Source organism: Vitis vinifera, chromosome 9, assembly GCF_030704535.1.
Source record: "Vitis vinifera cultivar Pinot Noir 40024 chromosome 9, ASM3070453v1".
NCBI lineage: Eukaryota > Viridiplantae > Streptophyta > Magnoliopsida > Vitales > Vitaceae > Vitis > Vitis vinifera.
Genome location: NC_081813.1, coordinates 18,464,380 through 18,536,468, shown reverse-complemented (window position 1 = coordinate 18,536,468; position 72,089 = coordinate 18,464,380). Strand labels below are relative to the sequence as shown.

General features: G+C 30.5%; 6 protein-coding genes across 17 annotated transcripts in view; 3 read left to right on the top strand and 3 right to left on the bottom strand.

The window, feature by feature from the left end:
• LOC100852567 (receptor-like protein EIX1) overlaps positions 1-1,948 on the top strand; it is a 5,513-nt gene extending 3,565 nt beyond the window's left edge. Inside the window, exon 2 of the mRNA XM_019222221.2 lies at positions 1-1,948. This exon is cut by the window's left edge and continues 211 nt beyond it. Coding sequence (XP_019077766.1) covers positions 1-1,948 — 1,948 coding nt within the window.
• Positions 1,949-3,237: 1,289 nt separating this feature from the next.
• Positions 3,238-9,842, bottom strand: LOC100852534 (protein ABA AND ROS SENSITIVE 1). The gene is made up of 5 exons (XM_059739719.1): positions 9,724-9,842; positions 4,995-5,298; positions 4,117-4,192; positions 3,955-4,001; positions 3,238-3,873 (listed from the first exon to the last, which is right to left on the bottom strand). The coding sequence occupies exons 2-5, from the start codon at positions 5,219-5,221 to the stop codon at positions 3,690-3,692; spliced, it is 534 nt and encodes a 177-aa protein (XP_059595702.1). The 5' UTR covers positions 5,222-5,298; positions 9,724-9,842; the 3' UTR covers positions 3,238-3,689.
• A 7,677-nt stretch (positions 9,843-17,519) lies between these two features.
• On the top strand, positions 17,520-68,700 carry LOC104880373 (probable LRR receptor-like serine/threonine-protein kinase At1g53430). 10 transcript variants are annotated; one of them, XM_059739724.1, is made up of 4 exons: positions 17,524-17,737; positions 18,932-19,131; positions 20,327-20,480; positions 68,397-68,700. In XM_059739724.1, exons 2-4 carry the CDS (start codon positions 19,019-19,021, stop codon positions 68,598-68,600), a joined length of 471 nt encoding a protein of 156 aa, XP_059595707.1. In that variant the 5' UTR covers positions 17,524-17,737; positions 18,932-19,018; the 3' UTR covers positions 68,601-68,700. The 10 variants fall into 10 exon arrangements, 4 of the variants coding, with proteins under 4 accessions (XP_059595708.1, XP_059595707.1, XP_059595709.1 ...); XM_059739726.1 differs by having other exon boundaries at positions 17,532-18,185; positions 20,384-20,480; positions 68,397-68,693; XR_002030861.2 differs by lacking the exon at positions 68,397-68,700 and adding an exon at positions 17,835-18,185 and having other exon boundaries at positions 17,540-17,737; positions 20,384-20,802.
• Positions 34,049-42,626, top strand: LOC100852491 (receptor-like protein EIX2). Its single transcript, XM_019222219.2, is given in 5 exon segments — positions 34,049-34,163; positions 34,411-35,456; positions 37,500-37,742; positions 38,924-39,115; positions 40,411-42,626. Coding segments are annotated over 4 exon segments (3,534 nt in total). The 5' UTR covers positions 34,049-34,163; positions 34,411-34,432; the 3' UTR covers positions 42,486-42,626.
• Positions 49,396-55,901, bottom strand: LOC132254325 (protein ABA AND ROS SENSITIVE 1-like). The gene is made up of 6 exons (XM_059739718.1): positions 55,854-55,901; positions 52,061-52,259; positions 50,771-51,074; positions 49,909-49,984; positions 49,747-49,793; positions 49,396-49,665 (listed from the first exon to the last, which is right to left on the bottom strand). Exons 2-6 carry the CDS (start codon positions 52,140-52,142, stop codon positions 49,482-49,484), a joined length of 693 nt encoding a protein of 230 aa, XP_059595701.1. The 5' UTR covers positions 52,143-52,259; positions 55,854-55,901; the 3' UTR covers positions 49,396-49,481.
• Positions 57,298-63,769, bottom strand: LOC132254324 (uncharacterized). 3 transcript variants are annotated; one of them, XR_009466603.1, is made up of 3 exons: positions 62,592-63,769; positions 58,922-58,980; positions 57,579-58,153 (listed from the first exon to the last, which is right to left on the bottom strand). XR_009466603.1 is itself a non-coding variant. In XM_059739716.1 (2 exons), the coding sequence occupies exon 1, from the start codon at positions 63,661-63,663 to the stop codon at positions 63,142-63,144; it is 522 nt and encodes a 173-aa protein (XP_059595699.1). In that variant the 5' UTR covers positions 63,664-63,769; the 3' UTR covers positions 57,298-57,405; positions 62,592-63,141. The 3 variants fall into 3 exon arrangements, 2 of the variants coding, with proteins under 2 accessions (XP_059595699.1, XP_059595700.1); XM_059739716.1 differs by lacking the exons at positions 57,579-58,153; positions 58,922-58,980 and adding an exon at positions 57,298-57,405; XM_059739717.1 differs by lacking the exon at positions 57,579-58,153 and having other exon boundaries at positions 58,770-58,980.
• Positions 68,701-72,089: the final 3,389 nt, after the last annotated feature.

Sequence of the window (72,089 nt, the reverse complement as noted above, 5' to 3'; positions counted from 1 at the left end):
GGCACTTGTTTTAAACAGTAACAGATTTGAAGGTCTCATTCCTGTTTCTTTATGGACATTGCAACACCTGGAGTTCTTGACTCTTGGATTGAATAAGCTGAATGGAAGTCTCCCAGATAGTATTGGACAACTTTCAGAATTGCAAATCTTGCAAGTTAGTTCCAATCAAATGAGTGGAAGTCTCTCTGAACAACATTTTTGGAAGCTAAGTAAGTTGGAGCAGCTATACATGGACTCCAATTCTTTCCATTTGAATGTTAGTCCCAATTGGGTTCCCCCTTTCCAGGTGAAATATCTTGATATGGGTTCATGCCACTTGGGTCCTTCATTTCCGGTTTGGCTTCAATCTCAGAAGAACCTCCAATATCTTAATTTCTCAAATGCTAGCATTTCAAGTCATATTCCAAATTGGTTTTGGAATATTTCTTTCAATCTGCAGGACTTAAGTCTTTCTCACAATCAGTTACAAGGTCAGTTACCAAATTCATTGAATTTTTCTTCTCCTTTTCTCACACAGATCGATTTCAGTTCCAACCTCTTTGAAGGACCTATTCCTTTTTCAATCAAAGGGGTGAGATTTCTAGATCTCTCCCATAATAAATTTTCTGGCCCTATCCCACTTAGTAAAGGTGAATCCCTGTCAGACTTGAGATACCTTCTTCTTTCTCATAATCAAATAACAGGGCCCATCCCATCAAACATAGGTGAATTCCTACCAAGCTTGTATTTCCTTTCTCTTTCGAGTAATCGAATAACAGGAACCATCCCAGATTCCATAGGACACATCACCTCTCTTGAAGTCATTGATTTTTCAAGGAATAATTTGACCGGAAGCATTCCTTCTACCATAAATAATTACTCTCGCCTAATTGTTTTGGACCTTGGAAATAACAATTTGTCCGGGATGATACCAAAGTCATTAGGTCGGTTACAATTGCTCCAATCACTACACCTGAACGACAACAAGCTTTCAGGAGAGCTTCCCTCATCTTTCCAAAATTTATCAAGTTTGGAACTCCTTGATCTCAGTTATAACGAATTATCGAGTAAGGTTCCATCATGGATTGGAACTGCTTTCATAAATCTTGTAATACTCAACTTGAGGTCGAATGCATTTTTTGGAAGACTTCCCGACCGACTTTCAAATTTAAGCTCCCTACATGTCTTAGACCTTGCACAAAACAATTTGACTGGTAAAATTCCAGTCACTTTGGTGGAGCTTAAAGCCATGGCTCAGGAGCGTAACATGGATATGTATTCTTTGTATCACAGTGGGAATGGCTCTCGATATGATGAAAGGTTGATTGTGATTACAAAAGGCCAAAGTCTTGAATACACGAGGACTCTTTCTCTTGTTGTTAGCATCGATCTATCCGACAATAATTTAAGTGGAGAGTTTCCTGAGGGAATAACAAAATTGTCTGGTTTGGTGTTTCTAAACTTGTCCATGAATCACATCATTGGCCAAATTCCTGGAAGCATTTCAATGTTGTGTCAGTTGTCCTCTCTTGATCTATCAAGCAACAAGCTTTCTGGCACCATTCCTTCAAGCATGTCCTCGTTAACATTCTTGGGTTATTTGAATCTATCAAATAATAATTTCTCTGGTAAGATCCCCTTTGTAGGGCAAATGACAACTTTCACAGAGTTGGCCTTTACTGGAAACCCGAATCTTTGTGGAACTCCACTAGTCACAAAATGTCAGGATGAAGACCTAGATAAAAGGCAAAGTGTTCTTGAGGACAAAATTGATGGTGGCTATATTGATCAGTGGTTTTACTTAAGCATTGGCTTGGGATTTGCGCTGGGCATTTTAGTTCCTTATTTTGTCTTGGCAATAAGAAGATCTTGGTGTGATGCCTATTTTGATTTTGTGGACAAAATTGTCAAGTGGCTACTGTTCAAAAGAAGAGTGACTTATGCCAAAAATCATGCTCGAAGGCAATAAATTTTGTTTGTAGATCTTCATATGCTTTATGATTTACTATAAGCTTTGGAAGTGAATTCCATCACTATTGTAATAGAAGAAATGGCTTTTCTTTTAATTTATTCAATGATAATTACTTTATGTTATTATATCTTCATATTAGTTTCAGGTATGCTACTAATTTATACTCTAATTTTTAATTTTATTCTATTGATTTATTGTTAAGATAAATTGTGATTTTCAAATGTTATAACCTTTTTAACTGCTACTGAAAAAGAAAAACAACAAATATCTTTTCCCATTGTAAGTAAAATTAATAATAGCCCCCTAAAAACTTTTGATTAAAAAGTATTAGAAGAAAATTCTAATTTTAAATTTTCAGATTACCAAATGACAATCAAACAAGAGAGAGAAAGAGAGGGATCGTGGCTCCTAGGCTTCCACCTAGAGATTGTGGCATGGATTTGCTTATGTAAACTAGGTTTGGCAAAATTACAATTTTTTCACTAATGAATGAGTCATAGCCTAACTCCATATCGTGCACCATTATATGTCCACATGCACAAGTACGGATATTAAATTCAAACTTGGTGGAAATACCACAATCATTGTATCTATTATTAAAGATATGTATTACTACCTATTAAATTATTGATTGTTTAAAGTTAAAAATTATGCTATCACTGTAAGATGTTGCTCATACATACACTCAAAGAAATTAATAATTTAATCATTAATGCAAGAAATAAGGATTCTATGTGAAAGAGAAACAATAAAGTTATTCTAAACCAATTTTTATCCATAAGTTTTTTGTATTAATTGATTTACTATTTGAGTTTTAAATTATTTTAAAAAATTACTAAGCTCTTAGTGAATCTAATGCATTAAATCTTGCTTAATTTAAAACTTATTTACCTAATAATAAAATTTTTAAAAATGATATATATATAGAAACTAACCTAAATAATTAAAATAAATTTTGATCTTTGACTAACTAATGTTATTAAGTTTCATAACTTTTAATATTAATTAAATCAGTTTTTGAGTTAAAAAATAATTTTAAAAATAATTTTTACTTTATAAAAATTTAAAAATATATATATTTTTAAATCACGCAGCCAAACAGGCTCTTACTCTTTATTTCACTTTATTTTTAAAAATTAGAAACAAATAATTTTTATTTTTGAAAAAGAAAAACTACTTTTTAAACCCACGACGAAACTGACTGTAACTTGCCCACTATTACCACCAAATGGCCACCCCCTAATAATAATAATAATAATATTAATTAATTATGATTCTGAAATCACGAGATAATCCCACCAGAAAATTTTGCATTTCAGTTGTGCGATTACACCATATAATTGAAGGTAGTGAAAAGATAAGTGTTAAGTAGCGCAGGTGTTTCAGATAATAACCAGCAACACCGGGAAAGAACTCAAAATTTCCAAATAAACAATAAGAGCATAAAACTGATTCCTTTCCTAACCCATTTGTCTTCATTAAACCCTAAATCTTAGTATCGGAATTCGGGATACACCATTCAAGTTTCAACCAAAACCCAGATCTTGGACCAGGGCTTACTCTCACCTCGCCTCACTCCCCATCCCTTTCAATCAGCAGCCAGTTGAACCAAAATCTGGAGAATGGCTCAGAATGAAAGAAGCAGCAAGCACCAAACTCCAGCAAACGTAATCAGGTGTTTGCATGCCAACATAGACATGTCTGCACAGGCGACATAGAAAATTTCAAACAGAAGTATTCACAGGTGTTGTGCTCTCCAATCAACCATGAATTTCCCATCACTATCATCATCACTGGATGAATCCTCTTTAGAGCTATGCCCCTTGCCTCTGACCTCAGGCTGTTTACTCTGTCTGCCGGATCTAGCCGCCTTCAGCTCCAATTTCTTCTTCTTCAGCATTTCCACTTTCTCCCAATACACCCTAAACAAAAGGCCAACTCAAAAACATTGGAAATATAGGAGAACCCAAGTGATACACTACTCGTGACCACACTTGACTTACTTTTGCTCCACAGACTCGGCCTCTTCAATCATCTCAGCTGCATCAAACTACATCATAAAATTGCAAAACCAAGTTAATGATATAACTCCAATCTTTAGTAAACATCACCAGAGACTACATTATTGGGTTCTAGGAATGGTGCAAGGAATAAATGATCCTGACCTCTTCTTCTTCCAAACGGTTGTCCACCTCCTTCAAATCCTCCTGTATCAACTTTTCAAATTCTTTGTACTCGTCCCTGACCAGGATTTAACATTTCTTAACAAGGTTAATTCAGTGTTCCAAGTAATGCAATCATACATGGTAATTTCTGATCATCTCAAGTACCCAATGAAACACATGCCATTATGCTGTAGGGTTAAAAGGTCCCTACGCTATCAAAAATAAACTTCCCCACGAATCAGAGAAACCTCCACTGAGGCTCACTAAGGTTTTTAACACAGCCAGTCCTCTCTAACACCCTCCCCTGCTAAATTATACCAAGATTTATTTCACTACACTACAGTTGTGATGTACAGGATTCACATACACCTGTGAGTACTAGGCAGAGTCCTATTTTTTTTCCCAATGATATTTTTATCAAAGAGAAGGTTAAAGATTTCCCACTCAAACCCTACCACAAGCATCCAAAAAGGACTCATGAAATTTATCCACCAATTAAAATTGCCCAAAATAAAGCTTCTAAGCACAACCTAGGACCTGTGTATTTGCTTTGTTTTTAGGTTAAAAATTAGAAGATGATAATCACGATGATGATAACAACGATGATGAAAAGATGACAAAGCTTCAAAAATGACAATGATGGACCAGTGAGTGCTGAAAAATAATTCTTCAAACAAGATATAATCTCAAATTTTCTTTACACACTTTTGAGACCCTCTCAGACCTTGTTTCTCTAATTTGATAGAAAAGAAACAGTACTAGAGGACATAAAAGAATCAAAGAAAGGGAATACTATTCCAGAGAATCTATTACACTCCCTGTCAGATGATAGTGACATTTTAAAGAAATAAATTTATATAACAGAAGCAAGAACTTACTTGACATCCGGCTTAACAGGCACAATACCACGTGCACGAAGGTCAGCATCCTTGTTGTCAAAGAAGCCTTCAGGAAGAGCACCCTTTACTTCCTTGGTTTCTGAACCAACAATCTTTCCTGATGTCTGGGTAAGGTCCCTGGCATGATGAATTCCACTTTTTCCCATCTTTTCAGAGTGAGAACTGGACAATCTGTCTAAATTGTTTTTCGACTCAAGAGGCTCCATTGACTGAGTTTGAGCAGAAGCAGAACCCCCAGTCTTGTTGTATGAATCTGGATCTAGGAACTTGACCGCATCATTTCCTAGAGATACATTATGAAATATAAATTATTCCTCTAAAACCACAGGTTACCAGGATCAAGTCAAATCCCAAAAATGGGCAATTGAATTTCAACTAGGGAATATAGAACAAATTGCCAGACTAATAACAACTTGCGATTACAGTCATGACTGCAGGAATTTATCAACAGTCAAAGACAGTGTTGAAGAAGCAAATGAAAAATCCTAGAAAGTTCTATTACTTGGTTTTTCTAGAAAACTTGTCAGCTTAACAGACCAAACACCTTTTGCTTTCTTAACCACCTGAAAGGGTGTTTCAAAGGGCTTCAGGGCCCAACTTGAGTCATTTTGGCTGAAATCTAGCAAGTCCTTGTTTTTGTAAGGAGAAGATATTGAATCTGTATTGGCCCCTAGGAATGTCAAGCTTGTCAAGCACAGTGAGGATTGTCTCTCCCACATAAGGTTCAAGTGTAAGGTGTACTTTAAGCAGGACGTACAAACCTGCTAAATTGAATCCGGAGGATCACCAGGATTGAGGCTTAACAGGAGTTGTAAGGGTGCTCATTGACTGTCAAAATATTTGAATGAAGATCATCAGTCAGAACGCAGAGGATTGGTGTCTAGAAACAAAAGAAGAGTAATCAAGGAATTTCTCTGCAATGAATCTCCAGACATAGAGATGCCCCAAGAAACTAAGAAAGAAGAATATGATAGGGGATTTGCATGAAGTATGTGGACAGCTAGAAACAAGGACTTAGCAACTCTTCCGGCTTATTGGGCATCAGGTAGGTGGGACTCTAGAATATATGCTCAGAATCGGTAATAGGTTGCATTCATATCATACATTCAAAATTACTGCAGTATTTTTTTTTCCCTTTTTGAACAGATTATACTATTCCATGTACAAAAATCTTTATTTTCTTGAATACACTCAAATTTGCATCAATCTACTCAGCATTCCATAAGTCACAAGAAAGTTGAAAGCGTTACTAGTTTACACCTAGGAACCATAAAATAGCAGCTGTGTATTGGAAATTTCACCTGGCCAATAGTAACTGAAATGAGAACTATCCTATGAGATATATCAAATATAAACCTTAGAGCCCAACATTAAATGACTCAAGAGCTTTCACTTAAGCTTCCAGTGCAGTATATTAACAAAAGCCTGACACATAAAACACCTTGGCCTCTATACGGATACAGCTTCAAAATTTAATATTGTGAGAGAAGTATTCAAGTAGGCATTTTACTTGAAGAGTTTGTAAAGGTCTATTGGAACCTTGGAATCTAAGTGTAACCTTCACCCTATTAGCAGCTTGAGGAGAATGAATATAGGCAGCTTCCCAAACCATTATAAAAGAGTTTGCAATATTATTCCCTTAATTTCTTAATATTACTCTCTATTCATTCTTATCCTTTACATAACTTGCTTAAGTTGATTATTTTTTAAAATAGTTTCAATACCTAATTCGCCTCACTCTTGAATGATTATCTAAATCAAAATAGCTTTTTTTCACAATTGGTATCAAAGCTAGACCTTTTGTTTTTTTACTTAATTGTCTAAGAGAAAATACCTAATTCTTCCAACTCATCTTATATGGAAGGGTTTTCGATTAATATATATTTGTTCTTTTTGGGAATCAATTACTTCTATTGGGAAACTAGGACGACATTATTTTTAAATCCATTGATTATGATCTTTTTCATCCAAAATGGTCCCCATATTCTAAACCAAATTGAGAATGAAGTTGTTATACCTAAACCTAGCTAAAAGTGGGATGAGTTTAACAAAAGAAAAGCTCATTTAAATGCTAAAGATATCTATTAATGTTTACATTGTACAATTGATAGGAAATAAATATAACTAGGTTTGCCAATGTGAATCCACTTATGATATTTGGAGATTTTAAGAAATAACTTATGAAGAGACAAATCAAGTTAAAGACTCTAAAATCAATATTCTTGTGCTTAATTATGAGTTATTTCTACGAAAGATAATAAACTATTGTTGAGATGTTTGCTGACATCATTAATGGATTCCAAGCTTTGGGAAAGGTTTACAAGGAATTAGAGGAGGTCATGAAGATTCTAAGATTTCTTTGTAAGAAATGAGAAGCCAAAGTTATGACTATCCAATAAGCTAAGGACCTTACAAAACTTCCTTTGGAGGAATTGATTGGATCCTTGATGACTCATGAAGAGTCATCAAGAAGTGAAAGATTAGAAGAAGAAAAATATTGCTCTTAAAGCCTCCACCATTGATGATGAAGAAGAAAAAGCTAGTGAAGAAGATGAGGACCTTGTACCCATCACAAGAAAGTTTTAAGAAGTTAATCAAGTTTGAGAAAAACAAAGGGAAAAAACTCTATCCAAGGAAGGATTCCTAAAAGAAAGAATTTTGAAATGTAGATAAAGAAAGAATGACTCAATTGTTAGGATAAAGCCCTTAAAAGCATGACATGGTGTAATAAACATGTGGATTTTTATTATTTATTTAATAAAGTTTCAGTTCACTTTTATTTATCCTATTTTCATGCATTATACCTTGTAAGCACTCTAGACTGCATTTTTTTACATTGTACGTGACTTAGGTGCATTAGGAGTTGCACAAAAGATGCAAGTCACGAGTTCTTTGCAAATAGGTGACTTGTTTACAACCTTTTTGGGGCTGGTTTTGCTGTTTTTTCTTTTCTCTAGGCATGGGTTCTTTACACTTTGCGAGACATCAGATCAAAAAGATGCAGATCATTTTCCATTTTCTCTTTCCTTATTTTTTTTTTTTTTTATAAAGGGTTTGATGAAGAATCTGAATGTGCAATCTTGCCAGCATTGCTGTGGGGCTCAAAAGAAGGGGCAGGTTTCAAAAGAAAAAGGGTTGAAGAAGCTTGACAAAGATAAAAGAAAATTCCTATGGGTTGAAGAAGCTCCATAATTGTGGCATTCAGTTTTTTTCTAAGAAAAAACATCAAATTGCTAACTATAAGCCCACAACTTATACACTGCAAGGCATAGGGTATGGCACAGGCTCTTTTTACACTGCCCTAGGACTTTGGGGCTATGGAACAAGCTTTTAAGACTTAATAGGATTCCTCCTAGGAGCATAGGTGACATGATGACGATATCCTTTAGAGGTTTGAGGAGCACTTTATTCTAGAGGCAAAAAATTTTGGCAAATTGGAAGACAAGAAATGTAAAGATTTTTTAGGATAAGTGGAGAACTACAAAATCTATATGGAACCTAATTTATCTCTATTCCTCTTTTTGAGGCCCAACAACTACAGCTTTCAAGGGGACTCTAGCTCAATTAGAATTTGGTGTGTGAATCATAAAAGTCAAAATAGTTAAGCTTAGAGCAAAGCTTCAGCCCATAGAGATAGTCTTTCCTTTCTATGGTTTCTTTTGGCAATATATTGAGGTCTCGTTTTGCATTTTGGGAAATCATCCATTTGTTTATGTTTAATCAAAATTTTTATTTTCAGGAAGGAATTCTCATCCTTCAAATGTACTTTCAAATCCTTATCAACGAATTATTGTTTATGATAAAAAAAAAAAACTGAAAAAAAAAAAAAAAAACCTTATACCCTGATAGGGCTCATTCACCCTGTTTCATCCAACGACAGATTAAAAATATTTTCTTCTTTTTGTGTTTTTTTTAAATTGTTCCTTTTAAGTACAAAATAATCTTTAGGTGCATAGAGCCAGATTGGAGCTGTCAACTGGGCAGCTGCTGAGTAGGGTTGCAGACCCTATTTTGTTTGTTTTGTTTAAAAACAAAATTATAATTATACACTATGCGATAATCTATGCATGACAGCTGTTTATTTTTTACACAAGTATAGAAGGATTTCAATGATATTTCCACTTAGGATACAATATGAAACACAGGAAAATAATGATCGATGATATCATCATGAATTGTTAATTATGTATAGATAATAAACATAAAAGTAATATATAAGAGGAAACGTGCATTAAATTTCAAAAAAAAAAAAAAAAACAAAGCATATTAAAAGTATAGCTTCAGTAGCAAAGATAAGACCCTAGCACATACATCTTTTGAATCCATATAGAATCTTTTAAAATCAAACAACCTGATTTTGACATGCAAATAATCAATAGCATGTATAAATAGATACACAAATACATGTGTTCATTGTATTTTTTTTTTTTTTTTTTGATAGACAATATTCATTGCATTTTGATGTACATGTTAATCTGTAAATACAAAGACAAATGTTTTTCTTCTACTGTATCGACTCTTGAGTGTGACAATCTGTAGATATCTTCATACATGATTTCACTGCATTCTTATTTTAGAATTTATCTATCATAAAGGAATGAAATTACAATAATCTTTTGTGTCGTGTGTGATTGTACATGCTATAGAACCTCTGAATGCAATTTGTCAATAGCTTTATTCATAACATAACTAGGACAGTAAGCATCACCTCATGATGTTTACGAGAAGCTTGGTGTGCATCCCATAGGGATTCAGATTTCAAAATGACATCACAGACCCTACAGACAGGTTGATCAAATTCATTGTACCTACATGCATAAATGGAAAAGACAGGATGAGGCAATCAGAAACTTCATGAACAATTTAGTTTTAGATGTAGGAACCAACTTAAAAGGGTTCAATATTTGATTGACCAACCAATAAGCCAAAAATAATCACACAAACATTTAACCAAGTGAAAGAAAAACCATTATGTAATAGATGAAGCAGTAGGCCATTGTGAAAACTCACAACTCCATCATACATCCAAGAATTTATTGATGCTAATGTGTTGTTGTCTCAAACTTCAGATACATAATCATTTCACTAGTGAGGATTGATTCATCACAAAGAATTAGGAATAACAGTTAAGCATACTTGAAATTGACCAGTATCAATTATTGACTAACTAAAGGGATCCATCTTTGAAAGGCATATGAAAATATGACAAGTTTCAGCATCAACTTATTTTCAGATACTCTGTAGAAGATCATTATAACATTATGGAAATTACAACTTTATAGCTGATTATCCAACTTATTGATGTACATTACCATACTGCATAATCTGAGTGGTTCTTCCTAAATAATTTTCTACCTACTTCCATCGGTTTTATTTTGTGTACTGGTGGGCAATATGCCATTCTCATAGGAGGAGGGCAATTATGAATTCAAGATTATTCTTAAAAATTTAAAAATTCATTAAAGAACTTAAATTATTAATTTGTCTTACTCAAATTATAATTTATTTACCTAAATTCAAAAAATATATTTGTATATATAGAAGAAACAGTAAAGTTATGATTCATAATATATTAGTTTTAATCTATTGTTTTTTTTTTATGATTGTACTTATTTTTTTAGTTCCAAATTATTTTTGAAAATTGTTTAACATATTAATAAATTTAATACAAAGTGTCAATTTGAAGTTCATTTTTATAGTGAGAAATTTTATTAAAATATAATTATGTGTAGAAAAAAATAATAGTCATTATGAAAAAAAATTTATCCATAAATTTCTAGTATTAATGAGTTTATTATTTGAGTTTCAAATTATTTTCAAAAATTAATAAACTTGTTAATGAATCTAACACATTAAGCCTCATTTAATTTGAAACTTATTTGCTAGGTTAAAAAAATAGAAAATAATAATTCTACATAAAATAGAAATAATAGAGTTATTTTAAAATTAATAATAGCTCCAAAAAAAATATTTAAAATAATTAGCAAAAATTTTCAATTTCAAATATTAAAAGCGCTTTATAGAATCACTACCAAATGGACTCTAAATATATCATAGCCTTAAAGGATGAAAATAAAAAAGAAAATGTATATATTCTTAAACAACATACCCACAATTTGCATCACTTTTGAGCTAATACTTATTTATTGGTATAACCTAAGGGTCTCCAAAAGGCCCGCGGCCCACGGCCCTCTTTAGGCCCGGCCCGGCCCGACAGACTAAAGCCCGGCCCAAGCCCGCCGGGCCCAAGCTCGGCCCGAGCCCGTTTATGGGCGGGCCGGGCCGCAGGCCTAAATTTAGGCCCGGCGGGCCGACCCGCCCCTTTAAAAAAAAAACTACAAAAATAAAAAGTATTAAAAAAAATATTCATTTCAAAATTTTATTCATTGAATGTATAATTACATTTAAAAATGTGGGAAAAGTTTACATCACTACAAAATAAATACATCCCAACTAGGTTGGCACCTATTTATTTGTCAATCATCTGTATTTTTCAACCACAAAAAATAAAAATAAAAATATAATATACATTTAGTCATTATTTTCTGGCGATGATGGCGAACTATCATGCATCCATGAAGATCTTGATAATTTTAAAGATTCCATATCGGCAAGCATCTCTGTTTCTCGAATTGAATCATACATCTTTTTATCTGCTATTTTCCAATATTTCACACATATCCCTGCTTCAATAACATCTGGCGCTAAGTTGCATCGTTTTTTACTAACTACTCTTCCACCTGCACTAAAAGCAGCTTCTGATGCAACTGTACTCACAGGAACTGTTAGTACATCACGAGCAATTATAGAAAGCACAGGATATTTGTGTTGATGTGATTTCCACCATATTAAAATATCAAAATCTTCTTGATCTTCAAATGAAATTATATCAGTATTAAGATATTTATCTAAATCAAATGTATTATTTGGAGAACTATTTGTTGTCTTTTTTTGACTTTTCAACATTTCTAGAGCTCCTTTATAAAAAGATGAGGAGTTTGTAGATGTATGTGGTAATTTAATAGTATTAGTATCATTACCATATTTTTCTTTATAATAGTTATATAAATTATATAATAATGAATTTATTTCATTTTTAATTTCTTCAATTTTTATTTGGTCATTAAAATAAATAATTGTTAACCATTCATCCAAAGCTTCAAATTTCAATCTAGGGTCCACAATTAAAGCAATATAAAAAATTAAAGGTATTTCTCCCCAATATTTTCTAAATTTTTCTATCATTGCAAATATTGTATCATTAAACATTTCAAAACTTAAATATTTTTGAAGTACAATAAAAATATTAGTTATTTGCATAATAACTCGATTTGAAGTTGGATAATATACACCACAAAAAATGTTTGTTGAAGTATCAAAAATTTCAAAAAGATCTCTTAAAAGATCCGCAATATGCCAATCATAATCATTTAATGCATAAATATCTGCTTCACAATCATTGTTAATTAATTGTATTTCATATAATTCGACTACTTTTTTATATTTTGTAATATTTTGTAAAAGTTTATATGTGGAATTCCATCTAATGGCCATATCCAAATTTATATTTTTTCTTTTCATATTTAACATTTTGCAACAATCAAAAAATAATTCATGTTTTGCTTGAGAACTATTAATACTATATGCAATGCCTCTAAATTTTTCCAATGTACTATCAACATTTTTTAATTCATCCTTCACAATTAAATTTAAAATATGTGCACAACAACGCACATGAAATATTTTAGCATGATCTTCTTTTACTTGCCAATATCATTTTAGTCTATGTATTGCTGCATCATTATTAGCAGCATTATCTAATGTTATTGTCAATATTTTATCACAAATGCCTAAATCTATAATTTATTATTTATTAAAGATGCTATATTTTTACCACTATGTATAGCATTTATTAATTTAAATGAAATTATTCTTTTATTTAATTTCCATTCATTATCAATGTAGTGAGCAGTTATACATAAAAAACCAGTGTGAGTTAAAGATGTCCAAATATCAGATGTTAAACAAATATTTCCTTCAAAATTTGCAAAAAAAAATTTTAAAATTTCTTTTTGTGTATAAAATTTTTTCATAATATCTCTTTTAACTGTATTTCCAGACCAACCTTTAAATTGAGGATTAATACCTCGTTGAATTGTTCCTGCAAAATCATGAGTTTCTATCATGTTGAAAGGTTGTTCTGCTCTTATTATATAATCAACCATTTCTTCACGACAGTTAGATTCATCATAAGAAAATGTTTTTAAATTTCCACTTTCATTTTTACCTAATTGCATATAATTTCTAATATCTACATTATTTTTAGTTTTACAATTTTCATGATGTCTTTTTAAATGACTTGTGCCTGCATTTGAGCCACCAGTAAGAAATTTATTACAAATTTTACATTTTGCTTTTATTTTTTTTTTATTATTTTCTAAAATTATTTCTATTCTATCAAAAAAATTCCATATATTTGAAGTAAATTTTTTGTTTGATGATATTTCATCACATGGACTAGATGAAGAAGCACTTGTCATATTATAATTATTGATAAAATATTATGCCAAAAATAATAAAGTAATAAATATAAAAAAAATGTAACAAAAAAATAAAGTAGTAGGGGTGAAGTATGTTACTCAATTAGAGAACCGATGCAGAAATTCCTAGCAAATTTGAACTCTTGGAGCCACCAATGCTTGTTTTGCACCTCCAACAATATTGTATAATTTGAGGGAAAAATAAAAGAATTTGAAATATTGTAGAATGTGAGAGAAATGGAGAGAATTTGATGAAAAAATGAAAAGGAAGAAAATGTATTTATAGGAAGGCTTTTTTAAAAAAAAAAAAAAAATTGCCCATGTGACCGTTGGAGGCTTAGCTCCAACGGTCACATGACCCACATGGGTTGGAGCCTTTAATTTTTTTTAAAAAAATAATATACTTTATTTATATATATATATATATATATAACTAACTCAATTAATAAGCATAAAAGGAATGTAGCTTAGTTGGTTAGAGCCTTGAAATTTAAGCATGAGGGGAGGGGTTCAAATCCCCCCCTCTCCCTTCCCTTCCATTTTGGCTTATTTAAAAAGGCCCGCGGCCCAGCCCGCGGGCTCATAGGCCGGGCCGCAGGCCTAGAATTTTAGCATGGCTCGGCCCGGCCCATTGACCAGTCAATGGGCCCATAGGCCCGGCCCGAGCTGGGCCGCGGGCCTCCTATTTACGGCCCGCCCCACCCCGCCCGTTGGAGACCCTTGGTATAACCCATGTACCCTTAATACAACAAAACCTTTATTAAATTGAGAAGTCCTAAAATCGCGGCTTTGGGACTGATGCGACGGATTCATCCTAAGCACTCGGAGATGGCTCTCTCCGCACTGCTTGGCCTCTTGCCGCACTGATACGCCATCAAAAATAAACTTCCCCACGAATCAGAGAAACCTCCACTGAGGCTCACTAAGGTTTTTAACACAGCCAGTCCTCTCTAACACCCTCCCCTGCTAAATTATACCAAGATTTATTTCACTACACTACAGTTGTGATGTACAGGATTCACATACACCTGTGAGTACTAGGCAGAGTCCTATTTTTTTTCCCAATGATATTTTTATCAAAGAGAAGGTTAAAGATTTCCCACTCAAACCCTACCACAAGCATCCAAAAAGGACTCATGAAATTTATCCACCAATTAAAATTGCCCAAAATAAAGCTTCTAAGCACAACCTAGGACCTGTGTATTTGCTTTGTTTTTAGGTTAAAAATTAGAAGATGATAATCACGATGATGATAACAACGATGATGAAAAGATGACAAAGCTTCAAAAATGACAATGATGGACCAGTGAGTGCTGAAAAATAATTCTTCAAACAAGATATAATCTCAAATTTTCTTTACACACTTTTGAGACCCTCTCAGACCTTGTTTCTCTAATTTGATAGAAAAGAAACAGTACTAGAGGACATAAAAGAATCAAAGAAAGGGAATACTATTCCAGAGAATCTATTACACTCCCTGTCAGATGATAGTGACATTTTAAAGAAATAAATTTATATAACAGAAGCAAGAACTTACTTGACATCCGGCTTAACAGGCACAATACCACGTGCACGAAGGTCAGCATCCTTGTTGTCAAAGAAGCCTTCAGGAAGAGCACCCTTTACTTCCTTGGTTTCTGAACCAACAATCTTTCCTGATGTCTGGGTAAGGTCCCTGGCATGATGAATTCCACTTTTTCCCATCTTTTCAGAGTGAGAACTGGACAATCTGTCTAAATTGTTTTTCGACTCAAGAGGCTCCATTGACTGAGTTTGAGCAGAAGCAGAACCCCCAGTCTTGTTGTATGAATCTGGATCTAGGAACTTGACCGCATCATTTCCTAGAGATACATTATGAAATATAAATTATTCCTCTAAAACCACAGGTTACCAGGATCAAGTCAAATCCCAAAAATGGGCAATTGAATTTCAACTAGGGAATATAGAACAAATTGCCAGACTAATAACAACTTGCGATTACAGTCATGACTGCAGGAATTTATCAACAGTCAAAGACAGTGTTGAAGAAGCAAATGAAAAATCCTAGAAAGTTCTATTACTTGGTTTTTCTAGAAAACTTGTCAGCTTAACAGACCAAACACCTTTTGCTTTCTTAACCACCTGAAAGGGTGTTTCAAAGGGCTTCAGGGCCCAACTTGAGTCATTTTGGCTGAAATCTAGCAAGTCCTTGTTTTTGTAAGGAGAAGATATTGAATCTGTATTGGCCCCTAGGAATGTCAAGCTTGTCAAGCACAGTGAGGATTGTCTCTCCCACATAAGGTTCAAGTGTAAGGTGTACTTTAAGCAGGACGTACAAACCTGCTAAATTGAATCCGGAGGATCACCAGGATTGAGGCTTAACAGGAGTTGTAAGGGTGCTCATTGACTGTCAAAATATTTGAATGAAGATCATCAGTCAGAACGCAGAGGATTGGTGTCTAGAAACAAAAGAAGAGTAATCAAGGAATTTCTCTAAAACCACAGGTTACCAGGATCAAGTCAAATCCCAAAAATGGGCACCTAAGTATAAAAACAAACGACCTAACTTCTGAAAATAAGTTGCTTTCAGCAAAAAGCCAAAAAAACAAACACTACTTAAGTGTAACCAGCTTGAGGAGAGTGGATATAGGCAGCTTCTCAAACCATTATAAAACAATTTGCAATATTATTCCCTTAATTTCTTAATATTACTCTCTATTCATTCTTATCCTTTACATAACTTGCTTAAGTTGATTATTTTTTAAAATAGTTTCAATACCTAATTCACCCCACTCTTGAATGATTATCTAAATCAAAATAGCTTTTTTTCATAATTGGTATCAAAGCTAGACCTTTTGTTTTTTACTTAATTGTCTAAGAGAAAATAGCTAATTATTTTTTAAAAATAATTTTTCTTTCACTAATTGTTTTATTTCAGATAAACATTTGAACAATTTTAGAAATGAATATTAATATTTCAAAAAATTTAACTACGAACTATAATATTTTAAAAATTCACAAAAAAAAAAAATCATCTACTTGAAAACAAATATTAACTTATAAGAAATAAATGAATAGTAATTGTTTTAATAAATAATTTCATATATATTATTAAATTTTTCTTTTTGTAAAATTTATAAAATTTAGATATTAATATTGAAATTTGGTAATATAAATTATAAATGTTGTAAATTCTCATCAACTAGTTCTTTTAATATAAATTCATTTTGCCAATAATAATATTAGATAAAAGATAAAAACAATGATACAAAACAAATGAACTGCAAAAACTTAAATTATTTGACAATGTCATGCTATTGAAAAATCATTTAAATATTTTTATCTATTTTTTATATTTTACTAAAATTTTGTGAAATTGTTAATTTTTAGACAAACATTTGAACTATAATTTTTAATTAAAAATGAATATTAATATTTGAAAATTTTTAACTATGAATTATAATGTTTTAAAAAATCACAAATTTTTTTATCTACTTTAAAATAAATATTAAATTATAACAAATAAATACAAAATAAATTAATTAATAATATTTGTTTATGATAAATTTAGTGGGATTTCAATTAATCTTTTACAAAAGGTATTTTAATTCTCTATATTTAAAAAAAAATCAAAAATAAAAAACTTGTTGAAATAAGTTGTTTTGTCAAATATTTTTTTTTTTAATTCAATTATATAATACAAACTAATTTTAATTAAAGTCTTATTACAAATAAAAATAATTTTATAATTATAAATAAATTAAAAAAATAAAATAATTTTAATAAAATATGAATAATAATATTATAGTAAAATCATAAATTCTATTTATATAAATATTATAAAAATACAGATATTAGTGTATATCCTTATAAAAGTATAGTTGATTTATTTTATTATAAATTAATAACCGTTAATACTATTCTATTTTAAATAAACAAGTTAGTTTTTTCACTGCATGCAAACATTTAGTACTCAATCATAGAGTCATCATCTTCGAAAATTTAATTATAGTCTGCATCTGAGTACCGAGGCGACGGTGGTGTAGTGATGGTGGTGGTGGTGGTGGGGGTTCCAGAGCTTAACCGAATCCATTTTTTGAATAAAATGGGGGCGGCTTTTCGGAGATGGCTCTCTCCGCACTGCTTGGCCTCTTGCCTCACCTCTCCTCTGATCACCTCTCTCAAGTCAATCAACCTATCTAGGTCTCTAACTCTCTCTTCAATTCTCTGTTTTTTCTCTTTGGATATTTAGAGTTTTCATTGTCGATTGTCTCATATTCTTGATGTTTGGAGTTTTTAGGGTGTGGTGTGGAGACGTTTAGCCCCAACTCGCGTTTGGTTGCCGTGAAGGTTTAGGAAAATGAAAGAAAATTCAATTTGAATTTTGAATTTTTGTAGAGTGATATTGAAGCCGCCTAGTCCTAGCACTTGTATTTGTATAAAAATTCAATTTTGTCACCACTGTTGCTGTTGATTTGCTTGGAAGTTTCTAGCAGTGTCGATGGATTTAAAAATTTTACAATTTCTACTTTCTCTCTCTATCAGCATCTAAGCGTCTAATATTATCTGTATATTTGACTGAAATTTATTGAAATGGACGGTGTTGATGATTAGAAGAAGAATCTGGAAGAGGAAAAGCTTCGATTTGAAGGTTCCCTCTCTATACTCGCATAAGCAATTCCTTTTGTTTTATTGCATGGAATCGTCAACACTTCTATCTTGATTTTTTTTTATTAGTTTTTTCAAAAACCCTTACCCTTCGTTTGGTTGCAGAGAAAACCGAGAGGAAATTGATAGGGGGAGGGGGAGAAATTTTCATGATTGTGTGTCGTATTTTCTTCTGGTTTTTTGAAAATGAAAATTCGCTCTCAACTAATGTCAAGTGCTTATAATAGGTTTAATTCCGTGGGAGAAATTAATGATGAACGATTTGGCATTCAGGATTTGGATTACTATTATTATTATTACCATTATCATTATTATTATTTTTTATTTTTCTTATATTTTCTTGGTATCCAAACAGGGTACTATGGTTTCAGAATTTCATTTCATTTCACATAAATTGGCTGATGATTGTTTCTGAATGACCATCTACGAATTAGTTGTTATGCTATTGTGTTGCAACTTATATGGTTTTAATCTGGATATATATGCAGCCCATGTAAAAGTAAAAAATTCAATGGCCTAGATTTTAATGTTATTCTAGTTGAGTTGTGCAGAATCATATTAGAATTTCTGGAAAGAAAGGTAGAAAATTTGATGTCTTAGCAGGTTCACAGTCAATAGTTCAAGTAGTGCACCTATCTTATATTTTTCAGCAACTAATGTTTAGTTAGTCTTATTTTTACTTTGCATGATTAATAGAATTTAATATTCTTTCAATGAAATTTTATTCAGGAAATGTAATTTTTGTCGAAACTAGCACTATGGTTAGTGAGAGTGTGGTATCTGAAATAGCACAAAGTGGGCAAGAGGAGCAGAACAATGAAACCTAGAAGGAGAGTGGGGCTTCAAAGCCCTAGCCGGAGGAGGATTCAAAGTCTAGACATAATGACTTCATGCTCAAGTCTATTGATCCAAACAACCAGGAATTTAAGGTCAGCCCTGTTTTAGGGTTTCAAGTAAAATCTGATTCTATTTCTACTGATTCTGTGTCAATTAATGAAAATAATGAACTAGAGGATAACATGCTACCATTAGAGAGTATGCAAATTGATTTGAAGTATATTTTGTGATGAATCTCTCAGTGATGAATCTCTCATGGCATTTCATACTTCATACTTCTTATGATTCTGGGAATTACCATGAAAAATTTGTTTCACTCAATCTCTTTCATGTTATGCTGCAATATCTTGCATTAACGGGCTAGATATTGTTCAGCATGGTCCTCCTCTTTTTTGGACCAAGGATCTGTTTTCAGGCCCTCTTTTTGTGATGTGTGTTCTGATTATCTTAGATTTCATGCATATAAGAGAATGGAAAGTTAAAAAGTAGAAATGTGTAGGTTTTACTTATGTTTTCCTTTTCAACAAATGAGCAGCAAGGCAACCAAGGGTGGGCAGAGAGTCATTGCTCGCAGAATAGTAAAGGGTCATTCAAGAATAACCATTAGCATCTTTGCCTCCATCCAAGTTCTCTGATGCATTCAAAATCTAAAACCTTGCCATCATCGTCAACCTAAGAAAATATGATCTTTTAAGTGGTGGCTCAGTCAACACAAACAAGGAACTCTTTTAGGTCCCTTGATTTGTGCTCCCATCACAGATTGTGCCCCTTTCATGTGTAAAACAACTTGTTATTCATAAGGATGCACAAGGGTTAATTTTGAATTAAATATCATTTTTTTTTATAATTAGTTTGAGCTAATCTGTTTTGAGAGCAATGAGAGTAGAATGTAGTTCTAGATTTGATGGTCCTAATCTGCTTAGTACTTATGAAAATAAGAAAGTATTGGAATGACTAATGCTTGAACATGGCATTTATGCCTTTAATTTTCCAAATGGTTTCAGGCAGGAATTCTCCTTGTGATTCCTGGACTTGATAAATTGGGTTAGGTTAATGTCGATTGGGACTAAACCAACCTATACCCAACCAAAGCCCCCCAAAATTTTAGCCTTGCACTCAGTGGAATAAAAACTAGGAATTTCCTACAGTAGGCACTTGAGCTCCCTAAACTTTTGTGAAAAATACCATCAAGGCATTCAACTTGTTTTTCTTCTAGTCTATGATTGCCCATTCAACTGATGTCACTTTGGAAACCACATCCTAGAAGTTTTTTCTTTTGATCTCCAGTGTTTATCCTTCATTTCAAATGGAAAATTTGTGTAAAATCAAACTCGCATTTTGCAGTGGAAGAAGCAGATGTTTACAGTTTTGGAATTGTTGCCTTGGAAGAAGCAACACTACTTATAGGCCGAAAGAGGAATGCATCTATCGTCTTGATTGGGTAATTTCGACAACATTCTTTATTGTATTTGTCATTTCTGAATTTTCTCATTCTTATCCATCTAGGCTGATTGCATAATTTTAACAGCATGATTAGTTATTTGTGTCGGGAAGCATCTTCAAGGATGAATGGCTGTCTAAACCACAAGTGGTAAAACCTGTTGGGAACCTAGAGTATACATCTAGAGTATAAATTTCCCAGCTTGACCAAAGTGGATTGGATCCAAATCATGACCGAAGTGAAGTGAATTTGTTTTGTGGAAAAAAGTGATGTGTTGGTACAAGTTTTATTTTGTGGTGAAAAATAACATGTTATGGCAAAATTTAACCTCTTTTGGCTATAAAATTCATTTGTTATGGTAAAAAATGATTATAGCAACAACCCAGAAATGCTCTTTTTTAAGTACAAATTAGTACATAGAAAAAGCCCACATTTGTTGTAGCGTAATGAGAAGGAAAAATGACTCAAATTATTTTAATGAGAAAAGAAGACTCCTTTTATTTTGCAAGAAAATTAATAAGTTAATATATAAGCAAAAAATTTATTCCAAACCTTACAAAGAACAACCCTTGGAGCTAAAAGAGTATTTAGAAGGCCTTTTAACTTTGAAGCACTTTAATTATAACTATATATATTATATAAAACTCTTTTAACCAAAGAAAAGTATACTTATAACCCATGATTACGCTATTATCAGTTTTTAAAATTTATAAAATGGTATTTATTTGTTAAGTTTTAAAATTTATAGATTTATTAAAATATATTTACCATTATCATGTTTGAAATGTTGAATTCATTCATTATAATGTTTGCAATGAGAATGAAATAAAAAATGATTCCAGCAAATAAATAAATTTCCACTTATAAGTGGGATTCAATTCATCATTGAAGGGTATTTTGATTCCCTTTGTGTAAACTGTTTTTAAATACACTCTTCAAATAATAAAAAACAAAAAACTGATTTTATATAAGTTGTTTTTAAAAATAATTTTTTATTTTGATTTTGTAAATTGAATTTATATAATATAAATTTAATTTAATTCAATTCATATTACAAATAAAAAAAAACTTCATTATTATAACTAAATTAAAAATAAATAGTTTTTAATAAATTAATAATAATAATTTTATTATTACAAATAATTTAAAAAATAATTAAACTCTTTCCCTGGGCTGGGCCAGTTTGGCCCTTTTTATTTATTTTTTTATTTTTGTATTCCCCACCAGCTAGCATTTTGGGCTCTCTTAAGGGTCCCATCTCTGGGCCTCCCTTGTTTAAAATTTATTTTTGTATTTTTGGAGCTGCCACATGGCACCGTGTCATAAGGCAACACTCCCCTCTTCCTCCCCTCACCCACACCCAAGCGAAGCCCACCACCACCATACCCACCCCAATAAAAATGGGCTGGGCCTAATTTTGGCCCATTTTCATGGGTTGGGCCAGTTTGCCCTTTTTTGTCCCCTCCTAGCCAGCCTTTTTGGCTCTCTTATGGGTCCCATCCCTGGGCCCAATTTCTGGGCCAATTTTGGGCCTCCCTATAATTTTTATGAAGCCTTTTTTTCTCTTAAAGGGACAGTTTTCTGGCCCCTATTTCGGCCCATTTTCTAGGCAACTTTTGGGCCATTTGAAATTTTATTTTATTTAATTTTCTTTTTTCTCTTTGCAAGGGCCTAATTTCTGGGCCACTATATGGGCCTTTTTTCTTGGTTTTTCCATCTCCATTTTAACTTCCAACCTTCAAAACCCATAATTTTGAATGAGTCAAGGTCTTTTGATTTTTAATTTTTTTAATTTTAAAGGATGTTTTACTTGACCACGATTTATCTTTTTGACTTGATAACATGATCAATATTACATAGAGAATAAAGTTTCATTATTATCAATCATAATCAAACAACGTAGTCTACACAGCATACAAAATTGATGGGTCATAAAAAAAATACAAACTATTCTAATATGATTTTAAAATGATTATTTATTATTGATATGACTATTTGACTTGACAAACTTTATAATGTGGTCTACACTTCATTCAAAAAAACAAAATATTCTTTATAGTGGATTATGATCAAGAAAAAAATGGATTATTATGATTTGATTTTAAATGGTTAATCATTATCCATGATTAAATCTCGGCAAATAAAGTTATTAGATATTTGTATAATAAAAATTTTAAAAAAAAATTGGAAGAAACTAATCTATCATAATAAGATTATTGCATGTGTATGTTTCTCATTAGTTAGAACTTAAAGGAATTAAGTTTATGGGTTGAATCATATTATTTTCTAATATCATTTTTCTTTGAAGTCAAAGTGATTACTTAAAAAAATAATAGAGACCTTATTTCTATCTAGAAAATTAATTTCAAAAAATAAAATATGATTAAACCTTAACATTTTGGTTATTTAAAAAAATGTAGACTTTTGGATAATTTTTCAAAAATAATTTTGAAAAAACAAATCACTAGTGTTTAAAATAGGGAGAATTATGTTTTGGGGGTAGATGAGCCCCCAAATTAACAAAAGGTTCATATAACTCTTCAAATTGAGCCCAAAACCCAATAAAAGTATGGAAATTGAGTTGAAGATATCATCCTTCAGTATTTCCAAAAATGCCCTTTATTGATTTTGAGAAAAAAAATTAATATTTTTGAAAAAATACTTTTATTTAATTTAATATTTTTAAAAAATACTTTTGTGTAATTTAATATTTTTAAAATACTTTTATTTAATTTAATATTTTTAAAAAATAAATTTATTTAATTTAATATTTAAAAAAATATTTAATTTAATAATTTTTTTAAATACTTTAATTTAATTTAATTTAATATTTTTGAAAAAAAAAATTAATTTAATATTTTTGAAAAAAAATTATTTAATTTAATATTTTTGAAAACTACTTTTATTTAATTTAGTATTTTTGAAAAAAAAATTAATTTAACATTTTTGAAAAAAAAATTATTTAATTTAATATTTTTGAAAACTATTTTTATTTAACTTAGTATTTTTGAAAAAAAAAATTATTGAAAAAAAATTATTTAACTTAATTTAATAAAATATTTTATATGTGTTCTTAAAGGGTATATTTGTCCGTTACTATTTCATATCCTTCAACTCAATTTGAAGAGTTATATGGACCTTTTGTTAATTTGGGAGCTCATCTACCTCCAAAAGATAATTCTCCCTTTAAAATATCCTAGTGGTTTTATTAATTTATGTTATATGGTAAATTGATTTGTTGTTATCTTATAAACTAATATTTTTTTAATATAAATTCATTTTGTTAAGGATAATATCAGATAATAGATAAAACCATGAAAGAAAACAAATCCTATGGACTTGTTTTTTTAATCTTTTATTAAAAGATTGTGAAGTTGTTAATTTTTAAATACACATTTGAACTATATTTTTTCATTAAAAATGAATATTAATATTTGAAAAAAATTATCAATAAATTATAATATTTTAAAAATTCACACCAATTTTATTTCACTTCAAAAAAAAACTAAATTATAAGAAATAAATACAAAATAAAGGATGATAATTGTTTCAATAAATAATGTAATGATAAATTTCATATATAATAAAAATACAAATTATGTTTTTTTGTTAAAAGATGACAATGTTTTAGTGAACATTTTATATATATATATATAATAAATCTATAAAATTGTATTTATTTGTTAAGTTTTTATGGGTTATAGAATTAAAAATTAAAAAGACCCTAATTTTGCAATGAGAAAGTATTATAGAATTAAAAATTTAACAAAAGGTTCCCAAGTGGAAGTAAGAATCTTTTGTGAAGACTTTGGAAGAAGTGGAGAGGAGCTAGTTGCGTGGTCCGAAGAAATGGACTATTATGATTTGATTTTAAATGGTTATTCATTGTCCATGGTTAAATCTAGATAAATTATGTAATTAGATATTTGTATACTAAAAAATAATTGGAATGAAATAATTTATAATTCTAGATAATAAGGATTTATTATCATAAGATTATATCATGTGTATATTTCTCATTAGTTAGGACATAAGGAATTAAGTTATGGTTTGGATCTTATTATTTTCTATTATGTATGTATAGGAAAATAAATTAGATGCAATTATAATAATGGTGCTACTTAATTGGCATATTTGGATTCAAAATAACTTTAACTAATTTATAATTCTAGATAATTAATTTTTAAGTTTATAATATTATTGGCCAAGCTAGACTTGCTTGATTTATAATAATTTGAGAATATTAAACTTATCCATTACCATTTTATGTGAACAATATTTTTCATAGACTTGAATGTTGAAAAGTCTAAAATATTTCAATGTGCGTGGACTTGAATGTTTCAAAAACTATCACCCTCCAATATGGTTGTAAGGTTTTTATTATCAATATGAAGTGGTTCATTGTTTTTAAGTCTCAAACAAGATAGTTTTGATGCAATAAAATATTTTGTTAAGGGACAAAAAGTAATTGGCATTGTTTTTTCATAATCCTCCTTATTTATTTTTTGTAGGATAAAATTAATAGCCTAATCATTAAATTTTTAATTACTTTAAAACAAATACTTCATTATAAGAAAAAAAAATACAAAATAAATAGATAATAATTGCTTCTATAAATAATGTAATGATAACTTTTCATATATAATAAAAATATAAATTATGTATTTTTTTTGTTAAGAAAATGATAATCTTTTAGTAAAAAATAATAAAAATAGATCTTAGCATTTTAATAAATCTATAAAATTGTATTTATTTGTTAAGTTTTAAAATTTATAGATTTATTAAAATATTAGTAAAATAAAATTTATAAACTTATTAAAATATATTTATCATTATCATGTTTGATATACTGAACAAGGAGTTCAAATAGACATTTCATTCGTTATTATGCTTAACATGATAATGAAATAAAAAATGGTTACAACAAATAAATGAATTTCCACTTATAAATGGAATTCAATTCATCACTCACAAAGGGTATTTTGATTGCCTTTGTGTAAACCATTTTTAAAAACACTTTTCAAATAATAAGAAACAAAAAACCAATTTATATAAGTTGCTTTTTAAAAATAATCTTTTATTTTGATTTTGTAAATTTAATTTATCTAATATAAATTAAATTTAATTCAAATCTTATTACAAAGAAAAAATAAATTTATTATTATAACTAAATTAAAAATAAATAGTTTTTAATAAAATATAAAAATAAATTAAATATAATTCAACTCTTTTCCTAGGCTGGGCCAATTTGGCCCTTTTTATTTATTTTTTTATTCCCCACCAGCCAGCCTTTTGGGCTTTCTTATGGGTCCCATCTTTGGGCCTAATTTCTGGGCCAATTTTGGGCCTCTCTTTTTTTACATATATGATTTTTCTGAAGCCTTTTTTGCCTCCTTAAATGGACCATTTTCTGGGCCCTATATCGGCCCATTTTCTGGCAACTTTAGAGCCTTTGAATTTTTATTTTATTTAATTTTGATTTTCTAATGTTTTAGCTATGGATTATAATATTTTAGAACTTCACACAAATATTTTTTTAACTTAAATAAATAAAACAAATGGATAATAAATATTTCAATAAACCATGTCATGATAAATTTCATAAATAACAAAAAATATAAATTATGTATTTTTACAGTAGAGCTAAAGCATCATGCAAAGGAGTATGAGGAGATAAACAGAAATCATAATCACATCTTATTATTTAATTACTTTTCTTTTAATTTTATTTAAAATATTGACCGAAAACAAACTATAAATTATGGGCTTAAAAGTGGGGTTCTGCACCTCAATTGGAGCTGCCACATGGCACCGTGTCATTAGGCAACCCTCCCCTCACCCACACCCAAGCGAAGCCCACCCCCACCATACCCACCCCAATAAAAATGGGCTGGGCCTAATTTTGGCCCATTTTCATGGGCTCGGCCAGTTTGCCCTTTTTTTAATCCCCTCCCAGCCAGCCTTTTTGGCCCTTTTATGGGTCAGATCCCTGGGCCCAACTTCTGGGCCAATTTTGGGCCTCATAATTTTTATGAAGCTTTTTTTCTCTTACAGAGACAGTTTATGGCCCCTATTTCAGCCTATTTTCGAGGCAACTTTTGGGCCATTTCATTTTTTATTTTATTTAATTTTCTTTTTTCTGAAACTTTTTTTTTTCTCTTTGCAAGGACCTAATTTATGGGCCAACTATATGGGCCTTTTTTCTTGGTTTTTCCATCTCCATTTTAACTTCCAACCTTCAAAACCCATAATTTTGAACGAGTCAAGGTCTTTTGATTTTTAATTTTTTTAATTTTAAAGGATGTTTACTTGAGCACGATTTATCTTTTTGACTTGATAATGTGATCAATACTAGATAGAGAATAAAATTTCATTATTATCAGTCATAATCAAATAAAGTAGTGTACACTGCATACAAAATTGATGAGTCATAAAAAAATACAAACTGTTCTAATATGATTTTAAAATGGTTATTTATTATCGATGTGACTATTTGACTTGACAAACTTTACAACGTGGTCTACACTTCATTCAAAATAAATATTCTTTATTGTGGATTATGATCAAGAAAAAAAATGGATTATTATGATTTGATTTTAGATGGTTAATCATTGTCCATGATTAAATCTAGGCAAATTAAGTTATTAGATATTTGTATAAAAAAAAATTTGGAAGAAACTAATCTATCATAAGGTTATTGCATGTTATGTTTCTCATTAGTTGGAACTTAAAGGAATTAAGTTTGTGGGTTGGATCATATTATTTTCTAATATCATTTTCCTTTGAAGTCAAAAGTAATTACTTAATTTTTTATCTAGAAAATTAATTTCAAAAAATAACTTTAAGAAAATATGATTGAACCTTAACATTTTGGTTATTTTAAAAAAAAAATGTAGACTTTTGGATAATTTTTCAAAAATAATTTTGAAAAAAAAAATCACTAGTGTTTAAAATATCATAGTGGTTTTATTAATTTATATTATGTAGTAAATTGATTTGTTGTTATCTTATCAACTAATATTTTTTAATATAAATTCATTTTTCTAAGGATAATATGAGATAATAGATAAAACCATGAAAGAAAACAAATCCCGTGGACTTTTTTTTTTTTTTAATATTTTATTAAAAGTTTGTGAAATTGTTAATTTTTAGATAAACATTTGAACTATATTTTTTCATTAAAAATGAATATTAATATTTGAAAAAATTTATCTATAAATTATAATATTTTAAAAATTCACACCAATTTTGTTTTACTTCAAAAAAAAAAAACTAAATTATAAGAAATAAATACAAAATAAAGGATGATAATTGTTTCAATAAATAATGTAATGATAAATTTCATATATAATAAAAATACAAATTATGTTTTTTTTTTTTGTTAAAAAGATGGTAATGTTTTAGTGAACATATATATATATATATATATATATTATAAATCTATAAAATTGTATTTATTTATTAAGTTTTTATGGGTTATAGAATTAAAAATTAAAAAGACCCTAATTTTGCAATGAGAAAGCATTATAGAATTAAAAATTTAAGAAAATATTCCCTGGTGGAAGTAGGAATCTTTTGTGAAGACTTTAGAAGAAGTGGAGAGAAGCTAGTTGTGGGTCCGAAGGAATGGACTATTATGATTTGATTTTAAATGATTACTCATTGTCCATGATTAAATGTAGACAAATTATGTAATTAGATATTTGTATGTTTCTCGTTAATTGGGACTTAAGGAATTAAGTTGTGATTTGGATCTTATTATTTTCTATTATGTGTGTATAGGAAAATAAATTAGATGCAATTATAATAATGGTGCTACTTGACATGTTTGGATTCAAAATAACTTTAACTAATTTATAATTGTAGATAATTAATTTTTAAGTTTATAATATTATTGGCAAGCTAGACCTGCTTGATTTATAATAATTTGAGAATATTAAACTTATCTATTACCATTTTGTGTGGACAACCTTTTTCATAGACTTGAATGTTGTAAGGTTTAAAATATTTCAATGTGGTTTTAAGGTTTTGAATGTTTTGAAAGATATCATCCTTTAATATGATTGTAAAGTTATTATCATCTTGTGTGGACTTGAATGTTTCAAAAAGTATCACCCTCCAATATGGTTGTAAGGTTTTATTATTATTATTATTATTATTATTATTTAAACTTATCTATTATCATCTTGTGTGGACACATTTTTCATTGACTTGAATGTTTCAAAAGATCGTTGTAAGGCTATTATCATCTTATCTATTACTATCTTATGTGGACTTGAATGTTTCAAAAGATATCACCTTCATTATTGATGTATAGTTATTATTATTATTATTTGGCCCCTATTTCACCCATTTTCTGGGCAACTTTTGGCCGTTTGAATTTTTATTTTATTTAATTTTCCTTTTTCTAAAACCTTTTTTCTCTTTCTACAAGGGCCTAATTTCTGGGCCCAATATATGGGCCTTTTTTTTCTTGGTTTTTCCTTCTTCATTTTTACTTCCAACTTTCAAAACCTATAATTTTGAACGAGTCAAGGTTCTTTGATTTTTTATTTTTTAATTTTAAAGGATGTTTTACTTAAGCACGATTTAACTTTTTGACTTGATAACGTGATCAATACTACATAGAGAATAAAATTCCATTATCATCCGTCATAGTCAAACAACGTAGTCTACACTTCATACAAAATTGATGGGTCATATAAAAATACAAACTATTCTAATACGATTTTAAAATAGTTATTTATTATACATATGACTATTTGACTTGACAAACTTTACAACGTGGTCTACACTTCATTCAAAATAAATATTCTTTATTGTGGATTATGATCAAGAAAAAAATGGACATTATGATTTGATTTTAGATGGTTAATCATTGTCCATGATTAAATCTAGGCAAATTAAGTTATTAGATATTTGTATAAAAAAAAATTGGAAGAAACTAATATATCATAATAAGGTTATTGCATGTGTATGTTTCTCATTAGTTGAAACTTAAAGGAATTAAGTTTGTGGGTTGGATCATATTATTTTCTAATATCATTTTCCTTTGAAGTCAAAAGTGATTACTTAAAAAAAAATAGAAAACCTTTTTTCTATCTAGAAAATTAATTTCAAGAAACAACCTTAATAAAATATTATTGAACCTTAACATTTGGGTTATTTAAAAAAAAATGTAGACTTTTGGATAATTTTTCAAAAATAATTTTGAAGAAACAAATCACTAGTGTTTAAAATATCATAGTGGTTTTATTAATTTATGTTATGTAGTAAATTGATTTGTTGTTATCTTATCAACTAATATTTTTTAATATAAATTCATTTTTCTAAGGATAATATGAGAAAATAGATAAAACCATGAAAGAAAACAAATCCCGTGGATTTTTTTTTTTTTAATATTTTGTTAAAAGTTTGTGAAATTGTTAATTTTTAGATAAACATTTTAACTATATTTTTTCATTAAAAATGAATATTAATATTTGAAAAAATTTATCTATAAATTATAATATTTTAAAAATTCACACCAATTTTGTTTTACTTAAAAAAAACTAAATTATAAGAAATAAATACAAAATAAAGGATGATAATTGTTTCAATAAATAATGTAATGATAAATTTCATATATAATAAAAATACAAATTATGTTTTTTTTTGTTAAAAAAATGATAATGTTTTAGTGAACATAAAATATATATATATAAATCTATAAAATTTTATTTATTTGTTAAGTTTTTATGGGTTATAGAATTAAAAATTAAAAAGACCCTAATTTTGCAATGAGAAAGCATTATAGAATTAAAAATTTAATAAAAGATTCCCAGGTGGAAATAAGAATCTTTTGTGAAGACTTTGGAAGAAGTGGGGAGGAGCTAGTTGTGGGTCCGGAGGAATGGACTATTATGATTTGATTTTAAATGGTTATTCGTTATTCATGATTAAATCTAGACAAATTATGTAATTAGATATTTATATATTAAAAAATAATTGGAAGGAACTAATCTATTATCATAAGATTATATCATGTGTATATTTCTCATTAGTTGGGACTTGAGGAATTAAGTTGTGGTTTGGATCTTATTATTTTCTAACACAATTTCCTTCGAAGTAAAAAGTGATTACTTTAGTTGCAACACAAATATAGTGTTTAATCTATTATGTGTGTATAGGAAAATAAATTGGATGCAATTATAATAATGATGCTACTTGACATATTTGGATTCAAAATAACTTTAAATAATTTATAATTGTAGATAATTAATTTTAAAATTTATAATATTATTGGCCAAGCTAGACTTTGCTTGATTTATAATAATTTGAGAATATTAAACTTATTCATTACCATTTTGTGTGGACAACATTTTTGATAGACTTGAATGTTGTAAGGTCTAAAATATTTCAATGTGGTTGTAAGGTCTTGAATGTTTTGAAAGATATCATCCTTTAATATGGTTGTAAAGTTATTATCATCTTGTGTGGACAACATTTTTCATTGACTTCAACGTTGTAAGATCTTGAATATTTCAAAAGATATCACTCTTCAATATGGTTGTAAGGCTATTATCATCTTATCTATTACTATCTTACGTGGACTTGAATGTTTCAAAAGATATCACCTTCAATACGGATGTATGGTTATTATTATTATTATTTAGCCCCTATTTCAGCCCATTTTCTGGGCAACTTTTGGCTCGTTGGAATTTTTATTTTATTTAATTTTCCTTTTTCGAAAACCTTTGTTTCCTTTTTACTAGGGCCTAATATATGGGCCTTTTTTTTCTTGGTTTTTCCTTCTCCATTTTTACTTCCAACTTTCAAAACCCATAATTTTGAAAGAGTCAAGGTCTTTTGATTTTTGATTTTTTTTTTTTAAATTTTAAAGGATGTTTTACTTGAGCACAATTTAACTTTTTGACTTGATAATGTGATCAATACTACATAGAGAATAAAATTCCATTACCATCGGTCATAGTCAAACAACGTAGTCTACACTTCATACAAAATTGATGGGTCATATAACAATACAAACTATTCTAATATGATTTTAAAATAGTTATTTATTATCCATATGACTATTTGAATTGACAAACTTTATAATGTGGTCTACACTCCATTCAAAATAAATATTCTTTATTGTGGATTATGATCAAGAAAAAAATGGACATTATGATTTGATTTTAGATGGTTAATCATTGTCATGATTAATTTTAGGCAAATTAGGTTATTAGATATTTGAATAATAAAAAATTAAAAAAAATAAATTGGAAGAAACTAATATATTGTAATAAGGTTATTGCATGTGTATGTTTCTCATTAGTTGGAACTTAAAGAAATTATGTTTTTGGGTTGGATCATATTATTTTCTAATATCATTTTCCTTTGAAGTCAAAAGTGATTACTTAAATTGCAAGATAGATATAATGTTTAATCTACTATGTGTGTGTAAAAATGAATTGAAAGCAATTATATTAATGATGTTATTTTGACATATTTGGATTTAAAATAACTTTTCAATGTTTTCATAATTTACAATTATGGATAATAAATATTTAATTTTATTATTATTTTTGGCTATCCAATAGTTATCTTTATTTTTATACATTAAGATAAAATTAATGGTATGGTTGACATATATATTTGTTCTCCTTCCTATATTTATTAAATACTAAGTCAAGGTCTAATTTTAGATAAACTAGTTTATACAAGTATTTTCCCTTTATTTAGTAACATTTTGCTTTAAAAAAAAAATCTATCTTTTCATGCAAGTATTTTTCCTTTTTTATTGATATATTTCACAAAATTTATTTTAATTTTGTTTGAACAAAAGTAGTAATGTGGACTAAGATCAATTTTCCCTTTATTATGGTGCTATTTGACAATTTTCTTTTAATTTTATTTAAAGAAAAGCTATAATATATAATAAGGCATTTTGGTAAAGGTAACAATTAATCAATTCATTTCTTGACTAGTTGATTATTTCCTTTAATTTTGTATAATGATATAAAATCAGTGTTTTGATCACTATTAAACACTTCTTTTTATCCAATATTATAATTAGATGTGAAGTTGTTAACTTTATTTTTTAGGTGAAGAATGACCTTCATGATAAAAAGAATTGAGTCAAGGCCTTTATTTTATTTTATCTTATTATATTTTTTAAAATTTTGGAAGATGTCTTACTTGAACACGGTATAACTTTTTGACTTGATAACGTAGTCAACACTACATAGAGAATAAAGTTCGTTAATCATCGATCATGATCAAACAACGTGATCTATGATTCTTACAAGATTAATGGGTCATGAAAAAGATACAAACTATTTTATTTTATTTTTTCATTTTAAAGGATGCTTTACTTGAATGTAATTTAAGTCTCAAATTAATTCTTTAAAAGTAATAGAATTTTTAAAACACCCAAAACATTAAGTTTTTTTTCTTGATTTGAGGTCTATTCGTCTAGTAATAAAAAATAAAAAATTATAGTTCTACCCAGAAAATAGACAACAAGAGTCATTATAAACCATTTTTATCTATAAATTTATGCTATTAATTGAGTCCGTATGTGAATTTGAAAGTATTTCTAAAAATTATTAGATTCATTAAAGGATCGAAACATTAAGTTTTGCTAGATTTAATTTATTTTTCTAGTAAAAAATTCAAAAAAATATAGTTATGTGTTGTAATAAGAAACTAAAAAAGTCATCCATGATAAATTTTGGTTCATGACTTTTTTTGTATTAATTAAATTAACTTTTAACTTTGATGACAATTTAGTATTAATTAAATTGATTTTGAGTTTCAAATTATTTTTAAAATGAATAAATCCTTTATGTTAAGTATTATTTGATTCAAAATCTATATGCCTAATAAAAAAAATTAGAGAAGTTAAAGAAAATAAAAAAAAAATACGTATAATTAAGAGAAAGATCATATTTGATGATTTTGTATCATTGGTTGGTAAAGAAAAAATGAAAGAAGAAAGAGATTGTATTTATTATTTTTTTTTATGTTTTCCTTTTGTTTTTAAAAACAAGTGAGAAGAAATTTTATTTATTTTCTAAAAGTTGTTCTCTGTTTAACTTTATTTTAAAAATTTGTTTTTGGGATAAAACATGCCAAATAGTGCTATGAATTTCTAAATTATACCACCAAATAAGCCCATCGATTCAATACTATTTTTGTATGTTGAATGATCTAAGCTCTTGACTTATTCTTAGCACCTTGATATACATATTTTATTTTTCCCAATTAAGATCTTTCAAAATTTAAACAAGTGTAGTTTTTTTTACTCATAGGTGAATTTTAATGTTTATTTTAATCTTATTGACCTTGACTTAGTGCCAACTCATGGTCTTTCAATCCACATCTTTTTTATCTTCAAGTGAAGGTCTTCAATTAAGACACTTGGTTTTTTGTGGTGGAGGTAAGGACTCTGAGTCATTTTCCACTCAATTAGAATTTAATATGATTGAAAAAACAAGGAAAATAAGAAAGTGAGGCTATCATTGTCATCACTTTAAGCAATCTTCTATATATTTTAGTTGAATTGAAAAAACAAGGAAAACAAGAAAGAAGTTTCAGGTAAGGTTGAACTCGACTAATATTGATAAACTACTTTTAATGTGCTTTTCTATCTAATCCTTCTAACTCTCGTGTAGGTGATTTCAGTTCTCGCCAATCAAAGTAAGGTTGAATATCTATGAGATGATTACTACTGTTTTTCTTAGTATATATTTACATATGCTATGAGTAGATCTTTTAAAATTATATTAGACTGGTGACATTTCTTAAATGTGTCGGTTAAAATAAGTTTGTCATGTTGATGCAACTGTCTTTTTAATTTTATCAATTTTTCATTTTGATGTCAAAAATAAAATTTTAATTTAATTCAAGAAAATGCTGACTACATATTGGAATTCAATTTTTACAGGTGCTCAACTTAGAATATTTACATGGAGAGAATTTCAATTCTTGGTTTCATTTTAGCCATTCTCTATTTCATAACAACGGAACTTGCATGTAATGGTTATACCCATATGAGCAACAACATTCAATCTGAACAAGAGGCTCTTATTGACTTCAAAAGTGGTCTCAAAGATCCCAACAATCGACTTTCATCATGGAAAGGAAGCAATTATTGCTATTGGCAAGGAATTACTTGTGAAAAAGACACAGGAATTGTCATTTCCATTGATCTTCATAACCCTTATCCTCGTGAGAATGTATATGGGAACTGGAGCTCTATGAACTTGAGTGGAGAAATTAGACCTTCATTGACAAAACTCAAGTCTTTGAAATATCTAGATTTGAGTTTCAACTCATTCAAAGGCATGCCAATTCCTCAATTATTCGGGTCTTTGAAGAATTTACTATATCTAAACTTATCAGGTGCTGGGTTTAGTGGTACAATTCCTTCAAATTTTGGAAATCTTTCTAATTTGCAGTATCTTGATCTTTCTTTTGAAGATCTGAGTTATGATGATTTTGAATATTTTGAATATTTTGAATATTTTAATGATTTATCTATTGGCAATATTGAATGGATGGCTAGTCTTGTTTCCTTGAAGTATCTTGGTATGGATTATGTTAACCTCTCATCAGTAGGAAGTGAATGGGTCGAGGTGATAAACAAACTTCCAATTTTAACAGAGTTGCATCTAGATGGTTGTAGCCTCTCTGGCTCAATTCCATCTCCAAGCTTTGTTAACTTTACTTCACTTCTTGTTATAAGCATCAACTCGAACCAATTCATTTCTATGTTTCCGGAATGGCTTCTAAATGTTAGCAGCCTTGGATCCATTGATATAAGCTACAATCAATTACATGGGAGGATTCCACTTGGTCTTGGTGAGCTACCCAATTTGCAATACATAGATCTATCTGGGAATGACAATCTCCGGGGCAGTATCTCTCAACTATTGAGGAAGAGTTGGAAAAAGATAGAATTTCTCAATTTTGGTGGAAATGAATTACATGGTAAGTTCTTCTCTTAATAGAAAAATTGATATTTCTTTGTTTGTATGTAAATGTGTAATTAAATATATATAGTTGATGATTGTGTATATAAGTTCTTATTGAATATGTATTAGCATACAATATCAAATAATCACTATATTTTGTTCTCATAGTGGAAATAAATTTATACTTACTAATAAAACATTATTTTGAATTTTAAATTTCTTAGAAGGAAATTTAGGGTTTTTTATTTATTTATTTATTTATTTTTTATCTAAGAAAAAGTATATAGTTTGACACTTTATGCTTATGAAGTATCTATATTATTTAACAATTTTTTTGTGTAAGGGTAAGTGATTATAAAAGGTGCATGTCTATGTAACTAATAAAAGAATTGTACTTATAGGAATATGATTTTTTTAATCCTCAACCTCCTTTTTTTATTTTAAATTAGTTGATCAATGATTTATTATTTATTATTTTAAATAATAATAGTAGTATCATTTTCATACATTATTATATTAATTATTTTTTTAATGCTTTCATTTCTATAGTAAGATTTTGACATGCTCTCATTTTTTCAATTTATTTTGTTATTGGGAATAATAATTTGAGTATGCACTAAGTTGAATATTTATATTACGGTTGAATTGATATATTACGTACTTTGTTAGTGTCACTTTTTTTTATATATAATATTTTACTAGTTTTAGTTATTAAATAGTTTATTCTCATGGTATACTTTGTTTTAAACTATTCTATCAAAGTTTTATTCTAGATTGTCATGTTTATCTTAAGGTGTTTCTTGTTCCTATAAAATTTAAATAATTATAATTTACTATTCATTTATTTTTGAAAATCTTGTAATTAATAAATGAAAAACAACATTAGATTGAAATCTAAAAAATTTACTTTCTTTGTAACTCCAAAAAGAATTTATATTCCTATTTTGACAATTTAAGTTTGTTAAGAATCTTTATCATCAAATAACTTTCAATCATCTCTTGCACATTTTCAATTTCTATTTTCTCTCCATGATTCATCTATTATGTCAAATTATTGTAATTTATATATTGAGATATGACATTTCATGGTTGAGACAAGTAATTGAAACCATAAAATTGAACATTAAGTGAATATAATATGACATTTCATGTTCTTAAATACTGTTATTGAAATTTAAAAAATTTAAGATAGTAAATTTTTTTCTAATATTCATGGTTTTTAAAACAATTTTTAAATACCATTACTTTTTATGGTAAAGGTTTACTATTTATATTATGGTTTCTATGAATTTCTATCTTTAGAAATAAAACATTAGAAGTTCCAAACACAACCTTAGCGTTTTTTTTTTCATCATTAAGAGAATTGACTAAAATCCAAATCAAGAAGTTAATATTAACCTCTATCCTAAAGGGGAAGTAATTGTTGCCATATGAGTTTTGTGTCTTGCAAACTTAATTAATTAGATTAGACCTTTATTGATAAAATTGAAGTCTCTAAAATATTTAGATTTCAGTGACAATTTGATTGAAGGACATCCTCACTCCTCAATTAATTTAGATATTTCATTTCATTACATATCCTTTGTATATTTTAGTTAGACTATAAACCATGTTGCTTCGTCATTTTACTAATTTTAGTTTATTATAAGTTTCTCACTTTTTATTTAATTTTGCTAGTTTCTTGTAGCGTTATTGTTTCAAAATATTAAACTAGGTTGAATTCCTAGTTTTCTCTTGCTTTATTCTTTAATGGCAGTTTCTACTGGTATATAACTTAGATAACTATAATTTTTGATTCACATTTTCTAGGAGTTTGTACATAAGTAGAATAACCACTTGGAATTAAAATAATTGTTTAGAAAAACATATTTTTTTTCATTGCTAAAATAAAAATTTATCTTTTGAATAATAATTTATTTTGTTCATGAATAATAATTTTTCTTATTTTTTCTTTAAATTAATTGTTCATGAATTAATTTATTTTGTTACTTACTATTTTTATTATTTGTTTATTACATAATTTTAATTAATACATATTTTTTAATCTTGCTCATTACAGGTCCAATTCCAAGCTCTTTTGGAAACTTTTGCAACTTAAAATATCTGAATTTGGGGGGAAGTTACTTGAATGGAAGTTTACCTGAGATTATCAAGGGAATTGAAACCTGCAGTTCTAAAAGTCCTTTGCCTAATTTGATGGAGTTATACTTGAATGGCAATCAATTGATGGGAAAATTGCCAAATTGGTTGGGTGAGCTTAAAAATCTTAGGGAACTCGATTTATCCGGCAACAGACTTGAAGGTCACATCCCTACTTCTTTATGGACATTGCCAAATTACTGCTTTTTTAAATAGTAAAAAAATTTATATTCCTATTTTGACAATTTACGTTTGTTAAGAATCTTTATCATCAAATAACTTTCAATCATCTCTTGCACATTTTCAATTTCTATTTTCTCTCCATAATTCATCTATTATGCCAAATTATTGTAATTTATATATTGAGATATGACATTTCATGGTTGAGACAAGTAATTGAAACCATAAAATTGAACATTAAGTGAATATAATATGACATTTCATGTTCTTAAATATTGTTATTGAAATTTAAAAAATTTAAGATAGTAAATTTTTTTCTAATATTCATGGTTTTTAAAACAATTTTTAAATATCATTACTTTTTATGGTAAAGTTTTACTATTTATATTAGGGTTTCTATGAATTTCTATCTTTAGAAATAAAACATTAGAAGTTCCAAACACAACCTTAGAGAATTGACTAAAATCCAAATCAAGAAGTTAATATTGACCTCTATCCTAAAGGGGAAGCAATTGTTGCCATATGAGTTTTTACTTTGATATATTGTCTCTTTTAAACTTAATTAATTAGATTAGACCTTTATTGATAAAATTGAAGTCTCTAAAATATTTAGATTTGAGTGACAATTTGATTTAAGGATATCCTCACTCCTCAATTAATTTAGATATTTCATTTCATTGCATATCCTTTGTATATTTTAGTTAGATTATAAACCATGTTGCTTCACCATTTTACTGATTTTAGTTTATTATAAGTTTCTCACTTTTTATTTAATTTTGCTAGTTTCTTGTAGTGTTATTGTTTCAAAATATTAAACTAGGTTGAATTCCTAGTTTTCTCTAGCTTTATTCTTTAATGGTAGTTTCTACTGGTATATAGCTTAGATAACTATAATTTTTTATTCACATTTTCTAGGAGTTTGTAAATAAATAGAATAACCACTTAGAATTAAAATAATTGTTTAGAAAAATATATTTTTTTCATTGCTAAAATAAAAATTTATCTTTTGAATAATAATTTATTTTGTTCATGAATAATAATTTTTCTTACTTTTTCTTTAAATTAATTGTTCATGAATTAATTAATTTTTTTATTTACTATTTTTATTATTTGTTTATTACATAATTTTAATTAATACATATTTTTTAATCTTGCTCATTACAGGTCCAATTCCAAGCTCTTTTGGAAACTTCTGCAACTTAAAATATCTGAATTTGGGGGGTAATTACTTGAATGGAAGTTTACCTGAGATTATCAAGGGAATTGAAACCTGCAGTTCTAAAAGTCCTTTGCCTAATTTGACGGAGTTATACTTGGATGACAGTCAATTGATGGGAAAATTGCCAAATTGGTTGGGTGAGCTTAAAAATCTTAGGGTACTCAGTTTATTCGACAACAGACTTGAAGGTCACATCCTTACTTCTTTATGGACATTGCCAAATTACTGCTTTTTTAAACAGTAAAAAAATTTATATTCCTATTTTGACAATTTACGTTTGTTAAGAATCTTTATCATCAAATAACTTTCAATCATCTCTTGCACATTTTCAATTTCTATTTTCTCTCCATAATTCATCTATTATGCCAAATTATTGTAATTTATATATTGAGATATGACATTTCATGGTTGAGACAAGTAATTGAAACCATAAAATTGAACATTAAGTGAATATAATATGACATTTCATGTTCTTAAATACTGTTATTGAAATTTAAAAAATTTAAGATAGTAAATTTTTTTCTAATATTCATGGTTTTTAAAACAATTTTTAAATATCATTACTTTTTATGGTAAAGTTTTACTATTTATATTAGGGTTTCTATGAATTTCTATCTTTAGAAATAAAACATTAGAAGTTCCAAACACAACGCGTTTTTTTTTTTTTTTTTCATCATTAAGAGAATTGACTAAAATCCAAATCAAGAAGTTAATATTAACCTCTATCCTAAAGGGGAAGTAATTGTTGCCATATGAGTTTTGTGTCTTGTAAACTTAATTAATTAGATCAGACCTTTATTGATAAAATTGAAGTCTCTAAAATATTTAGATTTGAGTGACAATTTGATTGAAGGACATCCTCACTCCTCAATTAATTTAGATATTTCATTTCATTGCATATCCTTTGTATATTTTAGTTAGACTATAAACCATGTTGCTTCGTCATTTTACTAATTTTAGTTTATTATAAGTTTCTCACTTTTTATTTAATTTTGCTAGTTTCTTATAGTGTTGTTGTTTCAAGATATTAAATTAGGTTGAATTCCTAGTTTTCTCTTGCTTTATTTTCATCGCTAAAATAAAAATTTATCTTTTGATAACTTGATTTCTTAATCCTTTGGTTTATATTTTGATTTTCTATCTTCTCTCATTGAACTATCACTTTGTTCAAAAAAATTATTTTATTTTTAAAGGAACAATTAATATCAATGATTAATCCTACTATTCTTATAACATTGAAATAAATTATTTTATTTTATGGTTATCAGAAAAGATAAAAAAAAAATACCAATTCATGAATAATAATAATTTTTCTTACTTTTTCTTTAAATTAATTGTTCATGAATTAATTAATTTTGTTATTTACTATTTTTATTATTTGTTTATTACATAATTTTAATTAATACATATTTTTTAATCTTGCTCATTATAGGTCCAATTCCAAGCTCTTTTGGAAACTTTTGCAACTTAAAATATCTGGATTTGAGTATTAATTACTTGAATGGAAGTTTACCTGAGATTATCAAGGGATTTGAAACCTGCAGTTCTAAAAGTCCTTTGCCTAATTTGACGGAGTTATACTTGTATGAGAATCAATTGATGGGAAAATTGCCAAATTGGTTGGGTGAGCTTAAAAATCTTAGGAGCCTCGGTTTATCATTCAACAAACTTGAAGGTCCCATCCCTGCTTCTTTATGGACATTGCAACACCTGGAGTCCCTGTCCATTGGAATGAATGAGTTGAATGGAAGTCTCCCAGATAGTATTGGTCAGCTTTCAGAATTGCAATTATTGGATGTTGGTTCCAATCAATTGAGTGGAAGTCTCTCTGAACAACATTTTTGGAAGCTAAGTAAGTTGGAGTATCTAAACATGGACTCCAATTCTTTCCGTTTGAATGTTAGTCCTAATTGGGTTCCCCCGTTCCAGGTGCATTATCTTCTTATGGGTTCATGCCACTTGGGTCCTTCATTTCCGGTTTGGCTTCAATCTCAGAAGAACCTCCAGTATCTTGATTTCTCAAATGCTAGCATTTCAAGTCATATTCCAAATTGGTTTTGGAATATTTCTTTCAATCTGTATTACTTAAGTTTTTCTCACAATCAGTTACAAGGTTAGTTACCAAATTCATTGAATTTTTCTTATTCACAAATCGATTTCAGTTCCAACCTCTTTGAAGGACCTATTCCTTTTTCAATCAAAGGGGTGGAATTTCTAGATCTCTCTCATAATAAATTTTCTGGCCTTATCCCACTTAGCAGAGGTGAATCCTTGTTAGACTTGAGTTACCTTCGTCTTTCTCATAATCAAATAACAGGGACCATCCCAAATTCCATAGGACACCTCACCTCTCTTGAAGTCATTGATTTTTCAAGGAATAATTTGACCGGAAGCATTCCTTCTACCATAAATAATTGCTCTCACCTAATTGTTTTGGACCTTGGAAATAACAATTTGTCTGGGATGATACCAAAGTCATTAGGTCGGTTACAATCGCTCCAATCACTACACCTGAATGACAACAAGCTTTTAGGAGAGCTTCCTTCATCTTTCCAAAATTTATCAAGTTTGGAACTCCTTGATCTCAGTTATAACGAATTATCGGGTAAGGTTCCATCATGGATTGGAACTGCTTTCATAAATCTCGTAATACTCAACTTGAGGTCGAATGCATTTTTTGGAAGACTTCCCGATCGACTTTCAAATTTAAGCTCCCTACATGTCTTAGACCTTGCACAAAACAATTTGACTGGTAAAATTCCAGCCACTTTGGTGGAGCTTAAAGCCATGGCTCAGGAGCGTAACATGGATATGTATTCTTTGTATCACAGTGGGAATGGCTCTCGATATGATGAAAGGTTGATTGTGATTACAAAAGGCCAAAGTCTTGAATACACGAGGACTCTTTCTCTTGTTGTTAGCATCGATCTATCCGACAATAATTTAAGTGGAGAGTTTCCCGAGGGAATAACAAAATTGTCTGGTTTGGTGTTTCTAAACTTGTCCATGAATCACATCATTGGCCAAATTCCTGAAAGCATTTCAATGTTGCGTCAGTTGTCCTCTCTTGATCTATCAAGCAACAAGCTTTCTGGCACCATTCCTTCAAGCATGTCCTCGTTAACATTCTTGGGTTATTTGAATCTATCAAATAATAATTTCTCTGGTAAGATCCCCTTTGCAGGGCAAATGACAACTTTCACAGAGTTGACCTTTACTGGAAACCCGAATCTTTGTGGAACTCCACTAGTCACAAAATGTCAGGATGAAGACCTAGATAAAAGGCAAAGTGTTCTTGAGGACAAAATTGATGGTGGCTATATTGATAAGTGGTTTTACTTAAGCATTGGCTTGGGATTTGCGGTGGGCATTTTAGTTCCTTATTTTGTTTTAGCAATAAGAAGATCTTGGTGTGATGCCTATTTTGATTTTGTGGACAAAATTGTCAAGTGGCTACTGTTCAAAAGAAGAGTGACTTATGCCAAAAATCATGCACGAAGGCAATAAATTTTGTTTGTAGATCTTCATATGCTTTATGATTTACTATAAGCTTTGGAAGTGAATTCCATCACTATTGTAATAGAAGAAATGGCTTTGCTTTTAATTTATTCAATGATAATTACTTTATGTTATTATATCTTCATATTAGTTTCAGGTATGCTACTAATTTATACTCTAATTTTTAATTTTATTCTATTGATTTATTGTTAAGATAAATTGTGATTTTCAAATGTTATAACCTTTTTAACTGCTACTGAAAAAGAAAAACAACAAATATCTTTTCCCATTGTAAGTAAAATTAATAATAGCCCCCTAAAAACTTTTGATTAAAAAGTATTAGAAGAAAATTCTAATTTTAAATTTTTAGATTACCAAATGACAATCAGACAAGAGAGAGAAAGAGAGGGATTGTGGCTCCTAGGCTCCCACCTAGAGATTGTGTCTCTAACCTATGGCATGGATTTGCTTATGTAAACTAGGTTTGGCAAAATTAAAAATTTTTCACTAATGAATGAGTCATAGCCTAACTCCATATCGTGCACCATTATATGGATATTAAATTCAAACTTGGTGGAAATACCACAATGATAGATTTATATGATCATTGTATCTATTATTAAAGATATGTATTACTACCTATTAAATTATTGATTGTTTAAAGTTAAAAATTATGCTATCACTGTAAGATGTTGCTCATACATACACTCAAAGAAATTAATAATTTAATCATTAATGCAATATGTATTAATGATGAATTTATAAAAATAACAATCATTATGAAACAATTTTTATCCATAAATTTCTAGTAGTAATGAGTTTATTATTTGACTTTCAATTTATTTTCAAAAATTAATAAACTTATTGATGAATTCAACACATTAAGCCTCATTTAATTTGAAGCTTATTTGCTTGGTTAAAAAAATAGAAAATAATAATTCTATGTAAAATAAAAACAATGAGTTATTTTAAACCATTTTTTTTCATAAATTTCTAGTATTGATTATATTATTATTTAAGTTTTAGATTAATTTTAAAAATGACTAAACTCGTTAATGAATTCAATGCATTAAATTTTATTTAATTTGTAATTCATTTGCTTAGTGAAAAAAGTTGGGGAATAAGGATTCTATGTAAAAGATAAACAATAAAGTGGTTCTACAACAATTTTTGTTCATAAATTTCTAGTATTAATTAGTTCATTATTTGAGTTTTAAATTAATTTTAAAAATTACTAGACTCATTAATGAATCCAAGCATTAAGTCTTATTTAATTTGGAGTTCATTTGCCTAAGAAAAAGAAAATTAAGAAATAAGGATTCTATGTGAAAGAGAAACAATAAAGTTGTTCTAAACCAATTTTTATCCATAAGTTTTTTGTGTTAATTTGTTTACTATTTGAGTTTTAAATTGTTTTAAAAAATTACTAAGCTCTTAGTGAATCTAATGCATTAAATCTTGCTTAATTTAAAACTTATTTACCTAATAATAAAATTTTTAAAAATGATATATATATATAGAAACTAACCTAAATAATTAAAATAAATTTTGATCTTTGACTAACTAATGTTATTAAGTTTCATAACTTTTAGTATTAATTAAATCAGTTTTTGAGTTTCAAATTATTTTTAAAAATTAATAAATTTTATGTTTCAAGTACACTTTGATTTGAAATGTATTTCCTTAATGAAATATTCTAGAAAAATTCAGAAAAATACGTATAATTTAAAGGAAGATTAGATTGTGGAGAGAGAAATGGAATAATAACATGTTTAATTTTATTTTTGTTTAATATTTTTTTAAAAAAAATTCTATAAAGAGAAATGGAATAATAACATGTTTAAATTTATTTGTTTTTTTAATACTTTTAAAAAAAATCTATAATTTTTTTTATTTTAAAAAATAGATGGAAACAACTTTTACTTATTTTCAAATAATTATTCTCTATTTTACTTTATTTTTAACAAAAATAATGTTAAAAAATTTTAAAAATAATTTTTTATTTATAAAAATTTAAAAAAATATATATTTTTAAATCACGCAGCCAAACAAGCTCTTACTCTTTATTTCACTTTATTTTTAAAAATTAGAAACAAATAATTTTTATTTTTAAAAAGGAAAAACTACTTTTTAAACCCGCGACGAAACTGACTGTAACTTGCCCACTATTACCACCAAATGGCCACCCCCTAATAATAATAATAATAATAATAATAATAATAATAATATTAATTAATTATGATTCTGAAATCATGAGATAATCCCACCAGAAAATTTTGCATTTCAGTTGTGCGATTACACCATATAATTGAAGGTAGTGAAAAGATAAGTGTTAAGTAGCGCAGGTGTTTCAGATAATAACCGGCAACACCGGGAAAGAACTCAAAATTTCCAAATAAACAGTAAGAGCATAAAACTGATTCCTTTCCTAACCCATTTGTCTTCATTAAACCCTAAATCTTAGTATCGAAATTCGGGATACACCATTCAAGTTTCAACCAAAACCCAGATCATTTATAGACATGCATACAGAAACAATGTAAAATTCTAGGATCTTGGACCAGGGCTTACTCTCACCTCGCCTCATTCCCCATCCCTTTCAATCAGCAGCCAGTTGAACCAAAATCTGGAGAATGACTCAGAATGAAAGAAGCAACACCAAATGTTGAGATATTAGGAATGATTTCCGTATATCATTCTTTCCTTATATTATTTAGTGTTGAGATATTAGGAATGTTTAGATATTAGGAAAGTTGAGATATTAAGAATATTGAGATATTAGGAATATTGAGATATTAGGAAAGTTGAGATATTAGGATATTAGTTGTTATTTCCTTATATCATTCTTTCCTTGTATCATTCCTTCCCATTCTTAGAATGGTGATTACCCTCTATATATTCTCTGTACATGAATGAATGAAATTATGAATGGAAAAAACTACCATTTATCAATTTGAAGATAGTATCAGAGTCATGGAACTGAAATCCTGGATATTTTGTCGCTATGGTAGTCCGACAGCGATCATCCATCCTAAGACAAGCCCTAATATTGATAAGTCAACCTTCAAATGCACTCAATGCAATAAGATTGATCCCACCAATCTGGATATCCCACAATTTCAAAGCAACGATTCTTGGTATGACCAGGAAAACAATGAGGAATTGAGAGTTTGAACCATGGACCTTTAGATCATGTTTAGGCTATCAACACTTTGTTATTAATGATAATAATCGTGATCAATGGAAGAAGGATTCCAAGAAAACCTTGATTGCAACTGTTGCTGAAATAAAAACAGAGGCTAATGTTGTTGAGAAAGCCTCTGCATTGGTAGCCGCTACAGATCATGGTGGTAAGTTTTTAAATACTTTTACACTTGTTATTAATAGTGCATGGATAATTGATTCTGGTGCTACAGATCATATGACTTTTGATTCTAGACAGGTTTCACCCCTTAGACCTTCCTCACAAAAAATTGTTTCCACAGCCAATGGTAACACAACCCCAGTCATTAGGGAAGGATCCTTAACTCTTACTGATACTTTGAATTTGGATTCTGTTTTAGTTGTTCCATCTTTAGATTACAATCTTTTGTCAGTTTCTCAAATCACCGTAGCCTTATCTTGTATTGTCATTTTTTGGTCTGAATTTTGTGTGATTAAGGACATCCAAACAAGATAGACGATTAGTTGTGGTATTAAGCGGGGAAAACTCTATTACTTGGACTTGCAGTCAAAGGATTCAAATAAGTTGCAACAAGCCTTGATGGCAGATGGATCTGAGGAGGAGAAGAAAAAGTCTGAAATTTGGTTGTGGCATCGACGTCTGGGACATGCTTCCTTTGGTTATTTAAAAAAATTGTTTCCTAGTTTGTTTGCAAAGAGTGATATTTCTGGTTTCCGTTGTGATATTTGTGAATTGGCTAAAAGCCATCGTGTTTCGTTTCTGTTAATTTTGAACAAAAGTCCGTTTCCTTTTATGGTTATACATTCTGATGTTTGGGGCCCATCCAAAGTCCCAACTTTGAGTGGCTCACGTTGGTTTGTTACTTTTATTGATGATTGTACCAGAATGACATGGTTATGCTTGATGAAGACCAAATATGAAGTGAACTTGTTGTTTCAAAAATTTCATAAAACGATTGAAACTCAGTACAATGCAAAGGTTCGGGTTCTGCGTAGTGATAATGGTGGAGAATATTAAAGTTTTGATCTTCAAAAATATTTGGAAGGACATGACATCATTCATCAGACTACTTGTTCCAATACACCCCAGCAAAATGGAGTCACTGAAGGGAAAAATCGACACTTGTTAGAGGTTGTTCGTGCTTCCTTGATAGTAGCAAAAACACCGATATCTTATTGGGGAGAAGCAATCATATTTGCTGCATACTTGATCAATTGGGTACCTTCCAGCTCAATTAACTTCCAAACACCTCTCCAAGCTCTTACTAATGTCGTAGTTGCCCCAACTGTGCCAAATCTACCTCCTCATGTTTTTGGTTGTGTGGCATTTGTGCATCTACACAAGCACTAACGCACCAAGTTAACTTCCCATGCATTGCAATGTGTGTTTGTTGGATATACATTGCACAAAAAGGGATATCAATGTTACCATCCTCCAACTCGACAAATGTATATTACAATGGATGTAGTGTTTCATGAAGATTCGATGTATTTTTCATCTGAATCTGAACTTCAGGGGAAGTACCATAAGGAAATTCAGACTCTCGATTATGATTATCATATCTCTAAGGAGAATGAATCTGGACAATCTGAACTAGTGAACCAAGAAGCAGGTGAGTTGGATATGAGTGGTCAACAATTTGGGTTCGAAGATGTCTTCACTGAAATACCAAACCAATCGTCGTCTGTTGAAGGTGTTCTTAATTTGGAACCTAATCCATTCATGAAACGGTTACCACACCGTCATAATAGAGGTATTCCTAAACCCACATATGAACCTGAATTGTCTACCAAAGTCAAATATCCCATGAACAACTATGTGTCTAACCATCGTTTGTCTGAATCAAATAAGTCATTTGTAAATCAATTATCTACTGTAGCTATTCCTAATAGTGTGCAGGAAGCCTTAACTGATCCAAGGTGGAAAGCAGCCATGAATGAAGAGATGAAATCATTGCAGAATAATGAAACATGGGAACTCGTAGAATGTCCACCAGGAAAGAAGCCAGTTGGGTGTCGTTGGATCTATACTGTGAAGTACAAGGCAGATGGTAGTATTGAACGATTTAAAGCAAGACTGGTAGCAAAAGAGTACACTCAAACTTATGGAATTGACTACACAAAGACATTTGCACCTGTAGCTAAGATCAATACAGTTCGAGTATTACTATCTTTAGCTGCAAACCTAGATTGGCCATTACAACAGTTTGATGTGAAAAATGTCTTTCTGCATGGCGAGTTATCTGAAGAAGTATATATGGACCTTCCACTAGGATGCATGGTGTCAGAAAAGCAATGTCAGAAGGTGTGCAAATTGAAGAAGTCATTGTATGGGTTGAAGCAATCCCCGAGAGCATGGTTTGGAAGGTTCACAAAGTCAATGAGAGCTTTTGGCTATCGTCAAAGTAATTCAGATCATACTTTGTTCTTGAAAAAGCAACATGGTAAGATTACCGCACTCATCGTATATGTGGATGACATGGTAGTTACAAGAAATGATCCTGAAGAAAGAAAAGCTCTGCAAAATTATCTATCTAGAGAATTTGAAATGAAAGATCTAGGTCCTCTAAAATACTTTATTAGGATTGAAGTTTCTCGATCAAGTGAAGGGATTTTTCTGTCTCAAAGAAAGTATGCCTTAGATCTTTTACAGGAGACTGGAATGTCAGGATGTCAACCTGTTAATACACCAATAGAAGAAGGTCTGAAATTGTGTGTTGAGCCTAATCAAGTATCAACCGATAAGGGAAGATACCAGAGACTTGCGGGGAGATTAATGTACTTAGCTCATACAAGACCAGATCTTGTTTATGCATTGAGTGTAGTGAGTCAATACATGCATAATCCTGGAGAGCAACATATGAATACATTTATGCGTATTTTGAGGTATTTGAAGAATGCTCTTGGGAAAGGAATTTTGTTTGCTAAAAATGTTAATCATCAAAGTATAGAAGTATATACTGATGCTGATTGGGCCGGTGCAGTGGATGATAGGCGATCTACATCTGGTTACTTTACCTTTGTAGGTGGTAATCTTGTGACATGGAAAAGTAAGAAGCAGAATGTCGTCACTCGTTCAAGTGCAGAAGCGGAATTTAGAGGTATGGTTCTAGGACTTTGTGAGGCATTATGGCTAAGACTTCTCTTACAGGATTTAGGTTACCTATCTAGGCAACCAATCCGATTGTTTTGTGACAATAAAGCCGCATGTGACATTGCTCATAATCCAGTACAACATGATCGTACAAAGCATGTCGAGGTGGATAGATTCTTCATTAAGGAAAAGTTGGATGATAAGATTGTGGAATTGCCTAAGATTCGATAAGAATATCAATTGGCTGATATCCTCACCAAAGCTGTCTCAAGTCAAGTATTCTCAAAATTTTTAGACAAGTTGGGCATGTGTGACATCTATACACCAACTTGAGGGGGAGTGTTGAGATATTAGGAATGATTTCCGTATATCATTATTTCCTTATATTATTTAGTGTTGAGATATTAGGAATGTTTAGATATTAGGAAAGTTGAGATATTAAGAATATTGAGATATTAGGAATATTGAGATATTAGGAAAGTTGAGATATTAGGATATTAGTTGTTATTTCCTTATATCATTCTTTCCTTATATCATTCCTTCCCATTCTTAGAATGGTGATTACCCTCTATATATTCTCTGTACATGAACGAATGAAATTATGAATGGAAAAAACTACCATTTATCAATTTGAAGACCAAACTCCAGCAAACGTAATCAGGTGTTTGCATGCCAACATAGACATGTCTGCACAGGCGATGCTACCAGAAAATTTCAAACAGAAGTATTCACAGGTGTTGTGCTCTCCAATCAACCATGAAATTCCCATCACTATCATCATCACTGGATGAATCCTCTTTAGAGCTATGCCCCTTGCCTCTGACCTCAGGCTCTTTACTCCGTCTGCTGGATCTAGCTGCCTTCAGCTCCAATTTCTTCTTCTTCAGCATTTCCACTTTCTCCCAATACACCCTGAACAAAAGGTCAACTCAAAAACATTGGAAATATAGGAGAACCCAAGTGATACACTACTCGTGACCACACTTGACTTACTTTTGCTCCACAGGCTCGGCCTCTTCAATCATCTCAGCTGCATCAAACTACATCATAAAATTGCAAAACCAAGTTAATGATATAACTCCAATCTTTAGTAAACATCACCAGAGACTACATTATTGGGTTCTAGGAATGGTGCAAGGAATAAATGATCCTGACCTCTTCTTCTTCCAAACGGTTGTCCACCTCCTTCAAATCCTCCTGAATCAACTTTTCAAATTCTTTGTACTCGTCCCTGACCAGGATTTAACATTTCTTAACAAGGTTAATTCAGTGTTCCAAGTAATGCAATCATACATGGTAATTTCTGATCATCTCAAGTATCCAATGAAACACATGCCATTATGCTGTAGGGTTAAAAGGTCCCTACGCTATCAACAATAAACTTCCCCACGAATCAGAGAAACCTCCACTGAGGCTCACTAAGGTTTTTAACACAGCCAGTCCTCTCTAACACCCTCCCCTGCTAAATTATACCAAGATTTATTTCACTACACTACAGTTGTGATGTACAGGATTCACATACACCTGTGAGTACTAGGCAGAGTCCTATTTTTTTTCCCAATGATATTTTTATCAAAGAGAAGGTTAAAGATTTCCCACTCAAACCCTACCACAAGCATCCAAAAAGGACTCATGAAATTTATCCACCAATTAAAATTGCCCAAAATAAAGCTTCTAAGCACAACCTAGGACCTATGTATTTGCTTTGTTTTTAGGTTAAAAATTAGAAGATGATAATCACGATGATGAAAAGATGACAAAGCTTCAAAAATGACAATGATGGACCAGTGAGTGCTGAAAAATAATTCTTCAAACAAGATATAATCTCAAATTTTCTTTACACGCTTTTGAGACCCTCTCAACCTTGTTTCTCTAATTTGATAGAAAAGAAACAGTACTAGAGGACATAAAAGAATCAAAGAAAGGGAATACTATTCCAGAGAATCTATTACACTCCCTGTCAGATGATAGTGACATTTTAAAGAAATAAATTTATATAACAGAAGCAAGAACTTACTTGACATCCGGCTTAACAGGCACAATACCACGTGCACGAAGGTCAGCATCCTTGTTGTCAAAGAAGCCTTCAGGAAGAGCACCCTTTACTTCCTTGGTTTCTGAACCAACAATCTTTCCTGATGTCTGGGTAAGGTCCCTGGCATGATGAATTCCACTTTTTCCCATCTTTTCAGAGTGAGAACTGGACAATCTGTCTAAATTGTTTTTCGACTCAAGAGGCTCCATTGACTGAGTCTGAGCAGAAGCAGAACCCCCAGTCTTGTTGTATGAATCTGGATCTAGGAACTTGACCGCATCATTTCCTAGAGATACATTATGAAATATAAATTATTCCTCTAAAACCACAGGTTACCAGGATCAAGTCAAATCCCAAAAATGGGCAATTGAATTTCAACTAGGGAATATAGAACAAATTGCCAGACTAATAACAACTTGCGATTACAGTCATGACTGCAGGAATTTATCAACAGTCAAAGACAGTGTTGAAGAAGCAAATCAAAAATCCTAGAAAGTTCTATTACTTGGTTTTTCTAGAAAACTTGTCAGCTTAACAGACCAAACACCTTTTGCTTTCTTAACCACCTGAAAGGGTGTTTCAAAGGGCTTCAGGGCCCAACTTGAGTCATTTTGGCTGAAATCTAGCAAGTCCTTGTTTTTGCAAGGAGAAGATTTTGAATCTGTATTGGCCCCTATGAATGTCAAGCTTGTCAAGCACAGTGAGGATTGTCTCTCCCACAGAAGGTTCAAGTGTAAGGTGTACTTTAAGCAGGACGTACAAACCTGCTAAATTGAATCCGGAGGATCACCAGGATTGAGGCCTAACAGGAGTTGTAAGGGTGCTCATTGACTGTCAAAATATTTGAATGAAGATCATCAGTCAGAACGCAGAGGATTGGTGTCTAGAAACAAAAGAAGAGTAATCAAGGAATTTCTCTGCAATGAATCTCCAGACATAGAGATGCACCAAGAAACTAAGAAAGAAGAATATGATAGGGGATTTGCATGAAGTATGTGGACAGCTAGAAACAAGGACTTAGCAACTCTTCCGGCTTATTGGGCATCAGCTAGAATATATGCTCAGAATCGGTAATAGGTTGCTTCTCAATTTCAGTCAAACTCTGAATTCAAAATTGGGTACTTCCTTACATTTGTAAACCTAAAGTAATTACTTTAGTTTTTAACAATAGAAAATGCTGCAGAACAAGTACAAGCCTAAGGTAGTTATTGCCATAGCCTAGAATTGAACTGATGAAGAAAAGCTTAAGTTGGATGTCAGTTTTTTTCTTACCAGATTTTTGCTTCTTTGTCACATGATTATCAAAAAAATCTGCAGGAAACCCAGATGATAGCTGAGCCTTCTGCAAATTCATAGAGGGTTCAGATGTAGCATTAGACAATACAGTTGAGGACTCAGGTTTAGGGGCCTCAGGTTTTGCATTGTTAGCCCGAGTTAGTCCAGCAGCATTGGCTTTGACATTTTTAATTGCCTGTAGTGGTATAAGCACTTCATTAACTCATGGTAAATCAAAACATAAAAAAAAAAATAATAACAATTGAAAGGATGTAAACCAATTCATATAAAATTGTGGCTCATATTTTCAATGAGAAAGTGGAATTTTGTAGACGCTGTCTAAAATCTTTGCAAAATCTTGTCAAAAGTTCAAAGATTAAGCACAGAGCAGGGCGAGTTTAGACAATTGAACAGGGAGAAATTATTATAATCTCCCTGCATTCATATCATACATTCAAAATTACTGCAGTATTTTTTTTTCCCTTTTTGAACAGATTATACTATTCCATGTACAAAAATCTTTAGTTTCTTGAATACACTCAAATTTGCATCAATCTACTCAGCATTCCATAAGTCACAAGAAAGTTGAAAGCGTTACTAGTTTACACCTAGGAACCATAAAATAGCAGCTGTGTATTGGAAATTTCACCTGGCCAATAGTAACTGAAATGAGAACTATCCTATGAGATATATCAAATATAAACCTTAGAGCCCAACATTAAATGACTCAAGAGCTTTCACTTAAGCTTCCAGTGCAGTATATTAACAAAAGCCTGACACATAAAACACCTTGGCCTCTATACGGATACAGCTTCAAAATTTAATATTGTGAGAGAAGTATTCAAGTAGGCATTTTACTTGAAGAGTTTGTAAAGGTCTATTGGAACCTTGGAATCTAAGGTGGTGTTTGTTTTTTTGGCTTTTTGCTGAAAACCATTTAGTTTTAGAATTTAGGTTGTTTGTTTTTTTACTTTTTCATGACTTATTATAAATTTTTTACTAAACAGAAAAAGCCAGAATATGTGGCTTTTTCTAAATAGAAAAAATAATACAATGGTTTTTTTTTACTTTTTAATACTTAGTAGAAATAAAATACTACAAAAACAAACAACCTAATATTTAATACTATTAAGTATTAAGGTTCTATTTAGAATTAAGTAAAAAAACAAACACCACCTAAGTGTAACCTTCACCCTATTAGCAGCTTGAGGAGAGTGGATATAGGCAGCTTCCCAAACCATTATAAAAGAGTTTGCAATATTATTCCCTTAATTTCTTAATATTACTCTCTATTCATTCTTATCCTTTACATAACTTGCTTAAGTTGATTATTTTTTAAAATAGTTTCAATACCTAATTCGTCCCACTCTTGCATGATTATCTAAATCAAAATAGCTTTTTTTCACAATTGGTATCAAAGCTAGACCTTTTGTTTTTTACTTAATTGTCTAAAAGAAAATAGCTAATTCTTCCAACTCATCTTATATGGAAGGGTTTTCGATTAATATATATTTGTTCTTTTTGGGAATCAATTACTTCTATTGGGAAACTAGGACGACATTATTTTTAAATCCATTGATTATGATCTTTTTCATCCAAAATGGTCCCCATATTCTAAACCAAATTGAGAATGAAGTTGTTATACCTAAACCTAGCTAAAAGTGGGATGAGTTTAACAAAAGAAAAGCTCATTTAAATGCTAAAGATATCTATTAATGTTTACATTGTACAATTGATAGAAATAAATATAACTACGTTTGCCAATGTGAATCCACTTATGATATTTGGAGATTTTTAGAAATAACTTATGAAGAGACAAATCAAGTTAAAGACTCTAAAATCAATATTCTTGTGCTTAATTATGAGTTATTTCTACGAAAGATAATAAATCTATTGTTGAGATGTTTGCTGACATCATTAATGGATTCCAAGCTTTGGGAAAGGTTTACAAGGAATTAGAGGAGGTCATGAAGATTCTAAGATTTCTTTGTAAGAAATGAGAAGCCAAAGTTATGACTATCCAATAAGCTAAGGACCTTACAAAACTTCCTTTGGAGGAATTGATTGGATCCTTGATGACTCATGAAGAGTCATCAAGAAGTGAAAGATTAGAAGAAGAAAAATATTGCTCTTAAAGCCTCCACCATTGATGATGAAGAAGAAAAAGCTAGTGAAGAAGATGAGGACCTTGTACCCATCACAAGAAAGTTTTAAGAAGTTAATCAAGTTTGAGAAAAACAAAGGGAAAAAACTCTATCCAAGGAAGGATTCCTAAAAGAAAGAATTTTGAAATGTAGATAAAGAAAGAATGACTCAATTGTTAGGATAGAGCCCTTAAAAGCATGACATGGTGTAATAAACATGTAGATTTTTATTATTTATTTAATAAAGTTTCAGTTCACTTTTAGGAGCATAGGTGACATGATGACGATATCTTTTAGAGGTTTGAGGAGCAATTTATTCTAGAGGCAAAAAATTTTGGCAAATTGGAAGAAAAGAAATGTAAAGATTTTTTAGGATAAGCGGAGAACTACAAAATCTATATGGAACCTAATTTATCTCTATTCCTCTTTTTGAGGCCCAACAACTACAGCTTTCAAGGGGACTCTAGCTCAATTAGAATTTGGTGTGTGAATCATAAAAGTCAAAATAGTTAAGCTTAGAGCAAAGCTTCAGCCCATAGAGAATAGTCTTTCCTTTCTATGGTTTCTTTTGGCAATATATTGAGGTCTCGTTTTGCATTTTGGGGAAATCATCCATTTGTTTATGTTTAATCAAAATTTTTATTTTCAGGAAGGAATTCTCATCCTTCACATGTACTTTCAAATCCTTATCAACGAATTATTGTTTATGATAAAAAATAAATAAATAAATAAAAACAAAAAACAAAAACAAAAACCAAAAAAAAAAAAAAAACCTTATACCCTGATAGGGCTCATTCACCCTGTTTCATCCAACGACAGATTAAAAATATTTTCTTCTTTTTGTGTTTTTTTTAAATAGTTCCTTTTAAGTACAAAATAATCTTTAGGTGCATAGAGCCAGATTGGAGCTGTCAACTGAGCAGCTGCTGAGTAGGGTTGCAGACCCTAATTTGTTTGTTTTGTTTAAAAACAAAATTATAATTATACACTATGCGATAATCTATGCATGACAGCTGTTTATTTTTTACACAAGTATAGAAGGATTTCAATGATATTTCCACTTAGGATACAATATGAAACACAGGAAAATAATGATCTATGATATCATCATTAATTGTTAATTATGTATAGATAATAAACATAAAAGTAATATATAAGAGGAAACGTGCATAAAATTTCAAAAAAAAAAAAAAACAAAGCATATTAAAAGTATAGCTTCAGTAGCAAAGATAAGACCCTAGCACATACATCTTTTGAATCCATATAGAATCTTTTAAAATCAAACAACCTGATTTTGACATGCAAATAATCAATAGCATGTATAAATAGATACACAAATACATGTGTTCATTGTATTTTTTTTTTGTTTTTTTTGATAGACAATATTCATTGCATTTTGATGTACACGTTAATCTGTAAATACAAAGACAAATGTTTTTCTTCTACTGTATCGACTCTTGAGTGTGACAATCTGTAGATATCTTCATACATGATTTCACTGCATTCTTATTTTAGAATTTATCTATCATAAAGGAATGAAATTACAATAATCTTTTGTGTCGTGTGTGATTGTACATGCTATAGAACCTCTGAATGCAATTTGTCAATAGCTTTATTCATAACATAACTAGGACAGTAAGCATCACCTCATGATGTTTACGAGAAGCTTGGTGTGCATCCCATAGGGATTCAGATTTCAACTTATTTTCAGATACTCTGTAGAAGATCATTATAACATTATGGAAATTACAACTTTATAGCTGATTACCCAACTTATTGATGTACATTACCATACTGCATAATCTGAGTGGTTCTTCCTAAATAATTTTCTACCTACTTCCATCGGTTTTATTTTGTGTACTGGTGGGCAATATGCCATGAGGGCAATTATGAATTCAAGATTATTCTTAAAAATTTAAAAATTCATTAAAGAACTTAAATTATTAATTTGTCTTACTCAAATTATAATTTATTTACCTAAATTCAAAAAATATATTTGTATATATAGAAGAAACAGTAAAGTTATGATTCATAATATATTAGTATTAATCTATTGTTTTTTTTTTTTATGATTGTACTTATTTTTTTAGTTCCAAATTATTTTTGAAAATTGTTAAACATATTAATAAATTTAATACAAAGTGTCAATTTGAAGTTCATTTTTATAGTGAGAAATTTTATTAAAATATAATTATGTGTAGAAAAAAATAATAGTCATTATGAAAAAAAATTAATATGGTTTCTGAATGACCATATACGAATTAGTTGTTATGCTATTGTGTTGCAACTTATATGGTTTTAATCTGGATATATATGCAGCCCATGTAAAAGTAAAAAATTCAATGGCCTAGATTTTAATGTTATTCTAGTTGAGTTGTGCAGAATCATATTAGAATTTCTGGAAAGAAAGGTAGAAAATTTGATGTCTTAGCAGGTTCACAGTCAATAGTTCAAGTAGTGCACCTATCTTATATTTTTCAGCAACTAATGTTTAGTTAGTCTTATTTTTACTTTGCATGATTATATTCTTTCAATGAAATTTTATTCAGGAAATGTAATTTTTGTCGAAACTAGCACTATGGTTAGTGAGAGTGTGGTATCTGAAATAGCACAAAGTGGGCAAGAGGAGCAGAACAATGAAACCTAGAAAGAGAGTGGGGCTTCAAAGCCCTAGCCGGAGGAGGATTCAAAGTCTAGACATAATGACTTCATGCTCAAGTCTATTGATCCAAACAACCTGGAATTTAAGGTCAGCCCTGTTTTAGGGTTTCAAGTAAAATCTGATTCTATTTCTACTGATTCTGTGTCAATTAATGAAAATAATGAACTAGAGGATAACATGCTACCATTAGAGAGTATGCAAATTGATTTGAAGTATAATCTCTCAGTGTCACGCCCCAAGACCCACTCCAAGGACGTGACGGTCATTTCACACCTCAAACCCGAAGGCTTAAAGTATAATCTGACCCAAACAGTCATATTGTAACTGGATGTTACCAATTACCAAATACCTGCTCAGAGTAGCGGAAACAAAATCTAAAATCCTCAAAGTTCAATTTCCAAATAACTTCCAAATACCTAATGATCCAAAATAACATAACTAATAGTTAAACAAAATCCAACATAAAATCCTAAGTCAAATCCTAATGATAACCATTCCTCAGCCTAGCCATCACTCCTCACCCGAACTAAGAGTACCTGAAAAATTTTCAACAACTGGGAATGAGCTCACAACCCAATAAGGAATATTAATGCAATTCATGGATCAAATATTTTCATTTCAAATAGGAGATATCAATTTTTTTTTTCTCATCAAATATCAGAGTTTCAAAAATACCAATATATTCAAAATTCAACCAACCAATTTCATATCAAATTCAAACACTTTCACATTAGACTCAATCAAATCCATTCAATTTTTTCATTACTCTGGTTATCAAATATCAAATGCCCAGTTAGGTGGGACTTTTCAAATGGGTGGCTAGCCTCAGATTGTTCCTGGTGGACGGAACCAAACACTACTAGTACTAGTAACCTCTAACCAAACCCCTAGAGGCTGGGGTCCAAATCAATTACATTCCCACCATGAAATGTAAAAGTCAACTATTATATCCCGTTGACAGGGCCGAATAGTCAACTATTATATCCCGTTGACAAGGGCCAAATAAACCAGAGTGATGTTTTTGTTCAAGTATTCAAATTTACACAACATAATATCTCCATATTTTGTGTCATAAATAAAACAAAATATTCCAACATAACATTTAGTGCAAAACAATTTGATCCATGCATGGTAACAAAATATCATTTTCTTTTCCACAATTCAAAATAACGTACAAAATAATTTAATTTTATAAATATTACATTAACTTCCCTTACCTCAAAAGAAGTCCTTGAAAGCTTGGGAGAAGAATAATTCTGAAAAAAAATATAATCTACTCTTCACCTAATATAACATAAGAGAAACAATTATTACTATTTATTTATAATTTAACTAATCTATTCCTTATTTAAATAAAACTAATAAATTTCCAATTTGTTTCTAATAACACATTACTAATTTAATTAAATTACAATTTTATTTCATTATAAAACTCTATATATATATATATATATATATATATATATTTTGCTAAATCTATTATTACTATTATCTTAATTATAAATCTAAAATTAAATATTATTAATTTAATTAACCAATTCAAAAGTCACTAGATGTCTCGGGTACACCAAACCACCAAACCAAAAAGCAAGTTTTTTTTTTTTCCATTGCCATCATCATTCATTATATATATATAAAAGGCTTCCTTCCATTTGGCACATGCCTATTTTATTATTATTTTTTTTTCCTCCTTGCTTCCAGTAGCACAGTACACGTACGTCCCCCATTTTTTTTTTTTTTTTTCTTCTTCCTTCCTTCCTTCTAGTGCTGTGCACACGCGTTCTCCTTTTTTTTTTTTTTTTTTTTTTTAATTAACCCTAACCTAAAATCGAAATATTCCAAGGAATTTTTTTTTTTTTGCTAATAAAACTTAAGATCTCCCAAATTCCAATGCTAAAATCAAAATATTAAATTTTCACTATTTGATATTAAAACGAATTAAAAAATAATCTAACCCTAATCTAGATTTGGGGTTTTCCAAAAAAAATATATCTAATGTGTTTGAAATTAATCAATGAATCTAAAATATTAAACTAGGGGTTAGAATCTTACCTATAGAGATCTGTTCTTCAACCCTGAAATCTGACTCCAACCTTACGTTCTCTGGAATTCTGCGAACAGGAACTCTATTCAGAAAATAAGGGAAAGAATAAAATTTCTAATTTATACCTAGGGTATTTATTCGTAAAATTACACTTTTACCCCTCTTCCACTTTATTAAATTAATTAATTAACTAATTAAATTATTAATAACAATTTCCTAAATTACCCTTAAAAGAAATGTCTGGGCGTTACATTCTCTCCTCCTTAACAAAAGTTTAGTCCTCTAAACTTGACATACCTGAGTCTTGGAATAACTGAGGATGCTTTTCTCTCATCTCTTCTTCTAACTCCCAAGTGGCCTCTCGGATACTATGATTGCTCCACTGGACCTTTACCAACTTGACAACAGCATGTCGTAGTACCTTATCCATCACATCCACAATTTGAACGGGTACCTCTTCATAGGTCAAGTCCTCAAAAATTTGAATAGGCTCCAACTCCACAACATGAGAAGGATCATAAATATACTTCCTTAGAGTCGAAACATGAAACACATTATGAACCTTAGACAGGCTTGGGGGTAAGGCTACTTTATATGCCAAAGTGCCTACTCTTTCTAATATTTCAAACGGACCCACAAAACGAGGACTAAGTTTTCCTTTTCTCCCAAATCTCATCACAGACTTCATAGGTGAAACTTTCAAGAACACATGATCACCCACCTCAAACTCCAAATCTTGCCTACGATGATCAGCATAACTCTTATGTCTACTTTGAGCTGCTTTTAATCTTTCTTTAATCAAAGCAACTTTTTCAACAGTCAACTGCACAAGTTCAGGGCCCAAAAGTTTCCTTTCTCCAACATCATTCCAACAGATAGGAGATCGACATTTCCTACCATACAATGCCTCAAAAGGTGCCATCCCAATGCAAGCTTGAAAACTATTGTTATAGGCAAACTCTACTAAAGGCAAATGATCATCCCAATTACCCTGCAGGTCCAAAATACAAGCTCTCAACAAGTCTTCCAAAATCTGAATTACCCTTTCTGATTGGCCATCAGTTTGAGGATGGAAAGCAGTACTAAAACTCAACTTAGTGCCCAAAGCTTTTTGTAGACTATGCCAGAATCTAGAAGTGAAACGAGGATCTCTGTCAGACACTATAGAAACTGGTACTCCATGCATTCTCACAATCTCCTTCACATAAAGAGAAGCTAAACGATCTAAAGAAAAGTTCACTTTCATAGGCAAAAAGTGAGCAGACTTTGTCAACCGATCAACAATCACCCAAATAGCATTATTACCCCCTAAGGTTCTTGGCAATCCTATCACAAAATCCATGGTAATATGCTCCCACTTCCACTCAGGAATAGCAAGTGGCTGCAAAGACCCTACTGGTCGCTGATGTTCAGCCTTCACCTGTTGACACACTAAACACTGAGCCACAAATTGTGCAATATCACGCTTCATACCTGACCACCAATAGTTTTGCCTCAAATCCTTGTACATCTTTGTCCCTCCTGGGTGGATTGCAAACTTGGAACAATGAGCTTCCTCTAAAAGCTCCCTCCTTAAGTCTTCATCATTTGGAACACAAAGTCTAGTCCCAAATCTCAAGATCTCATCATCTGACAAAACAAAATCAGGCTTACTGCCCCTCTTAACTTCCTCCATAACTTGTACTAATCGGGAATCATTCTTTTGTAGGGTCTTAATTCTCCCAACTAAGTCTGGTTGTACTCTGAAATTTGCTACAAGTGCTCCTAAGCCCATAACTCGAAAGTGGACTTGTAAACTCCTCAACTCTTCAAGTAACTACCTTTGACAACCTCTAATAGCTGCTAGAGAACCAACTGACTTCCTACTCAAGGCATCAGCTACAACATTCGCCTTCCCAGGATGATACTGAATAATACAATCATAGTCCTTAAGTAGTTCTATCCATCTTCTCTGTCTCATGTTCAACTCCTTTTGGGAAAATAGATACTTCAAACTCTTATGATCTGTGAATATCTCACAAGTTTCACCAAAAAGAAAATGTCTCCAAATCTTAAGTGCAAAAACCACAGCAGCTAACTCCAAATCATGAGTAGGGTAGTTTCTTTCATAAGGCTTCAACTGTCTAGAAGCATAAGCTACAACTCTCCCATGCTGCATAAGAACACAACCTAAACCCTGATGAGAGGCATCACTATACACCACAAATCCTCCTGAACCTGAAGGGATAGTCAAAATAGGAGCTGACACTAATCTATTCTTCAACTCTTGGAAGCTACATTCACAATCATCAAACCACTCAAACTTAACTCCCTTCTGTGTCAACTTAGTTAAAGGTAGGGCAATCTTAGAGAACCCTTCTATAAACCGCCTATAGTAACCAGCAAGTCCCAAGAAACTTCGAATCTCAGTCACAGTACTAGGTCTTCTCCAATTAGCTACAGCATCTACCTTGCCAGGGTCAACTGAGATGCCATCATTGCTTACCACATGCCCAATGAAAGAAATTCGGTCTAACCAAAACTCACACTTCTTCAGTTTAGCATACAACTGCTTATCTCTGAGGGTCTGTAATACAATACTCAAATGGCCCTCATGCTCCTCTCTACTTCTTGAGTATACCAAGATGTCATCTATAAAAACCACCACAAACTGATCTAAATAGGGTTTGAATACCCTATTCATCAAGTCCATAAAAGCAGCAGGTGCATTAGTCAAACCAAAAGGCATAACAAGAAACTCATAGTGCCCATACCTAGTTCGAAAAGCAGTCTTGGGTACATCTTCCCCTCTAATCCTCAACTGGTGATAACCCGATCGAAGATCTATCTTAGAGAACACACAAGCACCTTGTAGCTGATCAAACAAATCATCAATCCGAGGAAGGGGATACTTATTCCTCACTGTCACCTTATTCAACTCCCTATAGTCAATGCAAAGTCTCATTGAGCCATCCTTCTTTTTCATAAATAGAACAGGAGCTCCCCAAGGTGAAACACTAGGCCTGATAAAACCCTTGTCTAATAACTCCTGAAGCTGAACTTTCAACTCCTTAAGCTCCACAGGTGCCATCCTGTATGGGGCCTTAGACATAGGACCTGTTCCTGGTACCAGATCGATGGTGAACTCCACCTCTCTCTCTGGTGGCAAGCTAGGCAAATCCTCTGGAAAGACATCAGGATACTCCTTTACTATGGGTATGTCTTCCAACTTCAAATCACTTTCATTACTCATCACACTAGCCAAAAATCCTTGGCAACCCTTCTTAAGCAAGCTACTAGCTCGCAAGGCTGAGATCATACGCAGTGGTCTATCCACATGCTTCCCTTCAAAGCTAAACTTAGGCTGACCAGGAATACTAAACGTCACCCTTTTCTCAAAACAGTCAACAGAGGCATGGTAGGAAGCTAACCAATCCATACCCAAAATCACATCAAAATCCTGAAGGTCAAGGAGTACTAAATCAACTGGCATTTCCCTATAACCAATCATCACAATACAATTTCTAAGCATTCTACTAGCCACAACAGAATCTCCCACAGGAGTAGCAACAATCAAATCAAAGTCCATGCTAGCAACAGGCAAACCCAACAAACCAGCAAAAGATACTGAAACAAAAGAGTGTGTTGATCCAGGATCAATCAAGACTCTAGCAAATAAGGTGTGGATTCGGAGAATACCTGTCACCACATCAGAAGTGGCCTGAGCATCTCGATGAGTCATAGCAAACACCCGTCCTTGGGCTTTGGGTTTCTGTTTATCCTCCTTATTTTCCTCTTTAGGCTTCCCAGTGATGAACTTCCTATTCTCTGAACAATCTCTGATCAAATGTCCTTGCTTCCCACAACCAAAGCAAGCTCCAGTCTCTCTATAGCATGGCCTACCCTCATGCTTCTTACCACAAGTAGGACAAGCCCCATCTAAATTCTGCGTTGTCTTCCCTTTATTCTGATTTCTTCCTGATGTAGACCTTCGCTGTGCTTGATTACCCTGAGCACCATCACTCCTATTTCGCTTCCTTTGCTGTTCTCTATACTGATGAAGCTCTTCATTATCTTTCTCTGCTATAAGGGCTCTATCAACAACCTCTGAATAGACACCAAGCTTCAAAATAGATATCTTGTTCTTCAAATAAGGCTTCAATCCATCCTGAAACTTTAATGTCTTTTCCTCCTCTGTAGCAATCAACTGTGGGGAAAAACGTGATAACTCTGTAAATTTGGCCTCATACTAAGCCACAGTCATATCCCCCTGTTCCAAACGAATAAACTCTCCCACCTTCTGCCGCCTAACACTGTCAGGGAAATACTTCTTGTAGAAAGCCTCCCTAAATTGCCTCCATGTTATGGGTCCCTGATCCTCCAAAAGTCTCCTAGTCATACGCCACCAATGATCTGCCTCTTTATCTAACATAAAAGCTGCATAAGAGGCTTTTTGCTCCTCAGAGCAATCTATGACACTAAAGAATTTCTCCATCTTAAGGATCCAAGCCTCTGCCTCTGTGGGATCTGTAGCACCAGAAAAGTAATGAGGACCCAATTTCTTGAAGTCATCAAAAGAGCTACCCCTAGAAGATGAAGACTGTCCCTGAACATTAGTCCCAATAGCTCGAGCTTGGCGTTCAACTAAACCAGCTAGTGTCCCAAGATACCTATAGATCTCTTCTGCACTCACGGGAGGCAAACCCTCAACTGGAGGTACATCATCATTAGCCTGACTGTTTTGGGAAGATGCAGGTCTCCTTGGTGGCATGGTGTCCTATAAAGCAATAGGTGTAACTAAATTAGTCACTAAGAAGTCAAATAAACAAATCAGAATTGTAAGGAATAAAAGGAATCAGACTAGATGAAGTTGAAACTTAAACTAATACGTCACTCATCTATTCCCAAAGGTACACTAAACAAGTTCCCATCAGGATCACAACCTAGTGCTCTGATACCACTCTGTCACGCCCCAAGACCCACTCCAAGGGCGTGACGGTCATTTCACACCTCAAACCCTAAGGCTTAAAGTATAATCTGACCCAAACAGTCATATTGTAACTGGATGTTACCAATTACCAAATACCCGCTCAGAGTAGCGGAAACAAAATCTAAAATCCTCAAAGTTCAATTTCCAAATAACTTCCAAATACCAAATGATCCAAAATAACATAACTAATAGTTAAACAAAATCCAACATAAAATCCTAAGTCAAATCCTAATGATGACCATTCCTCAGCCTAGCCATCACTCCTCACCCGAACTAAGAGTACCTGAAAAATTTTCAACAACTGGGAATGAGCTCACAGCCCAATAAGGAATATTAATGCAATTCATGGATCAAATATTTTCATTTCAAATAGGAGATATCAATTTTTTTTTCTCATCAAATATCAGAGTTTCAAAAATACCAATATATTCAAAATTCAACCAACCAATTTCATATCAAATTCAAACACTTTCACATTAGACTCAATCAAATCCATTCAATTTTTTCATTACTCTGGTTATCAAATATCAAATGCCCAGTTAGGTGGGACTTTTCAAATGGGTGGCTAGCCTCAGATTGTTCCTGGTGGACGGAACCAAACACTACTAGTACTAGTAACCTCTAACCAAACCCCTAGAGGCTGGGGTCCAAATCAATTACATTCCCACCATGAAATGTAAAAGTCAACTATTATATCCCGTTGACAGGGCCGAATAGTCAACTATTATATCCCGTTGACAAGGGCCAAATAAACCAGAGTGATGTTTTTGTTCAAGTATTCAAATTTACACAACATAATATCTCCATATTTTGTGTCATAAATAAAACAAAATATTCCAACATAACATTTAGTGCAAAACAATTTGATCCATGCATGGTAACAAAATATCATTTTCTTTTCCACAATTCAAAATAACGTACAAAATAATTTAATTTTATAAATATTACATTAACTTCCCTTACCTCAAAAGAAGTCCTTGAAAGCTTGGGAGAAGAATAATTCTGAAAAAAATATAATCTACTCTTCACCTAATATAACATAAGAGAAACAATTATTACTATTTATTTATAATTTAACTAATCTATTCCTTATTTAAATAAAACTAATAAATTTCCAATTTGTTTCTAATAACACATTACTAATTTAATTAAATTACAATTTTATTTCATTATAAAACTCTCTATATATATATATATATATTGCTAAATCTATTATTACTATTATCTTAATTATAAATCTAAAATTAAATATTATTAATTTAATTAACCAATTCAAAAGTCACTAGATGTCTCGGGTACACCAAACCACCAAACCAAAAAGCAAGTTTTTTTTTTTTTTCCATTGCCATCATCATTCATTATATATATATAAAAGGCTTCCTTCCATTTGGCACATGCCTATTTTATTATTATTTTTTTTCCTCCTTGCTTCCAGTAGCACAGTACACGTACGCCCCCCATATTTTTTTTTTTTCTTCTTCCTTCCTTCCTTCTAGTGCTGTGCACACGCGTTCTCCCTTTTTTTTTTTTTTTTTAATTAACCCTAACCTAAAATCGAAATATTCCAAGGAATTTTTTTTTTTCTAATAAAACTTAAGATCTCCCAAATTCCAATGCTAAAATCAAAATATTAAATTTTCACTATTTGATATTAAAACGAATTAAAAAATAATCTAACCCTAATCTAGATTTGGGGTTTTCCAAAAAAAATATATCTAATGTGTTTGAAATTAATCAATGAATCTAAAATATTAAACTAGGGGTTAGAATCTTACCTATAGAGATCTGTTCTTCAACCTTGAAATCTGACTCCAACCTTACGTTCTCTGGAATTCTGCGAACAGGAACTCTATTCAGAAAAGAAGGGAAAGAATAAAATTTCTAATTTATACCTAGGGTATTTATTCGTGAAATTACACTTTTACCCCTCTTCCACTTTATTAAATTAATTAATTAACTAATTAAATTATTAATAACAATTTCCTAAATTACCCTTAAAAGAAATGTCTGGGCGTTACACTCAGTGATGAATCTCTCATGGCATTTCATACTTCATACTTCTTATGATTCTGGGAATTACCATGAAAAATTTGTTTCACTCAATCTTATTCGTGTTATGCTGCAATATCTTGCATTAACGGGCTAGATATTGTTCAGCATGGTCCTCCTCTTTTTTGGACCAAGGATCTGTTTTCAGGCCCTCTTTTTGTGATGTGTTTTTTATTATCTTAGATGTCATGATATAAGAGAATGGAAAGTTAAAAAGTAGAAATGTGTAGATTTTACTTATGTACAAATGAGCAGCAAGGCAACCAAGGGTGGGCAGAGAGTCATTGCTCGCAGAATAGTAAAGGGTCATTCAAGAATAACCATTAGCATCTTTGCCTCCATCCAAGTTCTCTGATGCATTCAAAATCTAAAAGCTTGCCATCATCGTCAACCTAAGCAAATATGAACTTTTATGTGGTGGCTCAATCAACACAAACTAGGAACTCTTTTAGGTCCCTTGATTTGTGCTCCCATCACAAATTCTGCCCCTTTCTTGTGTAAAACAACTTGTTTTTCATAAGGATGCACAAGTGTTAATTTTGAATTGCTTCATCGAATTAAATATCATTTTTTTTATAATTAGTTTGAGCTAATTCTTTTTGAGAGCAATGAGAGTAGAATGTAGTTCTGGATTTGATGGTGCTGATCTGCTGAGTACTTATGAAAATAAGAAAGTATTGGAATGATTGATGCTTGAATATGGCATTTATGCATTTATGCCTTCAGTGGAATAAAAACTAGGAATTTCCTGCAGTAGGCACTTGAGCTCCCTAAACTTTTGTGAAAAATACCATCAAGGCATTCAACTTGTTTTTCTTCTCGTCTATGATTGCCCATTCAACTGATATCACTTTGGAAACCACATCCTAGAAGTTTTTGCTTTTGATCTCCAGTGGTTATCCTTCATTCCAAATGGAAAATTTGTGTAAAATCAAACTCGCATTTTGCAGTGGAAGAAGCAGATGTTTACAGTTTTGGAATTGTTGCCTTGGAAGAAGCAACACTACTTATAGGCCAAAAGAAGAATGCATCTATCGTCTTGATTGGGTAATTTCGACAACATTCTTTATTGTATTTGTCATTTCTGAATTTTCTCATTCTTATCCATCTAGGCTGATTGCATAATTTTAACAACATGATTAGTTATTTGTGTCGGGAAGCATCTTCAAGGATGAATGGCTGTCTAAACCACAAGCGGTAAAACCTGTTGGGAACCTGGAGTATACATCTAGAGTATAAATTTCCCAGCTTGACCAAAGTGGAAGTGAATTGGATCCAAATCATGAACCTCTAACCATGGCTCTCGAATTATATATATAAAAATATATAGACACCACATCATGACAATTACATTTTCCTATCTGGGGCCGAAGTTATATTCTAATTCATGGCATCCTTTGGACCATTTTCCTAGTTCATGACTTAATATGGATAAAATAGGCTCTCTTGAACAAAAATTTGTTCAGATAAAACAAATTTGACCCAATACTACTAATACTTACATGTATTGCTTTCTTTTCAACCTTATACGAAGAAGCAGGTAGTATATGCTCTCTTCCTGAATGACTTCAATTATACAAATTGTGTGGTATTACCGTATTAGTAATAAGACGTCATCAAGGACCTGCCTGGACCACTTTGAGCAAACCCCTGTTAGCATGCGTCTTTCTGGGTAGCTGGGCACATCCCATTCATCACATACCAAATATTAAACTCATTCAATGTGGTTGTGACATTTCCATGGCTTCATTCAGCATATGTTGAAACAAATAGTCTTATTGCAGCACAAGAAATTCTCTTGCAGCACAAGAAAAAAAAAAACAAAATAAATAGATAATAATTGCTTCTATAAATAATGTAATGATAACTTTTCATATATAATAAAAATATAAATTATGTATTTTTTGTTAAGAAAATGGTAATCTTTTAGTAAAAATAATGAAAATAGATCTTGACATTTTAATAAATCTATAAAATTGTATTTATTTGTTAATTTTTAAAATTTATAGATTTATTAAAATATATTTATCATTATCATGTTTGATTTACTGACATTCATTATTATGTTTAACATGAGAATGAAATAAAAAATGGTTACAACAAATAAATGAATTTCCACTTATAAGTGGAATTCAATTCATCACTAACAAAGGTTATTTTGATTCCCTTTGTGTAAACTATTTTTAAAAACACTTTTCAAATAATTGTGTGGTATTACCGTATTAGTAATAAGACGTCATCAAGGACCTGCCTGGACCACTTTGAGCAAACCCCTGTATTAGCATGCGTCTTTCTGGGTAGCAGGCTAGCTGGGCACATCCCATTCATCACATACCAAATATTGAACTCATTCAATGTGGTTGTGACATTTCCATGGCTTCATTCAACATATGTTGAAACAAATAGAATCTTAATGCAGCACAAGAAATTCTCTTACTGCATTTTCTTTCTTGCTCGATCTCTAGGCACTCATTAAAAGGGAAGGGGAATTTGATGGGTCTAGTCGACCCCAGATTGGGCTTAGACTTCAACAAGGAAGAGATCATCTCATAGTGATGATCAACATAGCTCTCCTATGCACAAACGTCTCTCCAGCAGTCAGGCCAGCTACGCCATCAGTTGTGAACATGCTTGAAGGCAGAATTGCTGTTCAAGACATTTGTTTCTGATCCCAATGCTCCTTGTTATGACTTAAAGCTCAAAGAGATGATATCACTATATATATTATTCCAAACCTTACAAAGAACAACCCTTGGAGCTAAAAGAGTATTTAGAAGGCCTTTTAACTTTGAAGCACTTTAATTATAACTATATATATTATATAAAACTCTTTTAACAGTCACCAAATATCTATAGACATTAAAAAGGTTCAACCAAAAAAAAGTATACTTATAACCCATGATTACGCTATTAATTATTTTTAAATTTATAAAATGGTATTTATTTGTTAAGTTTTAAAATTTATAGATTTATTAAAATATATTTACCATTATCATGTTTGATATGTTGAATTCATTCATTATAATATTTGCAATGAGAATGAAATAAAAAATGATTCCAGCAAATAAATAAATTTCCACTTATAAGTGGGATTCAATTCATCATTGAAGGGTATTTTGATTCCCTTTGTGTAAACTATTTTTAAATATACTCTTCAAATAATAAAAAACAAAAAACTGATTTATATAAATTGTTTTTAAAAATAATTTTTTATTTTGATTTTGTAAATTGAATTTATATAATATAAATTTAATTTAATTCAATTCATATTACAAATAAAAAAAACTTTATTATTATAACTAAATTAAAAATAAATAGTTTTTAATAAATTAATAATAATAATTTTATTATTACAAATAATTTAAAAAATAATTAAACTCTTTTCCTGGGCTGGGCCAGTTTGGCCCTTTTTATTTATTTTTTTATTTTTGTATTCCCCATCAGCTAGCATTTTGGGCTCTCTTATGGGTCCCATCTCTGGGCCTCCCTTGTTTAAAATTTATTTTTGTATTTTTGGAGCTGCCACATGGCACCGTGTCATAACGCAACACTCCCCTCTTCCTCCCCTCACCCACACCCAAGCGAAGCCCACCACCACCATACCCACCCCAATAAAAATGGTCTGGGCCTAATTTTGGCCCATTTTCATGGGTTGGGCCAGTTTGCCCTTTTTTGTCCCCTCCTAGCCAGCCTTTTTGGCTCTCTTATGGGTTTCTGGGCCACTATATGGGCCTTTTTTCTTGGTTTTTCCATCTCCATTTTAACTTCCAACCTTCAAAACCCATAATTTTGAATGAGTCAAGGTCTTTTGATTTTTAATTTTTTTTAATTTTAAAGGATGTTTTACTTGACCACGATTTATCCTTTTGACTTGATAACATGATTAATATTACATAGAGAATAAAGTTTCATTATTATCAATTATAATCAAACAACGTAGTTTACACAGCATACAAAATTGATGGGTCATAAAAAAAATACAAACTATTCTAATATGATTTTAAAATGATTATTTATTATTGATATGACTATTTGACTTGACAAACTTTATAACGTGGTCTACACTTCATTCAAAAAAACAAAATATTCCTTATTGTGGATTATGATCAAGAAAAAAATGGATTATTATGATTTGATTTTAGATGATTAATCATTATCCATGATTAAATCTAGGCAAATAAAGTTATTAGATATTTGTATAATAAAAATTAAAAAAAAAAATTGGAAGAAACTAATCTATCATAATAAGATTATTGCATGTGTATGTTTCTCATTAGTTAGAACTTAAAGGAATTAAGTTTATGGGTTGAATCATATTATTTTCTAATATCATTTTTCTTTTAAGTCAAAAGTGATTACTTAAAAAAAATAATAGAAGACCTTTTTTCTATCTAGAAAATTAATTTCAAAAAATAAAATATGATTAAACCTTAATTTGGTTATTTAAAAAAAATGTAGACTTTTGGATAATTTTTCAAAAATAATTTTGAAAAAACAAATCACTAGTGTTTAAAATATCCTAGTGGTTTTATTAATTTATGTTATATAGTAAATTGATTTGTTGTTATCTTATAAACTAATATTTTTTAATATAAATTCATTTTGTTAAGGATAATATCAGATAATAGATAAAACCATGAAAGAAAACAAATCCTCTGGACTTGTTTTTTTAATCTTTTATTAAAAGTTTGTGAAGTTGTTAATTTTTAGATAAACATTTGAACTATATTTTTTCATTAAAAATGAATATTAATATTTGAAAAAAATTATCAATAAATTATAATATTTTAAAAATTCACACCAATTTTATTTTACTTCAAAAAAAAACTAAATTATAAGAAATAAATACAAAATAAAGGATGATAATTGTTTCAATAAATAATGTAATGATAAATTTCATATATAATAAAAATACAAATTACGTTTTTTTGTTAAAAAGATGATAATGTTTTAGTGAACATAATATATATATATATATATATATATTTTAATAAATCTATAAAATTGTATTTATTTGTTAAGTTTTTATGGGTTATAGAATTAAAAATTAAAAAGACCCATATTTTGCAATGATAAAGTATTATAGAATTAAAAATTTAACAAAAGGTTCCCAAGTGGAAGTAGGAATCTTTTGTGAAGACTTTGGAAGAAGTGGAGAGGAGCTAGTTGTGTGGTACGAAGAAATGGACTATTATGATTTGATTTTAAATGGTTATTCATTGTCCATGGTTAAGTCTAGACAAATTATGTAATTAGATATTTGTATACTAAAAAATAATTGGAAGGAACTTATCTATTATCATAAGATTATATCATGTGTATATTTCTCATTAGTTAAGACATAAGGAATTAAGTTGTGGTTTGGAAGAAAATAAATTAGATGCAATTATAATAATGGTGCTACTTGGCATATTTGGATTCAAAATAACTTTAATTAATTTATAATTCTAGATAATTAAATGTTAAGTTTATAATATTATTGGTCAAGCTAGACTGCTTGATTTATAATAATTTGAGAATATTAAACTTATCCATTACCATTTTGTGTGGACAATATTTTTCATAGACTTGAATGTTGTAAGGTCTAAAATATTTCATTGTGGTTGTAAGGCCTTGAATGTTTTGAAAGATATCATCCTTTAATATGGTTGTAAAGTTATTATCATCTTGCGCGGACTTGAATGTTTCAAAAACTATCACCCTCCAATATGGTTGTAAGGTTTTTATTATTATTATTATTATTATTTAAACTTATCTATTATCATCTTCTGTGGACAACATTTTTCATTGACTTGAGCGTTGTGAGATCTTGAATGTTTCAAAAGATATCACCCCTCAAAATGGTTGTTAGGCTATTATCATCTTATCTATTACTATTTTATGTAGACTTGAATGTTTCAAAAGATATCACCTTCAATACGAATGTATGGTTATTATTATTATTATTATTATTTGGCCCCTATTTCGGCCTATTTTCTGGGCAACTTTTGGCCCATTCCAATTTTTATTTTATTTAATTTTCCTTTTTCTAAAACCTGATTTTCCTTTCTACAAGGGCCTAATTTCTAGGCCCAATATATGGGCCTTTTTTTCTTGGTTTTTCCTTCTCCATTTTTACTTTCAACTTTCAAAACCCATAATTTTGAACGAGTCAAGGT

What these genes read in the sequence shown, in the direction of transcription:
- LOC100852534 (XM_059739719.1), bottom strand. Translation starts at nt 5,221, where the DNA reads ATGGAGCCTCTTGAGTCGAAAAACAATTTAGACAGATTGTCCAGTTCT. An exon ending in CCTGTTAAGCCGGATGTCAA is followed by an intron (nt 4,193 to 4,994) that starts GTAAGTTCTTGC and finishes AATCCTGGTCAG; the next exon opens with GGACGAGTACAAAGAATTTG. An exon ending in ACCGTTTGGAAGAAGAAGAG is followed by an intron (nt 4,002 to 4,116) that starts GTCAGGATCATT and finishes TTTATGATGTAG; the next exon opens with TTTGATGCAGCTGAGATGAT.
- LOC104880373 (XM_059739724.1), top strand. Translation starts at nt 19,019, where the DNA reads ATGAAACCTAGAAGGAGAGTGGGGCTTCAAAGCCCTAGCCGGAGGAGG. An exon ending in CAAACAACCAGGAATTTAAG is followed by an intron (nt 19,132 to 20,326) that starts GTCAGCCCTGTT and finishes TTTGATCTCCAG; the next exon opens with TGTTTATCCTTCATTTCAAA. An exon ending in GCATCTATCGTCTTGATTGG is followed by an intron (nt 20,481 to 68,396) that starts GTAATTTCGACA and finishes CTCGATCTCTAG; the next exon opens with GCACTCATTAAAAGGGAAGG.
- LOC132254325 (XM_059739718.1), bottom strand. Translation starts at nt 52,142, where the DNA reads ATGAATTTGCAGAAGGCTCAGCTATCATCTGGGTTTCCTGCAGATTTT. An exon ending in CCTGTTAAGCCGGATGTCAA is followed by an intron (nt 49,985 to 50,770) that starts GTAAGTTCTTGC and finishes AATCCTGGTCAG; the next exon opens with GGACGAGTACAAAGAATTTG. An exon ending in GCCGAGCCTGTGGAGCAAAA is followed by an intron (nt 49,666 to 49,746) that starts GTAAGTCAAGTG and finishes CCTTTTGTTCAG; the next exon opens with GGTGTATTGGGAGAAAGTGG.
- LOC132254324 (XM_059739716.1), bottom strand. Translation starts at nt 63,663, where the DNA reads ATGCCACCAAGGAGACCTGCATCTTCCCAAAACAGTCAGGCTAATGAT.